Genomic DNA, 52,004 nt, shown 5'->3' on the forward strand with positions numbered 1-52,004 from the left:
ACATATACTCATGTTACTACCTGTTTATCCATCACAGTATATATTAATGCATTACAGTATATATACAGTATTACTATGCATACCTGTCTACACCCTGCTCTCATTTTGCAGGCATTTACTACGTTTTTGCACAACCTGTGTACATTTTACTATCACTCAACTGGCTACCATAATTGTCACTACAACTGTATTAGATTATATTTTAAATTACAATAAAGACAAATAAATTACAAAAAAAGGACTTGAACATAGAAGTAGCTGCAGTAGTAGAATACTAGCATGTAGTAGCAGGACTGTAGTATTAGTACAGCAGGAGTATGGACCACAGTGATTGATTGATTGATTCCTTTATTTCGAACATGTAAAAAAAACAAAGAAAGACAGAGCAAACAGACAAAAGTGATAATAATAAAGAAGAAAAGAAAAGACATTAATTAATTAATTAATTAATTAATTTTAAAAAATCACCTTCTTCAGTGCATGCTGATCTCAGATTACATGAGCGACTTATTGAACTTATTAAACCCTACCCCTAAAGTACTATTACAGTTTTATCGAGAAAAAAATAATAAAACAACAACAACAAAAAGCAAAAACTCATGACTGAAACATTATGATTCATCTTCAACTTGTACATGATCCGTACAGTTGTCTTTAACACTGCTTCCAGTTTTCAGTTGAGCTTTTTCTTTGTCACTCTCTGCCTCTCACAGGTCGACTCCCTCCGCTGACATTTCGTGACACTCGTCGATGAACGACCTGAAAATGTGTTCGTGTGATTTCATGCTGATTATCAAGTCAGAAGCTTTGAAGCTCCGCATGCTCACCCACAGCGAACGAGCCCAGAGCTGCATCACGTTCATGCAGAAGAAAGCCTGAAAATACTGAGAGCAGGAAGAGCTCAAATCTGTCGTCTGTGCTGAAATCTGTGCTCAGTGTTCTGCAAACTGTAGTTTTAATGTGCTACAAGACAGAGGAAAACTGTAATATAACTTCTGTTTGAAAGAAAGTGCATTCACTCACTGTACTTTTTACTCCACCACATCTATTTGACTGATTTTACTAACCAGCTCCTCTCATGATTCATATTATTAAAGCAAAATGTAATCTAATATGTTTAAAAAATGAGAAATCCTGCTGTTGTGAAATGGGCCATTCAGTGTGAGTTTACTTTTGGTACTGGAACAATATTCTGATGCAGTAGTTTTGTGTTTTATTTCTACACTGTGGTATTTATAATTAGTGCTTTTACTTGAAGCGTAGGTACTTTCTCCACCACTAGAGGTCTAAACATGTCAGATTTTATCCATTTTTAGTTTAATCCAGCAGTCTGTTTAGCCTGACTGGAAGGGTCACGTGATATATATTCTGGTTATGTTATACAGATATTATTTTAACGACAGAAATACTTGGTTGACGTGGTTTTGTGAAAGTGCAGCTGATTCCTCGTCCTGTTGTGTCTGTTCACAGCGAAGCGCAGCGCCTCACTAAGCAGATTTGTGCGGATGGATTTAAAACTGTCGCCTTCTGATTCGTCAAGTCTGCGAACTTATTCCTCCAGAAACAGGATGAGAAGTCGGCGGGGAAACTGCTCCACACAGTGCTGCGAGAGTTAGGCAGAAAAGAAAAGCGAGGCGACGGCAGGGCGCGGATCTGGTGACTGTGCGCTGCGGAGCTTTGCGTTTGGAGAGCGGAGCGCACGGAGCTCAGTGCGGATACTGATGCGCGTCATCACGGGAAAACTCGCAGAGACTTTACCTGCAACGCTCCTCCTCATCCAGGGGCTGCTGGACACGGCTCATAGATGAAAACTTCCCCGGAGAGAGTCGTTCTCCGTCGGACAAGGAGCCCGTCAGTCCGCGGCGCGCGGCCGAACACCGGCGACCATGTCGGACATCTCCACTGACTTCGACAACGACACGCTGCCGGCGGCTGCGGTCGCAGACTACAACTTCCCGGCGCTGATATTCGGGATTTTGCTGATTGTGATCATCACAGGTGGAAACGTGCTCGTGTGCCTCAGCGTGTATTTGGAGAAAGCTTTAAAAACGACAACTAACTACTTCATAGTCAGTTTGGCGTTTGCAGATTTGCTGCTGGCGGTGCTGGTTCTGCCGCTCTTCGTTTACGCAGAGGTAAGATACAGTAGCAGAGATTAATTACTGAACGGGCAAAGGCAGGGGCCCAAGGCTCAGGGGCCCCCAGGGGTCATATCTTATGGTGTGCTGTAGTGTTTAATATCTGCTGTGGCAGGAAGCTTTGGACAGCTTCTCTTTGCTTCCTGTCTGAACTACAGATTTTAGTTTTTCAACCAACAGCAGTTACATTCTGCAGGTGAGGCAGAGTGTGCCTGCAACAGACACATAACGACCACAGAAATATGTAAAACAGCCACTGAAAGACGTAAACTGACCACAAATACTCACAACATGACTACAAGGACACTCGAAATGACTTTAAGGAGACATAAATGTACTACAAAGACTCGCAAAACCACTAAAAAGACAAGCAGAATGACCACAAAGAGACATAAACGACTACAAAGAGACGTAAAATGACCACAAAAGTTTGCAAAATCACTACAAAGACATGTAAAACCACTAAAAAGACGAGCAGAATGACCATAAGACTCACAAATCACTGCACAGACACTCAAAATGACTACAAAGAGACACAAAACGACTACAAAGAGACAGAAAACCACTACAAATGACTATGAAGCATCAACTGCAGGCTTTTTTGGTCTCTTCCAGTCTGGGTGTTTTACTCCTATGCGGGGGGCTTTTTACATGTCTGCATCCAGGGTCCCATTGTCTCATAATCCATCCATGACAATAATATGTATGTGACACTGCACAGAGAGGTGTTTGTTGGGGGGGTAAAGAGCACATGTTTACATGGAAAGGCTTCTGATAATTCTCACAACTCTCCTGTAAAAGCAAGTATTTTCGACATCCTGTTTAAAGTATAAAGAGGACCAACGCTTGCAATAATCTGATGAGGGGAGTTTACCCACCAGAGCCAAAGGAAAGACCACTGAGCCGTGCTCTGTCTCACTTCTTTAATCAGGATTAATTCATGATGGGGGAGTCACTGGAGGTTCATACCGGTTAGGAGAGGTATGATCCACGAATCAAAATATTTCCAGGCAATAGAAAGGTTTAAACAGTGTCATCCAGCCTTATTAAAGAATTAAAAGCCACCTGCCTGCTCGGCCGTCTGTCTGAATATCTCTGCGGCTCAGAGATGCCCTGCTGAGACTTCTCCTTAAGTCCTCTGTAATTAGCCTCATCTGTGATCTCGTTACCTGTGCCAAGGGTTGCAGCCAGTTAACCAGCTGAGTGTCACACTGGTGGTTTGTCTGCATGCGTTTACTGGATTAGAAAAGTCAGTCTGAAAGCTAAAACCTTTCTGTGTTCACTGTAAGAGAGGTCAGAAGAGGAGAAAGTGGACAGACAGAGTTGTGTTTCACTGGAGGAATGTTGGTCTCAACGCCGAGCCGAGCCGTGAAAACACAAGAGGATTAGACGTATTTACACTCAGATTTGGGGCAGCTAATGAGTTGCTGTGTGTTTCTTTCTGTGTGTGGGTGTAGTTTCAGGGTGGAGTTTGGTCCCTGAATATGCTGATGTGCGACGGCCTGATGACCATGGATGTGATGCTGTGCACTGCATCCATATTCAACCTCTGTGCCATCAGCGTGGACAGGTATGTGTGCGCTGGTCCGGTCCAGGTTCACATGAAGATTTAAATCCCTCTGTGGGGGAAGGAAACGAGAAAACAGGAAGGGAAGGAGGAAGATTCATATTTATCTCAGAGTTTAAGGACAGCATTTATCCGTAAATGACTCAGACAGCAGATACTAACCACAGTTTAAGGTCCCGTGCAGTGAATTCACGTCAACACAAAAGAACGGCGACGTGGAGCCTTCATTAGAGCTTCCAGAGCAGTCATGAACCCAGGAGATGAAATAAAAAAACACCAGCTGATCACAAACTGTTGTCTGCTTCAGTCAGAGTCAAACATGGCTGTGCAACATGGCCATAATAATGAATATTCATTACATGTCTGACAACAGATCCCCCAAAACCTTTGAAGTAAACTCAACATCTATTTCTTAATCATTTCTTACAAAGTTCTACTGTGTCTAATGTTTAAACTAAATGTTGGGCATCGTTTGGACTCTTTGATGTTGGTGACAGCCACACAAACCTAAACGTACCAAACTTTGATAAACGCTTCTACAAAAGCCTTTTATTTCATTCAACAAAGTCCCCGAATGTTAAAGCTGCACTAATCAATATTTTTATATTAACGATAGAAAAAATGAGTGTGTGTGACAGCGGCAGCTGGTTTCATGAAAAAAGCTCTGATAAACCCACCGTGCACTACCTGCCCAGCAACTAACCCAAACCCCCCAAACCAGACTCACAAACAGCGACCAGTGAACATCGTGGAACATTTAGCAGTTAAGAAGCAACACATTTCCTTCAGCTAACGTCGCTCTGTCATTTATGTGGACGCAGCGACACTTTTGCCAGATTAAGGTGATAATATATCAATGTTCCCAATGTTTGCAGTTTGTTATGTTGCCCCCAAGTGGCCAAAAAATCAGTCAATGTAAGTTTAAATGTTGTTTAAATTGTTTAAACAAAATACAGTAAAACCTGGCAGAATTGATCTTAAATTTGGAAATGATCAAGACTACAAATCTGAGCAGACATCAGTAAAATCTGATGCTAAAGGAAGAATCAGACTCAGTGTCAGTGGAAAACAAAGCAGATGGCAGCTGCAGATCATCTCTGCACAACAACAGACAACTGCTCACTACTTGTTTTACAACAGGTTGGTGTTTTGGACATGTTCTCTGAAGTTAACTCTTCCTCTCTTGTTTTGCAGGTTCATCGCAGTGTCCATTCCCCTAAATTACAACCGTAAACACGTGGACCATCGTCAGCTCGTCCTGCTGTCGGCCACCTGGCTGCTGGCCCTGGCCGTGGCCTCGCCCGTCATCTTTGGCATCAACAACGTGCCAAACCGCGACCCCAGCGAGTGCAAACTGGAGGACAACAACTATGTGGTTTATTCCTCCGTCTGCTCCTTTTTCATCCCCTGTCCCATCATGGTCCTGCTCTACTTCGGAGTTTTCCGCGGGCTGCAGCGCTGGGAGGAGGCTCGTAAGGTCAAACTGCGCAGCAGCATCGAGGCCTGCAGGAAGCTGCAGCACGCGGCCGTCGCCACCGCCCTCCCCCCGCTGACGGGCACCATCCCCGGGCCTCTGCCCATGCCTCTGCCCAGGATCATCGAGAGGGACTTGGCCCAGTCTCGGCTGGACGACACCGACGACTACATGCAGCAGGAGATTCCTTATCCCCGGCAGTACAGAGAGAACTCGGTGCCCACAGTGACGTTCAGCCAGCAGCTGCACAGGAAGAAGAGAGCCAAGATCAACAACAGGGAGAGGAAAGCTATGAAGGTGCTACCTGTCGTAGTAGGTGAGTGTGCATGTGCTCCCTCTCCTCCAATCAGAAGCTCACAGGACAGCTATGGCAACTCAACTACAAACCACTACTGTACAGCACAGTCACACACTTTCCAGACAAGCTGCTTTCACTGAACGGCAGCGACCCCGGAGGTGACGGCTTTGATATGGCGATGCTGATGACATCACCATGATGTCATCAGGGTTATCAGACTTAAAGCTCCTCCTAATATGAAAAAAATTAAAGCGTATGCATCTATGTTCTATGCATCGCTGGTGCAGCTGCACACCTTTTATTCACGCTTGCATGGTTGTTTTCATTTCTTTCCACTTTTCTTTCTTCACGTTTCTTCTCAGCGGTTTCGTTTCTGCAACTCCCTGCTTGATCGCCATGACGGCAGATTGATGCACCCTGTGATTGGTCGACTGTGTGTTCGTTAGTTGATATCTGAGGACTTTAGATATTAATGAAACTTCATGGAGGTTGCGTGCAGTTGTTCTTCAATCTTTAACTAGATGCAAATGATCAAAGCAGTTTCTATTGTGAAAGCAGACGTGCATTTGTGAGTATTTGAAGTATGGAAAGCTATCGCGATGTCATGTCACCGCAAGAGATAAAATAACTGGTGACCCATACATGACAGAGGCTTTCACAGCAGATGAAGGAACGTAATGCACTTGTTTATTTGCATTGAATGATCAAGCGGCCGTTGAGATGAGAGGGTGGATACGCGACCTAAGACCGACAGTCAGGCTGGTTCTGACAAAGACTTAGAAATGATGTTCAGGTCGGGTTTGGTCATGTCGAGCCTACCTAAACATGATGCTTTTAAGTTTTTCTGGTGAAAATATTGGCAGGGAAAGACGATACGACAATGCAAAAGGTGTGGGGCTCTGCTGAAGACTGGGACTGAAGATGCAGGCTGAACAATGCGTGACACAGTAACACAAACTCAGCTTCAGTTTACATGAAGTGCGTCGTGTTCGGATATAAAAACAGAGAGTGGTTCTCTGTAATGTGTTTGCATGGTTGCCATTCAGGCTAAAACCACCAGATTTAAGGATTCTTCTGTGTTTGTTCTCTCGTAGATGATGACTTTCCACTTACGAAAGTTTTTCAAGTGAAAGGTATCCGTTTATTCACTGAAGCAGGAAACTGCAGCTGACAGTGAGAAGTTTTAGTGTTGAACAGTTCAATAATATAATTTCAACCCTGTTTAAAATCAGCAAAATCTGCTGCCTGAAGTTTCTCTCACGTGCTGAAGGAGTCTAAGTGTTTACCTGTTGCTCATGGATGTTAATTTGTGTTTACAGTGAAACGAGTGTTTGTGTCGCAGCTCAGGTAGGCGTGAGGCCGCGCACGGTCACGCAGGTCACTCTGAGTGCCGGGATAAAAGCGTCACCTCTGACTGGCCGTCTCTCAACGAGCGGCGCCATTATAGCTTAAAGCCCTCAATCCAATTATCATGCAACGCACGTTCTTACAGTCACCCCATCTCTCCTGAACACAGACTGAAGCGAGCTGTTCTGGTCACCTTACTGTACATTTACTGCTGACACGTCTGTGTGTAAAACTGGTTAAAGACTGTAAAACCATCCACACTAATTTATAGCAACAGTTAAGACTTCAAACCTCGACACACACATAGATCCGAACCCGTCATCAACAAGAAAAGCACTGATGTCACTTTGCTTTAACAACTTAATTTGGTGATAACAGATCTTGTAAATTTGGTAACTGGGCAGAACAACTTGTTAATGTTCTCTGATGGACAAACTGTAATATAACTACATAAACTGTTCTGCACAGTGTATACTGTATCTGTGGTGAGACATAGGCCAGCTCATCAGCAGCCAACAGTAGGGAGTAGCACACTGAAAACTGTCTTAGGTATAAATCAAATGCACTGTTAATTTGTCTTGTCGCAGAGCTTCTGTCATGTTTTTGTGCCTGAAATAGTGGGACAGAACTACATATACAGAACACGCCGCTGACACAGATTCCTACATGTAACAGAGCACCAGAGCTGTCCTGAATGCTGCTAATGAATAGGAAGTGTGCACTGACAATAGAGCTGTAGCATTTTATGCAAAATCCTCCATTCTCCTGCAAAGAAAGATATAAATCCCATCCATCAACCTCTCAACACAAAGCTCATAAATCACTCGGATCTGTTTCATCACCAACACGAGACGACACCTGAGACAAATGGCCTCCGTTTGATTCAGTGACACACTTATTCATAGTCCTTGCTGATCAAGGAAACTAAGCTTATTAAGGTGAGTTACAGGGAAGGACCTCACGTTTAGTTTCAGTGGGGCCTGTAAATCACGTCTCCACACTCAAGTCTCAACATCGACCAACAAAAGCAAAAGAACCTTCCAGTCTGTCCCTGAGTGGTCACTTAATGTATAAGAGTTTACAGTTTATAGTCATCGTCTGCTTCTTTATCTTCATCCTTCCTGTGAACTCTGGCACTGAAACGCACAAGTTTCTCGTGAGGGAGCTGAGAAAAGAAGTCACAAAATCCAAAAATGTATTGAACACCCCCGAGCTGTAATGTCTTGAGTTAGAATTATGAGACAGCGGGGTCGTACATCTCCTCTTTGTCTCTAATGAACGCAGAGCGGCCGTGAATCATTTAGATTCACGCTGTCTTCATCTGACGCGCTTCCTGTTGAAGCTGATCTTCAGGCGGGACGAAACACTGGACAGTAGAAATTGATGGGAGATCAGTTTGGAGTTTTTATTTTCTGCAGTTACAGCACGAAGCTGTCCTTTAACTGGTCCTTTATCGACTACAGAACGTGGCCCAGTGAGATCTGCTTAAAACACGACCTTAAAAACCCGTCACTGCAGTGAGTGATGGTGTTAACAGCCTTACCCCAGAACAACCTCTTTACAGTGGCTTGTTCCGACCACAAACATAAATATATTTTGTTGGCATTTTATGTGAAAGACCAACACAAAGCGGCGCACGACTGTGAAGTGGAAGGAAAATTCTACATGATTTTCAAATGTTTTCACAAATAAAAAACTGAAAAGTATTCAGCCCCATTTTCCAGAGTGCAACCAGTTGCCTTAAACCCCACTTTCAAACATGGTGGTGGCAGCATCATGTTGTGGGGGTGCTTTTCTTCAGGAGGGACAGGGAAGATGGTCAGAGTTGATTGGAAGCCAAATACAGGGCAATCTTGGAAGAAAACCTGTTGGAATCTGCAAAAGACTTGAGAATGGGGCGGAGGTTCACCTTCCAGCAGGACAACGACCCTGAACATGAAGCCAGAGCTACAATGGGACGGTTTAAAACAAAACATATTCATGTGTTAGAATGGCCCAGTCAAAGTCCAGACCAGAATCCAATCGAGAATCTGTGGCAAGATCTGAAAACTGCTGTTCACAAACACTCTTCATCCAATCTGACTGAGCTTGAGCTGTTTTGCAAAGAAAAATGGGCAAAATATTCGGTCTCTAGATGTGCAAAGCTGGTAGAGACGTACCCCAAAAGACTTGCAGCTGTGATTGCAGCGAGAGGCGGTTCCACCAAGTATTGACACAGGGGGGCTGAATACTTTTGCACGGCACACTTTTCAGTTTTTTATTTGTGAAAAAATTAGAAAATCATGTAGGATTTTCCTTCTACTTCACAGCTGTGTGTCGCTTTGTGTTGGTCTTTCACATAAAATGCCAATAAAATATATTTATGATTGTGGTCGGAACGTGACAAAATGTGGAGTATGAATACTTTTTCAAGCCACTGTATGTGGTGAATAACAGAAAGACACAATGTCCCTCCTTGATCATATTCCCATCAGCATCACAGGAAATATTAGTTCTAGCCTTTCCATCTAAACAAGCCTCCTGCTTCGCCAGGAGGATCTGAGTCTTCATCACGGCCCTTTCATACCGAACAGAAACTCCTCTGTGGGGTTCAGGGGGGGAGGATGTGCAGGTAGAAAGACGTCGCTGAATCTTGGGTTGTTCGTGAACCAGTCACGAACTCGAGTGTTCCACATGACAACGCTGCATGGCGACCAACCACAAAAGATTAAATCCTGTTTCATCAACAGAGATGAGTCATGTGGAGATCTCTGGCATCAATATCAAAGATTCTCTACAGGAGAGATGAAAACACAGCTCAGTGAGAGTGGGCCATCATATAGCCTGTACGACAGTATGCTGCTGTCAGACATAACTGGACTCAAGGACTCGCTACAGTATGAGAAAATACACTTGCTCATATTCACAGTTTCAAAAGGAACTGTTTCGTTCTCAGTCTGTTCTGTTGAGGAACCACATGGATGCTTTGAAATATTCCCTGATCCTCAAGAAGTCTCCTTTGTATCTCGAACGAGCGAATGTCGGCTGTGACCATGTCGATGATCTCCGTCTCTTGGTCTTCTGAGAATGAGCCGCCTCCTGCCTCCGTTATGTGGTCCATTTTATAAAGTAACTCCAAGCTAACGTAATAACACTGTCTGCTTCAGGCAGTACGACAGAGCAGACTGCACGTTCCTCTCTGAAGGTCTGGATTAACGAGGCTGCTGGGACGCGGCTCAGACTCGGCTCTACTCTTTGTCCAGTTTCCTTCATTGACGTCTCTTGGACGAGGACGTTGTAGGAATCTCATACGAATTATTCTACTTCGTCTTCTTCAGGTCTCTGTGGATCCACTATTCCAAAACAAGTGACTTGACCAATGGCCCTTTCAGCCATCAATCCTGATACTCTGATCGATGTGGGAATAATTTTCATCCTCAGCGTTTCCACCTGGGAAATTGTGCGTTAATCAGGTTCCAGCTGCGATGGCTTGAGTTAATGATATTGAACGCTGGTGCTTTCTAAATGAGCCCAGCCAGCGATTCATGACCGGAGCTGTGTGGTGCTCAACAAACTGAATCCAGTGTGAAGACGGGGGACTGGTGTTTACAGTGTTGGGAAACGTGTCTGTCTTTTGGTAGATGGTGTCACGGTTTGGGATGTTTAGTTAATTAACTCAGTTTTGGTTGTGCAAGTCATCAAAAAAAAGTGTAAATCAATCAAAAAGATGTTGTTTAATATTCTTTTAGGAAACTTGAGTTATGAGTTATATCAGCTTGAATATTTAAGTCTGTGCTTGCAGGCTGGATTTTTTTTAGTGTAAACATTAAAGTTTCTGCCCCCAAAGTTTCGCAAGCTTCACCTGTAACATCACCTGAGCTCGAGTTCAGACTGCCTGTCAACTACACATTGAGCTCTTTTACCTGAATCTCCTGCTAACAGCTGGCTAACTGTCTCCCTGCAGCAGCTCTAAAGTCTCATCAGATGTTAAATGTCCCTTTTGAATCCTGTTTTCTTTACACAGTTCTGTGTTCAAAACCTCTTCGTGTAATAAACCTGTAAAAAGTCTGAAACCATGTTGAAGGTTTTTTGTCTCATGACTTGAAAAACTAAACTGTCAGGCCTGAAACTGAAAGCACAAACGTATCAGATTACACTGTACAACAGATACTGTGCTGTCTGATCTGGGCATTAGACAGCAGCACATCTGTCGACAGCTGCTGATGAAGGCAGAGCCGAAGCATCAGGACGTCGGTAATGTCGGAGAAAAGCCTTTAGATGAATATTTATTTCCAGCTACGAGAAAACACACGTTTTTACACTTTGATCATCACGTTCATAAAAAAATAAAGGTGACTTTTGTAGTTATTCACCTCGGGGTATAATGATACAGTAGACTGTGGTGGAAAGTAAGTGAGTATTTACTCAAGTACTGCACTTAGGTACAGTTTTGAGGTATCTGTAGTTCACGAGTATTTAAATTTTCTGCAACTTCATACTTCGACTCTCTGCTACACGTCAGAGGAGATTATCGCAGTTTTTGCTGCACTACATTCATCTGATAACTTCAGTTACGTTACAGATTCAGTAATAAATAAATTATGATGTAACATTATCAGTTAAGATAAAGCTTTATTAATCCCAAAGGGGGGACGTCACCAGCTACCCAGCGGTATATAACATAATCGACGTGAGCTCCACCTTTACCAGCTGCAAAGAGATTAATGCATCAATAATTATAATCCAGCAATATAATATATGTATTGTTCTGAAATGGGTCATCCTGCATAAAAAGTGCCTTTATTTTTCATACTGAAGTACATTTTGATGCCACTACTTCTTTTACTTACAGAACATTTTAATTGCAGGACCTTAACTTGTAACTGAGTATTTCTACATTGGTTTTATTACTTTTACTGCAGTATAAGGCAAAAGATGATTCTTTATTCTACTAACCTTTAATATAAACACTTTTGAATTGTTTTTCTTATAGATTTTGGTTCAAAATGGACATAATCAATGAAATAAATGGAAGAACTGTTCCTTATCTACATGCAAGTAAGATGAAAAATAAATCCTTACAATGTCTGAATTCAGCCACAGTGACATGAACCAAGAACCAAGAGGCTCCATGCAGAATCTGTCACTCTGAGTTAGGAACCAGGTCTGGGTCTAAAGTTCTGGCTTACAGACTTACTGACTGACTCTTAATCTCTCTGTCTTTTTTCATGCAGGTTGCTTCCTGTTCTGCTGGACTCCGTTCTTCGTGGTCCACACGACGCGAGCCGTGTGCTTCACGTGCGACATCCCTCCCGGTCTGATGAGCACCGTCACCTGGCTGGGCTACGTCAACAGCGCCCTCAACCCCATCATCTACACCATCTTCAACACAGAGTTCAAGAAATTCTTCAAGAAATGTTTCCGCAGCTGCTGCTGACCCCAGATTTCCCTCCGCAGACACTAAAGGACGGAGCTCAGCCCCAGAAGTTACTGTACTGTCCATCAGCCTCGGCTGAAGTTACGGTCTGCAGGTTGCAGTGAATGATGTGGGATTTGTGCAGCGTCTGCTTTGCCTGAAAGGATAAACTCAGGGCAAAAATGCCCCCAGGATGACCTGAACCATCAGACCAGAACGTCAAAGAGCTGAAAAGCAGCTTCATGGCTAAAATAAAAATCCTCTAGATCAGACATTGATCCTTACTTTCTTGTACAAGCTGAAAGGAACAGTTTGACATTTTGGGAAATACACTTATTTAGCTTAGCTTAGCACAAAGACTGGGAACAGGGGGGGAAGCTAGCCTGGTTCTGTCTAAAAATAGCATGTTTTGTTTTTCAATTTGTACAAAAACCAACCAAAAAAAGTCTTTATGCTAAGCTAAGCTAAGGCTCCTGGTTGTATGCGAGCGATATTAAATCCTTTCATGTAAATCTCAGCACGAAGCGAATAAGCGCATCTCCTTAAATGTTGAGCTCTTCCTTTAATGCAAAACATGAACATTCACATCAGTCCTCATGATGCCGTCTCTGCTGAAATCTCCAACTGATCAATCAGAACGCTTCATTAAAAAAACTCGCTGCAAGAATCTGAAGGAATTTGTCGGGTGGATTCATCCGGCTGGAGGATTTGCTGCCAAAGCAACCTGAGGAGCAGAACACGGAAGATCATCCAGACACTGGCCTATCACGGATCACTGACTTCCTCTTTGAAACCAGCTTCCCACAGCTGTTCAATGGATTTTAGCATGTGTTCAGATAAAAAACATGCATACAACACTGAGGAGCAATCTGCCTTAAATTCAAAGGAGGTACTCTGACACTGAGTTACAGCAGCACTGACTGATGAGCATTCATCAACACCCTTCAACTACTGCACAAGGCTGAGGAGTTTGCAGATGATTCTGTTTTTATTCACGTTTCACACAGCGTCCAGACTCATGATCTCATTTCCTTCTAAAACTACTATTTATGCTACTTGAAACACTCGACATGATACCTGCTTGTACTGATCAGTGCTGTTAGAGTCGTCTTATTTTTAACTGAGTAACATTTTCTTTAAAAAACGTACTGTATGTATGATGTTGAATAATAGGAAACTCAGCTTAAGTGATGCATTTCCAGCGTGTGTCTTGAGAACGCTGCATTAGTTTTTACCTTCATGTCAAGTTTTGTGAAAAAGTTGTTCTATGATGTGAAACTGAAAGTACTCTGGACTGCAGGACGGCTTACTGCCATCACTGCCCGTCACCACAGTTTGTGTGTGTGTGTGTGTGTGTGTGTGTGGTTACTGCCTGTGCCTACTGTTTGCCATATCCACGTTTTATGTGGAAACCTTTCTAATAAAGTGTGTCATCAATCTAAATGTTCCGGTGGCCTTGAGCTGAAACCGAACGAGCTCAGTTTGAGGTCGGTGTGGTCGGACGCCTCGTGCTGAGCCGACAGACTGAATACCAGATGTGATCGGAGATACCTTTCATTGAAAAAACAACACAGAGCCACAGTTTGATGCTTTTTAAATTCTGTTTATGCATGAAGGGTTTATGAGACAATGCTCACAATGGTACCCTTACATTTAACTCCAATGTGAACCCATCCACCTGTAGACGGCCAGAGCAAGGTGACGTAGTGCAAAGAGCAAAAAAGTCTGCATAAAGAGGAGGTCTGAGTGGATGGATGGGCAAAACACAGGACCTTCACCCAGGAGACAGGGACCCAGCGGACCGGGTTTCAGGTCCCGTTTGACACAAAAGTCAACACTGACATATTTATCTTACGTACATAAATGAACTTCACATACGTAAAATTACGTACATGACGCACTTAACTTACGTCAAGCATGTAAACGTACTTGTGTGTCTAATCCTAACCGAACTGCGATATTAACCACATTAACAACAAAATGAGATCAATGAAGATAGGAAACACATCGCCAAGTGAGAAAAATACATCCTGAATAGACTCCCAAATGATGTGCAAATTGGACATTATGGTCTCCGCAGTCTACCCGACATGTGATGACTTTACGTTAAAAACAGGCTTTTTCCATCCACCCTCTGCATGTCTGCTACCACCAGCTAATAACCAGCCGCTCGCAGTCAGCTGTGGGTCTTTGTCGCGATGCCAAAAACTGAATTTATAACATGACCGAACAATTTCAAAAGGTCAAAACAACAAAGCTGGCTTGTTCAGCAGTATCAGTTCTTTCTGCTGCGCCGCAGCTGTGTTTAAGGTTTGGTTAGATCTACGTTACTGCAACTGCAGGGATACGTTGACCAAACAGCCTCACTACCGCGTCCATTTAATAGCTGTTCTGGAGCTTTTGAGCACTCGATGTTCCTCAGCAGCTGGATTGTGCGAGGCTGTCACAGAATCGTAGATGTTCAAACTTAAAACCACTCGTACGCCATGATGATGGCGCCTGATGAAAAGTTACAGGATCATCAAAGTTACTACAATTCACCTTGAGGGGAACGTCTGAACTAAAGCTCAGGCCAATCCAAATAACATTCGTCGAGATATTTCACTACCAATCAACCTCATGGTGGCGCTAGAGGAAAAGTCAGGGGATGACTGACATTTGGATTCATCCAATGGGGATCTTCGATGTCACAAAACTTCACGACAATCCATCCAATAGCAGTTGAGATCTTTCAGGCCGTCCTGAAACAGTAGGAGCAATAAATGACAGTAAAGCAGTGGGGGGACTTTCTTTAAGCACTCAGGTCCCTTTAAGAAGCAGAAGGAAAACGGTTCCCTTGCAGCAGATGATATCATGCAGCATGTGACAGAACTATTTCTTGTCACCGAGACGTCAGCAGCGCCCTAAAAACACCTTTTTCTCCAGGACCGAGAGGAAGCAGAGGTGAAAATTGGTTTGAGGTGTGAGAAAAAAAGTGAAGCAGGTGTTGAATTTGATCAAAACTGTAATGAGCTTCAAATCTACAAACAACACAGGGCTCATCGAGCTCGCGGCAAAGACTGACTCACGTTTTCTCACCTGGAAAAACTACATGAATTCAGCTCACACTCATTCGCTTGGTGTAAGAAAAAGACATCTCAGGAAAGGTGGACTTCATCCGACGACGTTTATGATCATATGTTTTTGTCTTACTGACAAACTGCAACATAACTGGTGTTGAGGAAGCACCTGTGGGCGTGTCAGAGTCACAGGTGATCAGACACCTGCATGAGGTGTTCACATGCCGCCGCAAAGTCCCTCTGAAATTCTTAGTAATTCAAATTGACATTAGTTTCAGACATAAGTTTACTTGGACTTTTTTTCTTTTCATGGCTCTCTCTACTTCTGTTCCACTTGTACTCCATTACATTTATCTGACCGCTTCAGTTACTTTACAAATTAAGATTTTTGGGCACAAAACATAAGACGAGCTTCTAAAATATGATGATTTGTTATAAATTAAACAACCAAACAGTTTATACAAACACAGCTCAAACAATTAGTTGATTAATAAATTGGTCAGTTGACAGAAAATTAATTGTCAAATACTTTGATGATCATTTAAGGCATTTTACATGTAAAAACATTTGATGGTTTCAGCTTCTCATGTTTGATTTGCTGTTTAAAAACAATATCATAACAATGAATGCTTTATACATGCAGATATGATTTGTTTTATCAAGATAGATAGATAGATAGATAGATCAGTCTCTGAGTTTGTAGTATTACTGTAGTTTAATGTGAAAGTGAAATATCTGATTAGTCATTTAGTTTTAATGAGACATTATAAAACATATCAGAGATGAACACTGATCTGTGCAGCTTTGCTTCTCTACAACATCCTTCACTCTGTTTTAGCTTGAAGTAACAACCAGTCGAACAGTAATCTCTGTCTCACTGCAGGTTGTCCTCTGGCTCCCTCTGCTGGTTAAAAAATGCATTCACTTTTGATGTGACGGTTCCACTTGGTGAGTCTGGTCTTATTGGCACCAAATACCATGAAAAGACCATACTGAATGTATTCTCTCAGTTAGTGGTATTAACTACTACTAAGTATTCTTCCTCTGTGCAACAGAACTCGAAAAACTACAAAAACTATATAAAACACATCAGTGAGTCACACTGTTGCTCTGGCTGACATGTTCCTTCGTCACCATGAACACACACTGTAGTTTATTCTGACTCACACATACACACACACCGTCCTGCTGCCACAAACACTCACTGCAGCACCAAATGTGGATTAATGATGAAAACAGATAAAATGAATAGATGAAAACAGTCCCCAACAGGAGATTTATTTACTCCTTGTTTGATAAAATAACTACAGTGAGCAGCTGTTTTAGGAAGTTACTTTTTGTTTAAATATAAATATATATTTGTTTGTACAATGTTTCCCAACAGTTTTGATGCAGCATCGCTGACATTCAGTATGAAACTGGACTTGTTTTACAAATAAAGCTGGAAGTGATGAAAACAGGATGACAGGAGAGTCTGTTCTGAAAAGCTAAAAAAGACAAAATCTCATTCTTAATTTCATATATATAGTGATATATATGTGTGTGTGTGTGTGTGTAAAATTATACCTTAAATGTTTCTTTTTTTAACACTTTTAATTCATTTTCATACAATCAAAGCCCATCTTTAAGGTTGTTGTTGAGGTTAATAATCTAATCTAATCTAATTAGGTCAAAATGGTCCATCAGCTGTACGGGTAATTTCTTGTACATATCACTAAACACACAGAAAATTCTGCAACCTGTTTGGATTTTTTCATCACTTTATCACTGTGTCACTTACCTGCATTTTAGTGATATTTGAGAACATTTCAGTTATATGGCATTTCCAGTGTAGCAGTTCCTTATTTGCCAGTCTGTGAGCTTCCATTGATAAAACCAACAATCCCAGCATTAGCTCATGAACCTCAGCAAAACTGAGTGCAGAAGTCAGCTGGATTTATTCTTGCGGTGTTTTCATTACTAAGTGCAGTGAAAAGGTCAAACCTCCAGCTCGATGTAGTGAAATGGTCACTCTTCTGTCTTTGTTGCAGCCTGCAGATAAAAGTAAGCACAATAACATAAGTGAACTTATCTCCTGCTCCTGTCTGCTGAACTAACTTTGCAAGAAATCACTGATATATTACTGCACTTGTCAAGAATTTATCCCCAAAACCCCTCTGTGCTTTGCATTTAGTCACACTTTCAGTTTTTACTCGCTGCAGTCATGACACAACACTTTGGTGCAAGGACAAAATCATCAAATGTTGATTAAAGGAGGCTCTGCACACTTAATTCCACGACAGTATTTCATTAAAAGTCAAATATTTTGTTGTCAAACCTGCACTAATTGCTACTTCTATTACTTCTTCTTCCAACAGCACACAAAGTTGGCAACTAGCAGGTGAAGAAAGTGGACCATCTAGCAGCTACAGAGCCATGTATTTTAGGGGTTTAAGACAATCATCAGTTAAAAAAAAAAAAAAAAAAAAAGGTTAACTACCCAAAAGGCTCATGGGAACTCTGATGTAGAAAAGTTAGAAAGTACACGTGAGGTTGTAACCAAAAAAACAAGACACACACTCACTTTCTCAGCACCGGCCGCCATCAGAGTGTCCAGCTCCTGAGTCCAGCCGAGGGCATCCACCAGGGCTTGCACGCCGCTGACCACGTCACCCAGCTGCACGACGTCCTGAGGCCGGCGCCGCCAGGCGAACGGCCCCACCAGGTCCCTGTTGATGAGCAGACGGGGCACAGAGCTGCGCACCGCTCCTGCCAGACTGGCGAAGGGCTCCACCTGCAGGGCAAACAGCCAACAACATCAGGTTTCCAAAGCATGTTGAAGTTCCTTGTCGTTGTAAGGTGCGATACACGTAAGCTTCCCTCTTTATAAGATTTTCCTTCTGGTACTTTGCTATTATAAGAGAGTTTACAGGGGAGAAGCAGAAAGGAAACGGACAAGAAAGAGGAGATGAGACGTGCAACATGGTGAAGGTCTTATTCCATGTGTCGTTGCCCCCAACAACAGCTATTTAAATCAGTGGTGTAGTTTTACACAACAACTTCAGTGATTTTAGGTACGACTATTTTATGACCGATTCTCATTCAGCTGCTTGAAACATTAACACTGCAGCTACAGATTCACATCATCAAGTACATCATGTTGTTTCAGCTGGAGAAAACATCCGAGACATGATGTTGTCTCACCTCCAGCGAGGTGCCCATGACGATCAGGAGGTCTGCCAGCGGGAAGTCTGTCAGGTACTTCAGGAAGTGACGGGGAAGCTCCTCCCCAAAAAACACGATGTCAGGCTTGACCACACCCTTACAGGTGGGACACTTCGGGACCGTCCCTCTCATCACATCTGGCTGATGACACATGGAAACAGAATGTAGATTTACTATCTACTGAATATTTTTAAGATTATTCTTAAAATATAAAAATAAATTGCCAATTGAAATTACCAGAGGGAAAAGTGTTGGCTGCTGTACTCAGTGGTACAGCGAGTCAGATATCTCAGTCATGAGAATGGGACAGATGGACAACCAGAAAACATAACAACAATAACTGCAATATAAATGCATGTAACTATTTTTCAAAATTCAGTCAGAACTGTGTGTGGAGGTGTCATCAAAAACGTCTTAAAATGACCAGAACCAGCTGCTCCCATGAAGATTCAGTGGAGGGGTTTCAGTGCAGTCGAACACAACAACAGTAGCTAGCTTATCTGATGTGAGACCTGTTTCAGAAAGTACAAATATTTCTAAAAAGACATTAATGTTAAGTATTACAGTAAAGTTCTTGATGCCATAAAAAAATCTTGACTAATGGGGCTGTGAAGAAACCAATAAGTGTGCAGGTTATTTCTTGACAGAAAGATCTATAAAACTTCTCTCAATAAACGTAAATGGTTGAAATCAACATGATGAACCATGTTTGAGATATTGTGTTAAATCTGGGGGTTGCAGTTTGTGTTCACTCACTCGTAGCTCCCCTCCCTCATATTTCCTCAGGCACACAGTGCAGGTGGCGGTGGCAAATGTCCCGTGGGCTTCCACCAACATCTCAGGAGGAATCCCTGCCACTTAATACGCACACACACACACGTAAACAAGTATGATGATGATGTAGTACTTATCATATCAAACACGATGCAAAGAGACGCAAAGATATGAATCCATACATCTCTCCAGCCCGTCGATGTTCTGCGTGTACATCCGGAGAAGCTGACCCTTCTTATGAAGCAGCCGGACAAAATAATGGGTCAGATTTGGCTGATAGTTTCCTGGATACAGCTCCTTGGCCAGAGCAAAGAAGGGATCAGGGTTTTGATGGAAAAAGCCGATCTCGAATATGGCCTCGGCATAAGGCAAGTCATACTGCTGCAGGTTGTCATAGAGACCGCTGCCTGGAGACCTGTGAGGGAACATTGTGCTGAGAGACCCCCAGAACCCACCTGATATTTACACGTTTTTAGAAATTCTAGAGACCACATGTAACCTTTTTACCTGAAATCTGGGATGCCACTAGGCGTGCTGATCCCAGCTCCGGCCATCACCACCACCCTCTTGTACTGCTGCTCTTTGATGTTCTTGGCGATGTCCTGCAGGGTGTGCTGCTCCTCGCCGGCACCGCCACCACGGGAGAAAAACCCTCGAGCCCACCCGGGAGCGTTTGTTTGTCTGTGGAGAAGCAAAGTAAGGATGAAGGAGTTTGTGATGTTTGTCTGCACAGAGATGCACATAAATATGAGCACAGGTTATCACGGTTGGGTAGTTTTCAGCAACTCTGGACCACACAGGTTCCCATGAAACTACTGCATTGCTTGTTATTGGTGGTCATCACATTAGAAAAACAGTGAGAAGACAAACAGAAAGATATTCTTAGCTGATATCAGCTTCATTCTGAGAGACTCAGACTCGATAATTACTTCTAAGTATTAATTTAGAAAGCAAAATTGCCTATTATCGCTCAGAATATTAAATAGGTCCCCAGTGTCATTACAATAATGCATGATAAATATGAATACATTGCCCAGCACGGCCTGAGGACACAGCATCTCGCTGTGATGTGCTATGTAAATAACAATAAATATCAGAAAGTAGGTGACAATGAAAATACAGTGCTGCTTGCACACAGCTGTATAAACTACAGCTTTTTAAACTCATTTCATATATATCCCTTTTTGTAGACTGTCTCTGATGTGTGTGGTGTAATCTTCATATTAATGCCAAACATGGAGAGGACTGGTAACATGTCAGGATCTTGCGGTCTGGTTAGGAAGTGTCATCCTGATGATGAAGGACTGTACCTGCACAGAGCTGCTGAACCCGGAGCTGGACACAAACTGTTTTGGCCCAAGCCTACAAAAACACAAGGCATGAGTCACAACTAGCACTTTTTAAATACCTCTTCTACTTCTGCTGTCTACTGACCGTTTGCAAAGAGTGTCCTGCTTGTTCTCCAGCACAGACTGCGATACAAACAGCAAAGTCTGACAGGTGACATTAATGAGGAGCTCACTGGAGGAGCCATAGCACAGCAGTAACTGCAAACCCAACTACACACAGAGTTTTAGTGCATGACTCCAACTGACTGCAGGTTCCTAAACCAGGACAAGAGCTCTTAACATATTTTCTCCACCTGAAATCAGATAAAATAGGTAACTAATGACTGTCTGCCTGCTGAAATGTGCTGTTGTCGTCCTTTGACCTCCTTCTGACGCGAATCCTAGTACCGTAATGTATGATATAGCTAGCCTAATTTTTGCTAGCTATACAAAGCAGCCCGATTTTAAGCAACCAAGCGTGGGTCGCTAATTTTTTTAGTTGTCCGTCATTTATTACTAACAAAACATGGGGCAATAAACTAAAAGCGTATAACAGTCAACCAGTCAATACTGAAAAAGAAAACCTTGGCTAACGATAACTAGCTAGGTTTAGAAACGCCTCCTTTATTTCCCATCATTCTTTGCGTCCAGCAGCAGGGTAGACTCACAACACAGTAGGCTACTTGACGTTAGCTGAGGATTCACATACAGTTTTCGGTACCGAATAAAATTTAAAGTCAGGTTTTCGCTACGATGAAAGATGTTACTGGGTACCTCAAACAACAGCAGAGCAACAGCTCCACGCCGGAGATGGCGGCAGAGTGGCACACGTTGGAGGAGTTTTACAACAAAAGGTAAAAAGCAGTACATGTCAGCTAGCTAGTGTTCTAAAGCTTTGCTAACGCTAAGCTAGCTAACGTTAGCTAGCTCATTCATTGGAAATGCACGCTGAGTCATGCACGGAGCTAGCGTTAGCTGAGGTTTGGCTAATGTTAGCCGCAAGTTTCTTCAGAAAGTTCAGAGCGGAAAGTTGGTTTCAGTTATTATTTTTGAACATATGAATTATCGACGCCAGGAAAATATAATTTAATGGGTTGAAGCTTTGAGTCAAGCACCAGAAATGTAAGTGTGGAAGGCAAAGTTTAACTGTCTGCTACAAGTTTACGTAGCTGTTTGCTCTCCTGATTGCTATGGATGAGACTATGCATCATAAAAATAGTACCATTACTTTAATTAAGTGCTGATTTATAAGTACATATCATTATGAAAGTTAAACCGGTAATATTGACTCTGAAAAGAGTTGCGTGTGAAAGTTTGCTCAGTAAAATTCAAATGTCCATCATTGGTTAGCTGTGGTTAATGTAGAAAAAAAGAACATGCTTCAATGGCTTGACAAACAGCCTTGAGACCCAGAGTAGTCAATATACATAGGTTAGACACATCAACATAAATGCCCATTAGAATAAACAGTTCCAATAAAAAGATTTGTACCCCTTAAGACCGCCCATGTTTTGTTTTTAGAACACTGGGACACAGAAGGTGTCATTTAGGCTTAGTTATCTGTTTACATACACCTAAATCCTAATCGGTGACTTGCCAAGCACTACTGTCAGTCAATGCCACTCACCGGTTGTTTTTATATGTTTAAGTTGAATAGAGATGTGTGTATCAAGCTATGAGAAGTCAGTTTCACCTGCATCTGAGAGCTCCATGTACTTGTTGTTGATCTCCTGGCCCAAACTACAATTATCTTCATGATGTAGTGTTTGGTAGACAGTTGTAGTGATGTGGTGTAACTCCAATGAGCTGGCGACTATAACAGGCACTTTGTTTTTTATTGACAGATTGTGGCACCAGTTGACTCTGAAGCTGACAGACTTTGTTAAAGATCCTTGCTTCAAAACAGGAGATGGCCTCATACAGGTAACTGCATGACAGACACACATCGTATACTTGTGCTACAATGGATGAGAGAGGATGAAGTACTCACAACCAGTTTTAATGAGTATGCACATATTTGTATGTGTGTTTTGTAGCATGTTGCGACTTGTCCGTAACGAACTTTTGCAACTTTTGAAGGGGAATTTAGTTGTTGCATCTAAATTTCTCTGAGGACCAAACCACTCTTCTTAAACAGTCATATCAGAAATTGGCCACACCATTCATACTACAGAAGCATTGAGCTTACCATCATAAATACTTAAAGTTTGAGATGCTTTGAAATGCACCAAGACACCATTGTTGCCATTAAATCTATTTTTGACCATGTGTGTTGGTAACAGACATACCTCTGTAGGTAAGTAAGTAAAGATGATTTAGATATTTTCTGATGTTGATATTTATCATGACGGGCAGATGTATTCAGAATTACACATTAAATAATCAAAATTCAAAGCAAAGAACTGTGTTCCAGTGCTTTACATTACATAAGACCAAATAATTTTTGCAATGACAGCTTCCTCAGAATCATTAATTTGAACAACAGAAATTTGGAGAATGCTAATGTAAAATCATCACTATAGAAGTTTGTTGACACTCATAAACAACAGTATTGAATTATTACCAAGCTCATGATGATGTGATTGACAATTTAAGTTTGTCATTTTGAGTGAATATTTGTATAAAGTTCCTTGTTGTAATGCTTCACTGAATTTATTTTTTCATCTTAAGACAAAAACAGAAACACAGCATTTAATGCCATTTTTAGAAACATAAATGCTTAACAGAAAAAAAAATCACATCAATCAAATGTCAGAATTTAAATACTGTTAGTTGCCACAAAAGGGTGTTTGTTTTCAATGAGATCGAAACTTTTTGATGTTTTCTGTGATCTAACCTTCTTTGTTTTTTTTTTCCTTTTCTTAAAGCTCTATGACAATTTCCTCAGTGACTTCGAACACAGGTGAGATAAGAGTCAACCCATGTTATACCTGCCAGTTCAGTATTTTCTGCTTATTTGCCTGTTTTGATGCTAATTTATTATTTTTGCTCCTATATCAGAATCAACCCATTGTCCCTCATGGAGATTATCCTGTATGTTGCTAGACAGATGCAAGGTAAGAACAACATGATGCAGCAGGGAGTTTTTCTTCGCAGAAAACTGTTCTTATATTTTATGATATGGTATGTTTTTATTTGTAGATCCGAAAGATGCCATCACTTTTCTCGAGAAGACCAAGGAAAAGGTACATTGATTTATACCAACATCACAGACTTTGAAATATACACTCAGTTGCTAGTGTATTATGTACACTGAACCAAAGCTAATGCAGTCTGAAGCAACTGTCCTGCAATTTTACCTTCTGCAAGATTGTAATGTTCAGTTAAACTGTTTAAAAGTGGTATTGATTCAATTTTATGGTCATTTTTAAGGCTGCAGGCTGGTTCTGTTAAATTCTGTTTATACAGAGAGGTGTCTTCAATGCTTTCACCTCCCCATTTATGTAAATGAGATTCGGCTAAATAACAGAATCACTACACAATACAATTCAACAGCACCACAGACTACAGCCTCATAACCTCAGTAAAACAGTTTAAACACAAACCGGACATTATAACCTTCATGAAGGGAGAATAGTTTGCAGGGCTGTTGTTCTTGACTACATTAGCTTTGGGTGAGTATCAAATAAACTGGCAGCTGAGTGTAAATGATGGAATTTTTTAACGTCTATTTTTTATCAAACTTCGACATTTCTCTGATGGGTTCAGGTGAAAAGCAGCGACGAAGCCGTCATTCTCTGCAAGACATCTATCGGCAGTCTTAAACTGGAGATCAATGATCTTCCTGCCACAAAGGTAAAAGCTCCTAAACTATCCTCAAACACCAACAGCTCTAGTCCACTCCATCTCACACAAGAGTGTAATTCCTTAGCAGCCAGATGAGAAAACAAAACCTGCAAAAACCAACATAATGTACCCGGCAGGGTGATTTCCACAGTTTTCCCCCAAATTTGCAGTATTTCTCCATAACTTTAATCTCTCCTGCATTGACTTGAGGTAAACATGCAGACCGAGGCAAATAAAGGCCCCGGTCACTATTTGAGAAAATTCGGTAACCACTCATTGCCTCTTTGTACTCTTCCAGAAACTCATTGAAGAGGTTGAGGAAATGCTGAATAACTTGCCTGGGGTGACGTCAGTCCATGGCCGGTTTTATGACCTCTCTAGCAAATATTATCGCATCATTGGGAACCACGCCTCCTACTACAAGGACGCTCTGCGCTACCTTGGGTGTGTGGACATTAAAGACCTTCCAGGTGAGTAAAGGCATGATGGGAAACATTAGGGCTTGATTTCAGGCAGGTGGAACACAGAACGTCATTGATATTAATGTCTGAATGATTAAATGCGTTTTACTCCAGAGACAGAGAAGCAGGAGAGGGCATTCACACTGGGACTGGCTGGACTCTTAGGAGAAGGAGTTTACAACTTTGGCGAGCTGGTAGGGTTTTTCATTGAACTCTGTGTTGTTTACCATTGCCAGCCTCTCAGCTGAAGCATGTTGACATTGACCACATCTGCTGTATCTTTTCAGCTGATGCATCCTGTGCTGGAGTCCCTGAGGAACACAGACAAACAGTGGCTCATTGACACACTATACGCCTTCAATGGAGGCAATGTGGAGAAATTCCAGAGCTTCAAGTCTGCCTGGGGCCAACAGGTGATGAAATCAGCCTGCTTTAGCTCTGTCAATAGATATGTTTGTGTAACTCAGATCAAAGGAATAACATTTTAACCTCTTCAACAGTGGATTAAACCAACCACAGATATGATCAATTTAGAAATAAGAAATTAAAAATCCTTACATCCTCAAAACAGTTAAATAAAGAGATTGATTATGATTTTGTGTTAAAAAAAACATTTGTAGCATCTCTACTCACGAACGTAGCTGGGTTAGTGAGTACAGAGTTTAAACCTCAGTACTGGAGAGGGTGTATTGCCTTTGAGTAGAGCTGCTAATTGACATTTCTTAATTGATCATGTAAACAACAGTTTTACACACTCATGAATTAAACTTAAGCTTTAAGATCTGAATATCTGGAACCTCCTCAGAGGATCATCACTTGTACGTGATCACTGTTGTTTGGCAGCCGTCTGATTTATTTTTCTCTCTTGGTTGTAGCCTGATCTCGCAACACATGAAGCTAAACTGATGCAGAAGATCCAGCTGCTCTGTGTGATGGAGGTGAGTTTTAAATGACAGTAAGGCTAAGACTAAAAGGCCCAGTCACGCCAGCGTAAAGTAAAAGTAAAATCAATTCACTGTAATGGGGGTGAAGTAAATCCATGCAGAGTTTTTGTGTAGAATTCATCTTTTGTTTAATTTTCAAACCTGGAAGTCCAAAAATTGAGGAAGCCATAATATGAGTATGTTCACATGATCTAGTTTTATTTAACACCCCTCTGCCCGACTGCTCCACATTAGAGATGCAGCACAGATCGCTATTGTCTGTGAGAGGGCAATCAATAGAAATACGTGTCTTAAATTAACTGTGTTTACTTATTGACTGGTTAGCGACCAAGCTAACTAGCCCCACACATAGTTTCAATATCACCAAGAATTCAGCAGGTTTTTTATAAGTAGTCTTAAACAAATCTTGCAGAGCCTGACCGGCCTATAACCTCACAGATAATCCACACCAACAAACCAAATCTGTCTGACCATGACAATTGTCTGACACTTCACATGTGATGAGGATGTCACTGTGAAGGTTAAAAAAAATAAGAATATTAAATCACTTCAAATGTCTCCTTTCCTTCCAGATGACTTTTACTCGTCCTGCAAACCACAGACAGCTAACCTTCACTGAGATCGCTCAGAGTGCCAAAATCCCTGTTAATGAGGTCAGTTGGATGACAAGTGTGTGTAATCAAACCATTGCTAAATGTCAATAAATCCTTGACCGTGATTAGCATGATCGACTTTGATTGCTAGAGAGTTTAACTTGCTGTTTTAATGCCTGTACTGAGCAGATCTTCAACCAGTTTTTGCGTTTTTTTCGGCAAATTGCTTCAAGTTTAGTCAGTATGAAAATGAACTGACGGTAGTAGTATCTGATGCTCTGTATGTTTGTCTCCTGCAGGTGGAGCTTTTGGTGATGAAGGCTCTGTCTGTGGGCCTGATCAAAGGTAACATAGATGAGGTGGACCAGAAGGTGCAGATGACCTGGGTGCAGCCCAGGGTGCTGGACCTGCAGCAGGTGAGTCCTCATTTTGTTCTATATATATTGCATCAAAAGAGATTATATTTGCTCTGGAACAGATTTCTGTTTGCATTTTGTTGTCCATGTCAACGTGAATCATGCTGAAAACAAATATATTCAAATTCTCTAAATTTCTGCTGGATATTTTGTCACTGCTGGAAGTAACTGGTTAAATGTAGTTGATGTGACATCATGTCCTGATATTTCTATTAGCTACAATAGAGCCTGATCAAAGCTAGAGCTGCCATTTCAAGTGAAAGTTACATCACCAGCAGTTTGGACCTGCTGACTTTGCGCTCACCTGTTGTTCATGGTCTCAGATCAAAGGTATGAAGGAGCGTTTGGACTTCTGGTGTGGTGACGTTAAGAACATGGCCATGCTGGTGGAGCAGCAGGCCCACGACATCCTCACCTGAACCAGCCCCCCCTTCAGTCCACAGAGGAAAACCTCACTTCTTCATCATTTCTGTTTTGTATTGTTTTTCTTTCTTCTGTTACCGTCACTGTTTATTACCAACCTGTAAATTACACTGTGGAGTTTTACAAATGAACACCTGGTTGTGACATTATTATCCTCAACATATGGGCAGAAAATATCGTCTAAAACACAAATAAAAACTACCAGAAAAAACAGTCCCAGTTATTATTTGTGTGCAAGTCTTCTGTGTTTTATTTCTTTTAAGTGTATCTTGATTAAAGTCTGTTCAGATTTAGGTTGCAAATTAAGAGTTCTTATATTTTAATTCCTTAGCTTAATGTTTTTCTTCAGGGGAAATCAGCAGCGACTAAGTGCTGCAGTGATCTTTAAATCTAAAAGGGTTTTTTGTTTTATAAAGTTTAGCATTAGTTTCAGTTCATCCAAATCAGAAAACATTTTTAAACAAATAAACTTCTTCGCATCCTAAGTAGCATCAGGATGGTATTGATTACATACCAGTATACCACATGTTGTGAGATCTGTTTCTGCCAGAGCTGGAATGTAATTAAGTACATTTACTTAAGTGCTGTGTGCAAGTACAGCTTCGAGGTACTTGAGCTTCTTTACCTTAGTGAGTCTTTTCTGCTATGTTGTACTGTCACTCTACTACATTTCAGAGAGATATGTTGTACTTTTGTTCTGTCACTGCATTACTCACAATGATCAAAGGGGATACTTTTCTGAATTGAGTACTTCTAATAGTTTACAGCTAGTTTTCCTGACTATACTTGGAAGTAATACTCATGTCACGGCCTGTAGTGGATTTTTTTTTTTTTTTTTTAGTATCTGTAAAGGATCTGATACTTCCTCCTTCCTCCATCAGGTAAAAAGAAGTTAAATGGACTTTTTTCATCACACAGCAGCTGGAAACTTTGGCAATGACAAGACTAAAGTCAAGGTAACTGTACAATGTTAGGAACGTTAGCTGCTAAATGTAGCCACCACAAACATTTAGCTACACTGAATGCTAGGATGATGAAACGGCTAACTAACGGCTCCGTGAGGCGCAGCGCCGCTCTGGTGATGTGTAGCAGGTACACGTTTACTACGTTCATCTTAGTTTAGCATGTTAGCATGCTAACCCTCGCTAACCTGCATTACTACAAACTAAACCAAAGCACTGACTAGATTCAAACTCAAGTACATTATGACATTAGCTATTACCCATTGTATTACATATTGTTTCAGCTTATGCAGCTTAGTGATTTCAATTATATTTACTTTAACACCTCATTATGTTGTAGCGTATGATGCTAGCAAACAGTTACTTATTTGTGGCTCCTTAGCTGCTAAAGGCTCTACTACGTTCACCTGCTAGCTAGCTATTAGCTTTGTCTACTTGTCTAGTCGTACTTGTTCTTCCACTTTTAATACTTTGATACTTGACTTTTAATAATTTTCTTCTTAATCATATAAATTTGAGGTATTTGATGAGTTGCCAATTGAATATTTGGCATTATGGTATTAATTGAAAACATATTTAGTTTGTTACGGATTTGTTGACTGATGTAAGCACAATTTCGACAGCATCATAAAACATATGAAAATTATATTAAGCTGCTTTTTTGTGACCCTTTTCGTCATTGTTTTATAAAATACAAAAAGATGAAATGATTAGTAGATCAGTCGATCGCTTCTCAGATGTGAGGATTTACTGCTTGTCTTTTTTTATAATCATTTATTTTTAATATTTTTTAAAAGTTTTGACTGGTTAGACAACATGTGTCACCTAGGCTTGTAATATTTGTGATGGCATTTCTCATTATTTTCAGAATATTTAACAGATATGTACTCTTCTTCCACCGCTGCTGTAAATGACAGCACAAATCTTATTTAAGGTCTCAGCCGAGGTGTAATCCAGCACTGAGTGTGTGTGTGTGTGTGTGTGTGTGTGTGTGTTTTGTGTATTTATGCTTGTCTGCATGTTGCTTTGCGGTCCTTTAAGTTGTCTTCATTTTGTTTCTTCAAATAATAGAAAAGCCAGTGAGCAGGGACAAAGATCGTGACGAATGCTGTGCAGACAGCGGCTCATTAATCTGTTCCACAGCCTTCACTGTTAACACACTCACTTTCACTTCGAGGTGCAAGTGATGATCTCCTGCCTACTGACACGGCTGTGGAACAAATACTCTCTTGTACTTAAAGTGGTGGTTCGGGTTTTTTGAAGTGGTATGAGGTACTTTTCCATGTATTACCTACAGTAGATGGCAGTCAGCACGCGTGCAGTTTGGAGAAGCTGGTGTAGGAAGCTGTGGATGGGGGTAGTAGCAACGAGTCTTTTAGCCACCTAAAATAATCAATATCAGTTTAAATTGCTATATTTAGAATTATTTCTCGGCTTGATCTTGCCTTAGGGCAGCCCTCTCTGACAGGAAACTAAGGTTATATCCATCTGTGCTCTCTTCAAAGCCACCATACTCCTTCAACAAAAACAATAATTTCCCCTTGCAGACGTAAACCAACCAATGTTGCCAGTCGGTTAGTTTGTTGGTGTTATTGTGTGACTTTGGTGTTTTAAAGGCTTACTTTGGATTCACAGAATGCCTTCAGTTTCCAGTCGGAAAGGGATGTGTTATATATATTATAGTAACCAGCATGCCCGCATGGCAAGTGCAGCAGGCAACAGTTCTGTGTGTTTTATGAGCAGATTCCAACAGAAGAATCTCACATTGTTGTGCAAGTTGACAAAACAGCAAATTTGAATTTGAAATGACACGTTGAGTTGAATCTTCTCACCACTTTTGGGAAATATCTGTTAGTGAATGCTGATCAGATGAAATCATTAACAAAAGGTACCACCACACATTAACAGCTGCTGAGTTCCTCCACCCAAGTCCAATTCAACATTTCCTTTGTTTTTTTAACGAGTAGACTTTTACTCGACTACATTGTAGATATGCAGTATTTGCAGCTCACTTAGAAAAACAGACGACATGAACAAGTTCATTTTACTCTGAGTTGAACTTTGAGCTCTTTCTTGTGTAGTGTGAATTTAGCTCCACGCTATGGATTAGTACCTCATGCAACCCCAATTCAAAAAAACGTAACTATCCATTTAAGTACGAGTAGTAATACCAAGGTGTAGAAATACTGTGTTACAAGTTAAAGTCATGCATTCAGATTTTTTGTAAGGGTATAAAGTATTGGCATCAAATTCTACTTAAAGTACCAAAAGCAACAGTGTTAATTTTGCAGCTTTCTAATATATAACAGTTATAAGTCATAATACAATAATTTACATTTCAGAGTAATGCTGTATATTGGATTATAATCATTGATGCATAGATGTGTTCATCTCTTTTATGGTGAAGCTGGTAAAGTTGGAGCTAATTTCAATTTTATGTACTTTATCTGGTGGGCAGTTTGTCAATATCCCCCCTTGGATCAATAAAGTTGTATCTTCATCTATAATAACATCTCATAATTCATTTAATGATTACATTTTGTATGATTAATCTTAATCTAAATTCAGCAAATAAATGCAGTGGAGTGAAAAGTGCAATATTTGCCTTTGATTTATAGCAGAGTAGAAGTATAAAGTAAAGTACAAATACCTACCTAATAGTACTTATGTAAGTGCAGCACTTGAGACATTTGATGATTGTAAAGGTTTGAATCACGTGTTAAAAAGTCTCTGCAGAATGCTCAAGAAGAACCTGTAGAGGTTGTTTATCATTTAAAATTAAGTGGTGCTTTCACTGCATCTGCTGGTAGGTCAAACATCTTCTGAATTTAGGATCAACTTATTTGTCAGAAAGAGGAAAATAAGCTTCAGAAGCTGCCCAGTTTTATAATTGAGCAAAACAAATGAGGAGTGTAACAACAGGCAGAATATATAATGTATAATCTATGTAGTGTGAATGCAGGTTCGACAGTAAGGTTAAACTTTATTGTCATTATTCATTATGTATTTGTAGCCTCTTCCACGCTATACACACAGACAATAAACATATAGTAAAATATTTCGTATATAAATTAGAATAAAACAATAAAATAAGCAATAAAATAGAACAACACATGTAAAAGCGGCACTAAAGGAAGAAATAAAATTTTAAAAATGTATTTACAAGGATGTGCAGTTACATATATACATGTATAGATGCATATATATATATACACACACACAGTATATACGTTCACATATATACAGAAAAAATAGGTGCAATGTCAGTATAATATGAAAGTTAAACTGCACAAAACTTTAGTAGTGGGAATGAGAGTAGTGCAAAGGTAATGGTGTAGTAAGAACACCAACATCAGTCCAGCAGACTGAGAGGAAGCAGAAAAGTACATTTATTTCTGCAGAAAGGAGAGAAACAACCATCATCAGACAATAATGAAGATATTCGGTATGAAGAGTTGAACCATGGCTGCTTGTGTCTGCTCTTTAGCATGTTTTTATCACACCAGTGAGCTGAGGAGCCTTGAAGAGATATTTTTCTGCCTCGTTGAAAGTCTTTTCTTACATGAAGTAGTGTGCAGACTCCATGTTTGTTCTCATTGTTGATCGATACAAAAGAACTTAACGCAGGGCGGCTCTGGGTTTTGTGGATATTTGATGTGCTTCAATGAACACTTTGGTCATGTTCAACCCAAAGAAACAGCGGTGCATTGAATACGCAGTTGTTACCACTGTGCTTTCATAGAAATGAATGAGCGCGGTCCTGAAACCAGATGCTGTGCTGGGCTCTCCTCATCACCTGTCAGCCTGCGCTCAGGTGTGAGACAGCACCTAACCATTGTGTTCATCATCGGTTAGTCTGTCGGTTACTTTTACACGTAATCGATTAATTCTGTCATCCATAAAAACAAATCCTCAACTTTGGGAAGTGAATGTCAGCGAATATTTAGAAACTTTACTTCTAAAATACTTTATACAATTAATTGATCATAAAAATGTATTATTGATTAATGTTTTTTAGGTGTACTCTGTTTATGTTTACATGTTTTTTTGTTCTTTTGTAGCTGTTTTTGTTTTTGTTTTCTTCAATGATCGTCACAGTCCAACCTTCAGGTGAACGTCATTTGAACAAATCAATAAATTTATAGATCAGATTAAATAGAAGAGATGTGGCAGTACATCAAAAATGTTTATAAACAAAAAAAAATAGAATATTAATAAAAATGATACATAATAAATTAATAAAATATCTACATTATGTAAATACATACATCACACAAACATAAAATATATTGAAATTAAGAAACAATGTTTTTAAACATAACTTAATCTGTCAGAAAATTAATAAACAAAATAGAGAAAGAAAAGTTTAATGAATTAAAATTAATAAACAATCTGAAAAAACAAATCTATTAGAAATTAAATAATTCAAAATAAAGTAATAAAATAATTTTACATTTTATTTTGATTTTTTTTATTGTTTTAAAGATAGAAAGTCAAACCCTGTCACAGACAAGGAAAAATAATTGATAATAAAATACATTAATAATAAAATAAAAACAATGTAGAAATCGTAGATAAAATAATTGATAGAAATCTATATCTATCTAAAGATATTTATTAATTGTTAAACGTTTCTCAAAGTCAATATAATGTCACACCTTTTCTTATTAATCTGATCTATGAATTCTGCTTCTATGACAGGGCTTCATTCTAGTTATGTTCACCTGCCTCCTCTCACCTGCGATGGACAGGTGTGTCACTGATAAAGTTCAGCTATTACACAGTTTATAAATGCTCTCATCAGGTCACTGCGAGTCTTTCTATGACACGTTTTCTGGTCACCATATGAACCAGCAGATGGTGTTCAATGATGGAACGATTATCAATATCATCATGCTCCAGTTATTGATGAGAAAAATATTTACCATCTGAAAATAACGGCGATGGTTGGGTTTCAGATGGTGATGAAGCTCCTACAGTTCGGTGCCACAACGGCAGACAGACAGAGATTCATTTGTGGGTTTGGGACCATTTAAAAAAAGGTCAGTCTGGGTCTCAGTAAAGCTTTTCCAAGTGACAGCTGCAGTCCATCGGTTCGCCTGTGAGACAACAGTGAAAAAGACTGACGACAATTAGCTTGGGAGAAAGTGGACCGGGATCAATGAGCTCACAAACGTCCAGTTATCAGGAAAACAGATTGCTGACTGACCAGATGCCAGCGTGAGAGGAGAGACTGAAACGAGGCTGGATAATTAGGAAAAGCAGGCTGAATCCCCAAAGGGAACGAGCAGCGAGCTCCATGCATGCAGCTATTTGTACCATCCCTCCGTCTCTATCTCTTTAAGAGCCGAGAGAAGGAGTGTGTGTGTGTGTGTGTGTGTGTGAGTGTGTGTGGGGGAGGGGTATTGGCTGGGGTGGAACAGTCCTGTAATGAGCAGATTTTAGAGAGAGAGAGAGATAGAAAGAGAAAGAGCGAGGCCGAAAAACAAGAGAGGACAGATGACTTGGTGGAATTGGGATACAACAACAATCCAGGTTTAGGCGAGCGCTGAGAGGACAAAGGGAAGAGGAGAGGAATAATTTATTTTTCTTCTTCTGCTTTTTCTCTTCATCTTCAGGAGAGGAGGGAGCCTCATCTTTAGACCACAGCAGAGCAGAGAGGAGAAAGAGGGAAGAAATAAGAGGAGATATTCACTCCGATATGTCTGCCGAGGTGTGTGCGCGAGGCTGAGGCTGTGTGTTTATGGATGTGTGTTTCTGAGCGTTAGCCGGGATTGCTCGTTTCCAGGCCATGCTATAGAGAAATACCTCCAACTTCTCAGATTTTTTTTTAAATGGCGTACGGGTGCAGCAGCATCCCTGTCCTGTGTGGCTCTCTGAGTGCCGGTGCGACAGGGATGTGGGGATGCTGTAATGTCTGATTGAGCTGAGCTCGGTCGCCGCTTTCCGCCGCTCTGTGGGCCTCTGGGACTGCTGGAAAAGCCTAGGCCTCGCTTGTCTGGAGCGCCCCGCTGCACGGCTGAGGCGACAGGCCGGCGAGCTCCACGGCCGCGAGGCTGCGTGGAGCAGGAAGGTGGAGGAGGAAGTGGAGGAGGATGAGAAGCACTCTGAGCCTGCATGCCCATGGGAAGCAGCATGCACAGCAGCTGCGTTCGTCACTCCAGACCCGTCGCTGAGGCTTAGACTGCTTCTCCATCGTAAGGTGATGCTCTTCGGGCCGCGTCTCGTTGATTTTAAAATGAGGAGCTGGTGTTTTACATCCTGAACTAACAGGAGAACAGGCGTCGAGGCCCTGCACCTCCATGCTACCAGATTCAAACGAGGCCTCCTCCCTCTTTGCTCCTTCTGAGTGAACCAGGCCCTTGTTTTTTCTTTTTCTTGACGTTCTAAGGATTTGCCTAAACCTGTTTCATGCATGTCCACTGGAGGCAGGTTTGACTTTGATGACGGGGGGTCGTACTGCGGGGGGTGGGAGCAGGGTAAAGCCCATGGCCGAGGGGTCTGCACGGGGCCCCAGGGTCAGGGCGAGTATGCGGGTGCCTGGAGCCACGGCTTCGAGGTCCTGGGCGTGTACACGTGGCCCAGCGGGAACAGCTACCAGGGTACCTGGGCGCAGGGCAAGCGGCACGGCATCGGAGTGGAGAGCAAGGGCCGTTGGGAGTACAGAGGGGAGTGGACGCAGGGGTTCAAAGGTCGCTATGGGCAATTGGAGAGCACGGCCAGCGGGGCCCGGTACGAGGGGACGTGGAGCAACGGGCTGCAGGATGGATACGGCACTGAAACCTACTCTGATGGAGGTAAGGCTTCAGTTCCACCTTGGCCCCCCTGTGTCCTCCCACAGACACCAGTTTACAGATCAGATTTTGTCCAGTTTGACTTCTCTGAATAAAACATTTAAGCTCCTGTTCTGCAAACTGATTTTCAGGCTGCAAGTGGAACGACTTGCTTACTTCGTCTGCTGCTAAAATCCACTGTAACACATCTCTAATGTAGGCTACATAAATAACATGTAGGTCACATCCACACGCATTGATGGATTACTGAGCAGGCCTTCCAGGCACAGGCCCGGACACCCGGTGGTTCAGGGGGCCCCTCGGGGCCAATATTTGTATGGTGTTCTGTAGTATTTAGTATAATATTTATTGAGAGGATCTGCTGTGGCAGGAAGCTTTAAACATGAGTCAGACAGCTTCTCTTCATCCCTAGTTTTTAACCAACAGCAGCACCTGAGAGTTCTGCTTCACCTGCAGAACAAAACTGAAAGAGACACAAAGTGACTACAAAGAGACGCAAATTGACCAGACAGAGACAACACTGACCACAAAGGGACACAAAACAAGCAGAAAGAGATCCAGAACAACCACAGAGAGACCCAAGATGGCTACAAAGAGCTGCTGAATGACTACAAAGACACACAGAACGACTACAAAGAGACACAAAGTGACTACAAGGACGTCGGCCATGTCTCTTTCTGTCTGGGGGTCTTGCTCTGCTGTAGGAGGGATGGGGGCCTTTATTTGTCTGCGCCTGGGGGCTCTTTGTCACGTAATCCGTCCGTGTCCACATGCATACATGAGGACGTCTGTGGGGTGTACATCACCTTGACGGGGGCCGGCTGACCAGCCTTTATTATTAGACGATCAGAGAACGAGACAGAAGCGGGCCGTGGACGTTAAAGAGGACGTGTGTCTAATATTAGAAATTAAATCATGTTGAATCTCATCATTTGTGTTTAGAGACACACAGATTTATAAAAACACACCTTCACCCCTCTCCCCTCTGCATCACACCCTCTGTCGCCATGGTAACGTGGAGACAGCAGGTCAGCGTCTCACCAGAGACCAGCTCGAGGCTCTTCTGCTCCCTGATTGGCTCTCAGCTTCTGTCAGTCTCGTTTTTTTTATGACTTCGGGGGTTTGTAATCTAGGCCGTTTGATAACCGATGCTGCCCGGCCGTCACCGCCTCCCTCCAGCACCGCGCAGGACCCGGATGATGGAAGCGAGGTCAATAAGTGATGCAGGTGGAATGCAAACACGGCGCGTGTCGGTGCTGGTGACGGTGGAGGCTGTTCATCGAGAGGCGCGAGCAGTGGGGCTGCACGAGGCCTCATACCTGCTGTTTGAGCACGCGACTGTCCAGTACAAAACAAAGATGGTGAGGGGAAGAAAACATAAAAAAAGACTGCGTCACGCGACAGCTCTGCTCCTCTCTTCCGCTCACGTGGAAGACCGCCGACAGATGAATATAGCACGCACGAGCTGACACATTTTCCACAACCCAGTAAATGTGCAGGACACACACACACACACAGAGAGAGAGACGGGAACACACTCATACCTGTCAACAGAACAAGTGCTTATTAGAAATACTCACATTAAACCGCATCACCTGTAGTCCACATGCGGCCTCGGGTCTGTGCGCGCCTCAGTCCGGTTCTGGTTTCAGCACCGCGGACAGCTCCTGGTCGATGGAGAGAGAATCTTGGTTTTAGTTTGAGAAGATTTTAAAAGCTTCAGGAAGGTAATTACAAGTACATTTTATAAAAATACAAGAGGACAAAATACTTATTTGGCGAGAATACAGAGAATTACTGGAAAAATAAAATCAATCATTTTGTGGCTTGAGTTTGGTTCGTCTGTAGGACTGAAGGCTGCACACTAATTGTACAGAGTTTATATTCTTTTACTGTTTTTACAGTTAGTGAACAAGGAAAACAATAAACTTTAACCCTTTGGTCCGAACAGGATGTGGTGTATTAGGTTACAGTACTGGAATGTAACTAAGTACAAATACTGTAGCCTGTTTAAATACATTTTTGAGCTGTGTGTTTTAGCGTTTAATTTAATGTTGGTTCACTCTCTCTGCTCTCATCAAACCACTGTAATCTACCAGTGGTGGAAAGTAACTAAATACATTTACTCAAGTACTGTACTCAAGTAAAATTCAGAGGAACTTGTACCTGTACTTGAACATGTCAATTTTCTGCTACTTGATGCTTCCACTCCACTACAATTTAAAAGAAAATCATGTACTTTTACTCCACTACACTTAGTTGATAACTTTAGTTCCTAGTTACTTTACAGGTTCAGATAAACAATACAAACCGTAGTATAGATTATAATAAGGTAATTAAGTTAAGACTTGATTGATGGTGGGATAAATTTCACAACTCAGTAGTAAATAAAATGATTAAAACGAGCTCCATCAGCTGCAACATTAAGCTGATTTTCACACATAAATGCATCAATAATAATAATAATAATAATAATAATAATAATAATAAAGGTGAAAGTCTCTTTTCAGAGTCGGTGTTTGGTTTGTCCTTCCTGGGCTTCTGTAGAAACATGGTGGTGCAACATGGCGGACTCTGAGGAAGAGGATCCGCTCCGTCTGTAGATATTAAGAGCTCATTGGAAGAAAACACGATGATCTTATTTTGAGGTGATTATAAACAAATGAAAACATAACTATGACATAACTATGACACAGAGAATAGCCTGGAAAAACTTAAACCTTCGAGTCCTCAGTGCACTCTTTGGGGTTTTGTTTCAGCACCACGGTCAGCTCCAGTTCCACATACATACGAACTCAACACACTAGCTGCTATTAATAGTGCTCTGTTTTTGGAGGACAGAAATCCGTCCACTTCACTACTCTGAAGGAACAGGAAATGATGCAAGACATGTGCTGACTGAGGTCAACCAAAAGGCTCATTTAGAAAGCTTCAGCCACTTAAACTTAACAAACAAACTTTCTTTCACTTGTTTCTCCAAAGTTTTAACACTTTTTCTTCATCTAAAGCTGCTCCACTCCGAGTTGTAAGTTGCTCGTCTGCAAACAAACAATGCATCGATGACTCTGCAGCGTCGGTCATTTAGCAGCATGATGGAGGAAACTCCCAAAGTTCTGCCATTTCCTACAAACTAATCACCACATTCATTAAAAAGCTGTCAGCTGCCGACCGTCCGACAGAGCAGAGAAACTGGAAACGTCAGTAATGACACATGCGTGGTATCATTGTACATGAGTGTGAAATGGCTCAAACGGTGACCTCAGGCTGAGGCAAGGAAGATGATGCAAATCAGTTACACAGCAGCAGTCGTGCTGTGTCACAGAAGCGCCAGCAAGAAGCTGAAGGAGGCTCCTGTCAAACAGCTACATATTACTTTATACACTTTATAATAAGAAACACATATTCACCGTTAACTAGCTGCTCATTAGCATGCATTAGTAGCATTTTGGCTCTTTATTAGTCATTATAAAGAAGTTATTAATGACTCATTCTGGGGGGTTGCGTTATGAAGGGTTAAAGTTTGGTCATTACAATCATAATATCATGTACAACAACGTCCTCACTTACTGTCCCTGCTAACGAGTAATTAAGACGTTATTGAGGGAAAACGTTTAGTTAATGGCCTAGTAGTTGTAGAAAATGGTTATGCAGAATAAAGCTTTAATAAGTGCTTTATAATGACTAATAAAGAGCCAGTATGCTACTAATATGATGCAAATAAGCAGCTAATTGTCGGTGAATAGTGGACCTCAGTATTAACTGTTAACCTTTGCTTGTTAAATGAACTAATAGCTGGAATATTCTGTTGGCCGGGCTGCAGCAGACAGATGTCAAGCTAATTTTTACACGATGAAATAATGATGCCCATGATGAGAATCTCACAGAGAATCATCACCTGACGGAGGAGTCAGCCTCCTTTAGCAGCAAACAGCAGACAGACGCGGGTGGAAACGAGCTGCTGAACTCAGTGGAGCATTCAGTAGCTAAGAGCCAGATATTTCCCCTCATGAGTCGGTAGGGACCAAAAACAGAGCAAAAAAAAGAGCGAATACTGGACTCAGATTTATCAGTCGGCCACAAACACGACTCCAAATGAACGCTGATGTTGCTCCGTCACTGCTGGATGTGAAAATATATAACTGTTAACTGACACGTTCACCATAAAAGATAATTACATGTAAATGTTATGCAAAATTCTGCTGATCTACAGTAAATTACAATATACTGTATACATGACTAGATACTACTTTGGCTTTTAATATTAACAGTATTGTTTAATTTCATGTTCCGTTAAATATTGTACAGAGATTATTAATATAAGTGAACAAATTGTTGATATTTTCTCATCATCTTTGGCTTTTTTTTTTTTTACATCAAACCTGTTTCATAGGAAAAAGAAAAAATATAAAGCCAGACGCATGTAGGATGTTCAACGTATGACAATTTGTTCATTTGGGCTGGAAACAGACGAAGACATGAAAACAAAAAATCAATTTGTTTCGGGGAAATTCATCATTGATCGTTCAGATTGGATCCGATGTTAATTGCAACTGAGAAACACAGAAAACTGCCACAGTCAGCGGATCCACACAAAAGGTGATTTTTACCTTTGATGGAAACATTTTCACCAAATCTAAACATGCAGACGTCCAAATACTGATCAGCAGCTGAATTTCCTGTTCATTTCACCTTTTCAAACTTTATGACATTTGTAATTTCAGTTTGTGCTCAAACAATTAGTCAATTACTTAATAAGTTGATCTGAAAAAAAAAATGTATCTCCGTCTTCTCCACTGAGAGAAGAGCTTCTGTCTGTCATCGTGGGGTGAACGTCTTTGGGTTTTGAACAGTGAGTCAGACTCCAGTTGAGGTGTAGACGGCTGTTAAAATGCCTTCATGACGTGAAGCTCTGCAGCTCCGTCAGCAGGAACGGTGCAGCTCCTGTAAATGAAACTGACGAGCTGTGAGCTGAGCAGGAGGCTGTCGAGTTTCCTGCCCGGAAATATGAGACTCTCTTCACCTCTTGTTCGGACCACCTCTGGGATGTGAGCAGAGGGTGGAGGGGGTGAGACGCTGACCTCCCCCTGCAGCGGATCGCCTTTGTTTCGCGGTCTCTCCATGGCGCTCCAGGCTCTGCTCCTCCCTCCTGGAGGTCTGGGTGTCGGCTGACATTTATGTCTTTGTTGGTAGACGGGGGAGAGGACGTGACATGTGGGAACCTCTGTGGTCTAAACCGGGCTGATGGAGTTCAATGTAAAAGAAAAGTTTTATTTCTGTTTAAGAGGTTTTGGTGAAAATTCACATTTTAGAGAAACTTTTCTTCTGTTTTAAAAATACTTAAACTGTTGAACTGTTGGCTCACAGTTCAGGACACCCAGAGGTGGAATGTAACATTAGAAAGTACATTTACTCACTCCTGTACTTCAGAACAAATCTGAGGTACTTGTACTTTGAGTTGTTTCTTTTCATGGCACTTTATAGACATGAGAAATATTGTACTTTTTACTCCATTACATTCATCTGACAGTTTTACTTACTTTACAAATAAATATTTATGAATACAAAACATATGAAGGATTTATGAAATATGATGTTTTCTTATAAATGAAACTACCAGACAGTTTATACAAGTACAGCTGAGACAACCAGTCAATTGATGGAAAATTAACTACAAAATTAACAAGTACTCTGATAATCATTCATCATAAAAGTATTTCATGGTTCCAGGTTTTCAAATATGAGGATTTGCTGCTTTTCCTTTTGATTATTTGAATGTATTTGTAATAATGTGGAGCTTTGGACTAAACAAACACTGTGAAGGCGTCACTTTGGCCTCATCGTCACCACATTTCTCACTATTCTCACAATGTTTCCAAACCAAACAATCGATCGATTCATGGAGGAAATAATCAGCAGATCCAGAATGAAAAGAATCCATAGAGTCAAATGAAGCTCAACCAGCTCCAACAGTAAAATCCTGCTTTGACATGAACGACTGAGTCACAATAATCTGATGAGATCAGATAGACTTGTAACAGAGTAGTGGAGATTACAGTGCAGTATTAGTACTTTTACTTCAGTAAAGGATCTGAATACTCCCTCCATCACTGGACAGACAGTCATCGTCTCTTTCTGTACTGTGCTGGTTTATCTTCTGTCCTCTGTCTAATCTGCCAAACCTCAAACAGCTCAGGTGTGCAGACGTCAGGTGAGGGCTACGTAGGTCTGGATAAATACTAGCACTAAGACAGTTTTTAGAAGGTACATATGTATGATGAAGAAATGCAGAATATTTGTTATTCTGGGTTTATTTCAAATGTTTCTTTGATTTATTATCACATCTTAAATGTTGTGCCATTACTCTGCCTCAGTCTGGCTCTGAAGGAATTCATTCCTGCACCTTTTACAGAAGCATGATAGATGCATGTGGTCTATACATGAACCTCACACTGCAGAACAGCTGGTGAATATTCACCTGTATCACTTTTGTCAGTCCACATCAGCAGACGCTGTTGGCTCTTTTTAGCAGTGCTAGCTGCATGCTAGCTGCATGCTATCTGGGGAAGGTAGTGTTTGGTTCAGACTGAAGCATCTCAACAACTATCAATCCCCAGAGGATGAATCCTGCTTTTCCTGTGGATGGATAGCCATGTCATGTAGAAAGTTTACTGTGTTCACCATCTTAGTTTAGTGTGTTTACATGATAGCATTTTGTAATTAGCACTAAACACAGCTGAGGCTGATGGGGACATCATTAGTTTTGCTGGTGTTTAGTCAGAAACAAAAGTATTGGACAAATTAAGATTTAGACCTGATGATGGCGCGACATGAAAAGTTAACATTCAACAAAGTTATTGCTGTTCATCCTCTGGACACCATGAATATCTGTACGTTTCAGGACCATCTATCCAATGGTTGTTGAGATATTTCATGCAGCTCTCGTGGATAAAAAGAGGAAAAGATTCCCGTCCTGACTCTCACCGTGTCCCTGTTTGTCTCTCAGGAACCTACCAGGGCCAGTGGCTCGGCGGGATGCGTCATGGCTATGGCGTGCGGCAGAGTGTACCGTACGGCATGGCGGCCGTCATCCTCTTCCCTCTGCGAACATCCATAAACTCCCTCCGCTCCGAGCACAGCCACGGCCCTCCGGCTGTGCTGGAGGACGGCACCGCCAACACGCCCACGGACGGGGTGGTGGCCGGGCTGGCCGGGAGCCCTGTGGGACGAGGCGGGTTCGCGCTGACGGCTCCAAGTGAAGCCGAACGCCAGAGGAAGAGGAAAGGTCGCTTCCGCCAGTCCATCCTGAGCGGCCTGAAGCTGCGGCGCTCCGAGTCCAAAAGCTCCCTGGCCAGTCAGCTCAGCAAGCAGAGCTCCTTCTGCAGCGAGGCCGGCATGAGCACCGTCAGCTCTGCTGCATCTGACATCCACTCCAACGCCAGCGAGAGTGAACAGGGCGCTCCCGTAGACGCCACTGTCACAGAAATGTACGCTGGCGAGTGGCGGAGCGACCAGAGGGCCGGCTGGGGCGTGAGCCGGCGCTCGGACGGCCTGCATTACGAAGGTGAATGGGCAGGGAACAAGAGGCACGGATACGGATGCACCACCTTCCCTGACGGCACCAAGGAGGAAGGAAAGTACAAGCAGAACGTGTTGGTGAGCGGCAAACGCAAGAACCTGATCCCGCTGAGGGCCAGTAAAATCCGAGAGAAGGTGGACCGGGCTGTCGAAGCTGCCGAGAAGGCCGCAGACATCGCCAAGCAGAAGGCGGAGATCGCCATGTCAAGGTCAGACAAACGTGTAGGGGATGGACTCCTGGTATGGAATCATTTTGGTACCAAAATTCATTAGAAGTCAGTAAAATCTCAACATACATCACTAAAGAAGTCAATAATCAATCTCTGAGAATATCAGATAATTAAATACAAAGACATGTGTTTGGTTTAGGGTTTGGCCTCTCTGTTAAACGTCTTTACGTCGACGTCAGAAAAACCAGAAGCAAACTAAATCAGTCGAATAACTCCTGGATATTACTGCTCACAGAACATCTAAGCTTCAATAAGCCAAATATATTTCCTGGGTGTGATTTTTTTAGAAGTAAAGCAGAGAACAGATTTGGCTTGAATCTTCGTATTGATTCTGGATCTCCATAGATCCAGAATCAATAATGACTTTTATAGCTCGAGCGCGTTTGACTGCAGTGTTTCTACCTGTCCTGCTCAGGATGAGCCACGCTCGTGGGAAGGCGGAGGCAGCTGAAGGAGTGGCGCAGAAGGCCACGGAGGAGTGTCGACTGGCCCGGATCGCTGCCAAAGAGCTCTCTCCCTCCTTTCACATCTATGGGAACGGTGAGTAGACACCATGCACAGAAGTGTGTCCAGTTTCAACTCCAGTCAGTTTCAAACAGAGATGATTTACTGCTGGCTTTTACGTGTGATATGATATAAAAATACATTTAGAAAAATTGATTGATTGATTATTTTATTTCCTCTTTTGCTCAGTTTAAGCTTTTTAAGGAGCAGCAATAATGGTAAATTGTTTTATTGCCAAATTTGTCCACTTTTTGTGGCTTTATTTCCCCCCAGAGACCTGGGCTGTAGTCGTGACTGAATAAAAAAGGAAGCAAATTATGGAAATTACTCAATTTCACTCATTGTCTTCATTTAAAGTCTACTTAGAAACATGTCCAAGTACCTGGGCTGTAAAATATTTAACAGAAAATATATCAACTATGTGGATTTAAATCAAGCTCAGTGTTTACATTCACACTACAGACGATTAGTCTTCAAACCAAATGTGTTCTCTTCCACGATCCTCTCTGAGCCAGCAGTGATTGTCAGCACAAGATCCAGTTTGAATGCAGCTTTTCTCGCTTTTTGTTAGCCTGCATGCTAATAACACACTGACACACACACACACACACACACACACACTGTAGGACTGATGGGTTCGCTGTGGATCGGTGCCAGATCTCTTCATTGGTGCTGTTCACCAACTGTTTTCATAGGGCTTGAATGTCAGAGGCCCAAGCACCAGGACGCCAAGGACAAAGACCATGAGGTGATCTCCACGGGAACAGACAGTCCGGAGCTGTGCACTCCGGACACCACGCCACCTGTAATAACACCTGATCTCAGCCCCGTGCTGAGCGTGCCCACCTCGCCCCCCCACAGTCCGCCCAAGCACGCCCATCGTCCCAGAAATGCTTGCTTCATGCGCCAGAGCGCCGTGGACGATCAGGGGGGGGCCGAGATCCAGGTGCTGGTGGAGGGGCGGGGGATGGATCTGCCGAGGGGAGGGGCTAACAATTGGACCGATGACATGTATCCGGACAGAGGAGGCAGCAGCCGTTCCACCACGCCGTCCCTTCTGGAGGAGCAAGAGGGCCAAATTAACGGCCACGAGCAAGCCCCTTTGTCCAACCACAAACCGCGGGAGAAATCCTTGTCCAATCACAAGTCCCGGGAGCACGCTTCCTCCTACAGAGCATGGGAGCACTCCTTGTCCAACCAAAAGTCCTCCAAGCATGCCTCTTCCAATCACAAGTCAAGGGAGTACTCGTCCTCCAATCACAAAACATGGGATCATTCTTCCACCAATCACAAGGCCTGCGAGCATGCCTCTTCCAACTACAAGCCGCAGGTGCACATTTTATCCAATCACAAGGCCTTGGAACATAACATGTCCAATCACAAGACTTCTGAGCATGCTTCTTCCAATCACAAGTCCCAAGATTATATCTCCTCTAATCACAATGCAAAGGACCACGTCTCTTCTAGTTACAACCCTCGAGAGCATGTCTACTCCAACCACCATCCAAAGCAGCACAACCCCTCCAACCACAAGCTTAACGAGCATGCTGTAATCGACCAAAGGCTAGACGGCCTCACCGGGGGCTGGACTGCTGAGAGCGCCCTCAGGTGGAGCCCCGCCCACTCGCGCGTCACAGAGCAGGACGAGGAGCGGATGAATGACTATACGGTTGACATGAGGCTTCAGTGTCCGGACTCGCAGACGTCTCGGGGGCTGGGCCAGGAGTCCCCGGCCCCCAAAAACAACAGGCTGCGATCTCGAGGCCTTCGGCCGGTCAGAGAGGGATCCATGGACTCTGTACAGATGCTGGACAACCTGAATGTGGGGGCAGAGCTGGAGGAGTGGCCGCTGCACAGGGACCTCACCCTCTCCCCACCCCTAAAGTCTCAGCCCATCACTCTGGAGCAGGAAGGAGAGCATCTCACCCTCAAATCAAACTCAGTGAGTCGTTACAGTCGCAGTGTGTTTGAGAGATCCTGTCTGTCTGTCTGTCTGTCTGTCTGTCTGTCTGTCTGCCTGTCTGCCTGCCTGTCTGTCTGTCTGTCTGTCTGTCTGTCTGCCTGTCTGCCTGCCTGCCTGTCTGTCTGTCTGTCTGTCTGTCTGTCTGAATCATCAAGGAATAACTTGACATTTTTGGAAAAACGTTTATTTTTATGTAAGAGTTGCACACTTCCAGTTTGTGTGCAGATTAAACAGGTGAGATACAACATGTCAGTGAACAGTTTCCCCCTGCCTCCACTCTTTATGCTAAGCTAAGCTAATCGTGTGATGTACAGACATGAGACCAGTGTCAATGTTCTCATGCAACTTTTGGCAAGAAAGTACATATTTCCAAATATTTCTAAGATAATTACATTATAGCACACTAAGAAAAGTGAGCTAAGCGAGAGTTGATATTAATACTTCCACGCAAATCAAGATACCCTCGTCATTAACGTTACATCCATCAAACTAAAGGACATGTAGTCAGTGTGGCTTTAAAATTCATTCATTCCTTCTGGCTGTTTTGGAAACAGACTTTGTAGAATAATGCCCATTAAAACGGTGTATGTAGAGCACACGAGCAGCTTGAGTTCATGTCCTTGTCAGAAAAGACCGACATGATCACCAAACGAATCAACCAATAATTGATCATTGATGGAAAGAGTTGACATGTAGACATACGAGAAAAAAGAAAAAAAATTATACATTTTCCCTTAAAACATCTGAATGACCCCTTCATAATAATATATGTGACTGGATTATGATTAATGATACATGAATGTGTTTATTTCACCGCTGGTGGAGCTCATTCTGATTACTTTCTATACTGCTGGGTAGCTTGTAAAGTACCCCTCATAGATCAATAACCTATAAGAACAAACCAGAGTTTATTTGTTGAACCAGTGAGTGTTCAACAAGCAGGAAATTCAGGTAAAAGGAAACAATAATTGAACAGTTTGAATAAACTGTGACGCCACGTTTTGTTCAAAAGTCCAACCGCGACAGGTTTTTAATTCATCACAGTTTTAATTCTTGACTATAGCTGGCTTGTTCTCCATAGCAACAGCAGCTAAGGCTCGTGGGTACTGGGATGGGAAAAATCCTCCTACAGCCTAAAATTATGTTTCAGTGAGGAAAAATCAGAAAACTACGACCTTTACTGAAGTAAAAACAGAAATACCACAGTTTAGAAATACAAGTAAAAGTCCTGCATTCAAGATTTTACCACAGTAAAAGTACAAAAGCGTAATGATAACAGCAAAATGTTCTTAAAGCATTAAAGTAAAAGTATGGACAGTGAGTTATGCTGCCATTTATATCATATTATTACTGATGCTGTAACACAAAAGCAGGAGGTGGAGCACAGTTTATCATATCATCGTCATATTTCAGAAATTCATCACATGTTTTATTTGTAAAGTCTTCATCTGTAACTTCACTCCTGCTGTGAAAGAATATAGTACAAGTATTAAGTAGCATAAAATTGAAACACTCAAAGTACCTCAAAATTGTACTTAATGTACAGTAGTTGAGTACATTTACTCAGAAACTCCCATCAATCACAAGTTCGTTGTTTGCATTAGATGAGAATATTATTGTTGTTATGGAGCGATCAATACTAAGAAAACACTTTTGAACTGCGTTTTGTTCTGTATCATCAGTCTTTGGCTCAGTTGAGTGTGGCTGCATGTGTGTCTGTCTCCACGGACGGACGATGATGACCTGGACTAACTGCTTCTTCTTCTTCTCTCCTCTCTTGTCTTTTAGGGCTCCAGCTCTATTCTGGTGGTTATGGTCATTTTACTCAATATTGGAGTAGCCATTCTTTTCATTCACTTCTTTATTTAAGCTTATACAGGTATGATCTACTAAGACTTATTGGTAACTACGGTATATTATATTATTACTTCCTGAGACGGACATTCTGCCTATTCGACTGGAGCCCGCAGCCCGAGTGACGGACACAGCAGAGCCTTTCTATTGTTGCTACTGGTCTTTTCACCTCTGTTGAAGCCCATTCGAGTTTCTACAAAAGCACCGTTCCTTTTCAAATGCTTACTTTGAGCTTGCAACCATAGAAAAGAAAGTAAGAAAGTAAAGAGTGCAGCTTTAAACTAGCGTGGTGTATCGGGACACACGTGCATGGGTGTCCGTCAGCTACTGTTAAATGGACTGGAGATGGCACAGGCAGTTTTGCCCATTTTTCCATCACTCTAGACGAGAATATAGCGACCCTTGTTTCCTGGTTATCATGAGAAACATGCTAACCAAGAGCACGGTGCACGCAGTCCATCCCGATCCCTGCAGACAATAACCCCTTTTGCCTTTTAACCCTCTCCCCTCTTGGCCCCATCCACCCGTCTCTAACTCCTATTCGCACTATGCGCTACATACAGAACTATGCTGCAAGAGTAGATCCATTTTAAAGGGCTCCGTCATTATTCTTTTCTTTTTTCCACTACGAACTACACGAACGCACACAACCATTGCATGAGGCTGTGTGGGGTTTTAAAAGTGCATTTTCTATCCCTTTAACATCACTGTTTCTGTCCTCATTTGTACGCACTCCGTCCTGGTTGTCACTTGCTGTCGCTGCGCCTGTTGGCAGAGATTTGGAAATCAGCGCCGCGTCACTCCTCGTCCAAATCGAATCGCAGAATCTGAGCGAGCCAGATTCACGTTTGATCAAATGTCAGCGACCGACACTCTCCAAGACCCCTGAGTCTAAACCTCGAGGAACTTTCTCAATTTATTGTTAAGCGAACGCACACAAACACACACATTCACATGCAAACCCCCCCCCACACACACATACTACACGTTAACCGCTGACATACTGAGGAGGATTCAGCCTTGCCCCTTTGTACAGCCTTGAGACTGTTATGTTATAACCACTAATTCTACTATATATGTCTATGTGTCATTATTATTCAAGTTTGTTACTTTTTGCAGTTTGCAAGACAGAGAGAATGCTGAGTGCCTCGTATTTATTCATTTATCGTCTCTAATTTATTTAAACCCCCGACCCCTAGATGAAACACCCCATGTGGGCAGGCTAAGAGGAGAAGAATAACCTTCAACATTAAGAAAGGTGACCCTCCACCCCTCCACCAGCCCCTTCACCCACCCCACAAACCTCCCTTTCACCCCCAAATGGCATGCACTGTTTTGTCTCTCTCTCCCAGTCCCCCTTTTGGACCAGTCAAAAAGGGAAAAATGGGGTTTCTACGGTGTCATTTCCAGACACTTTTTGGGCCGGATGAGATTTTTTTCAGCATGTTTGTTCAGCCTGCTCAATCTGGTGTCAGTTTGTGAGTTTCTCCCTCTCGTCTCTTTTATCCAGCAACACAAGGCTACGTGAGACATGGAGAGCAGTGTAAAATAAACGCTAGCTTTTAACTCTCAGTGGATACCGAAATGTCCTTGAGTCTGAGTTTATGAATGATATAAAAAGAAACTCTCTGCTACTGTCTGTTTTATACTTCGCACCCAGTGGCATCATCATGTTGTGACATCATTGCATGCCCGAGCATGCTCTTTCTTACTCTTTGGTTTATGAGGTTGTTTCGAAGTTAATGTGGAGAAAATAATGAGATGTTTGAAATTAATGAGTTTCGTGTGGTTATTACTGCTGTCTCGCCTATTCAATCGAATGATGCATTTTTCATAAAGGTGGTGAAGAACAAGTCGATGAGCAGGTTTCTCCCTTCATGTTGCAGAAAATGTACGACATCACAATATGGATCATTATCATGAAATATGATTACATACATTGAGAAGATTTTATGCACATGGCTCAGCCAGCAAACAAACCTTTCTGAAGTCAATGTGCAGAATTTTCCAGGGATGAACATAATGGTTATTCTAGGCTACTGCAGGTGATGTTACTCCTGTTATAAGACCAACAAATATCTCAACTTTAAAAAGACTGAAGGGAGAAAAAGAGTCTCAGTGATGAGCAGTATCATCACAGTGGGGAGGTTGCTAAATGTTGATGCTAAAGGAATAGTTAAACATTTTGGGAAATGCACCGAATTCAGCTTCTTGGCTTCTGTCTGGACAGAGCCAGGCTAGCCATTTCCCCTGTTCCCATTCTTTATGCTAAGCTAAGATAACTGTCTATCGGTGGTAGCCTTAATATTCAACAGACGGGAGAGTGGTATCAATCGTCTCAGTCAAAATATTTAACAAACAGCTTGTATACTGAAACACTTATTGTTTCTGTTTTGACTGAAAGTCAATGGCAGAAAAGACAAACCTGTCATTCTTAAATGAAGTTAATCTGAAGTGTTTCTGTTTCTCCCGAACTTTAATTTCAGCAATATGTAAATATTGGGTAAGTATAATTAAAGGTCCCATATTGCAGAAGGGACATTTCCAGATCTTTTTTGATTAAAGCAGGTCAAGAAGATTTATAACCACTGTGGAAAAAAACACACGGACCATTTTCAGAAACTGTGAACTGTGAGCCTTTAAACGAGCCGGCTAAAAGGCAGAATTACTTCACTTTTTTATATGCAGTGTAAGATATGAAATCATGACACACAGGGACGTTGTACTGTTGAAACAAGAAAGAAACAAACCGTTGACCTATTTCAGAATTAGATTTTTTCATTCTAATTAATTAGTGATGCATTCATGTGTTCATCACTAATGTTGCAGTTGGTGAAAGTGGAGTTCATTTTAATAACTTTATATCCTGCTGGGTGTCTTAATCCATAATAATCCATCATCATTTATTTGTTGATTAATATTTTGAATTAATAATATTAATCCACAAAGTAACTAAAGGTGTTAAAATTGTAGTGTACTCAGTTGCATTTAAATAGACTAAGAATACCAAAACATGAAAAATAGCCCCAGACACAATACATAAAGGCATGTCCACACACTTTTGGCCATCAGGTGTCATTTCAGCAAAACGAAGAAAAACATAAAGGGTGTACAAATACTAGAAAGACTTTCACTTCACTGTGTGTGCGGCAGCATCGTGGAGTTGAAATGGGCTGTTTCACATGTAGCTTTTAAGACCAATCAGCTAACGGACACATGATGGTCAGCTTTAAAACACTAAAATTTATTATTACCTTTATTTATTATTATTGAGGCAATGATGTCCAGCAACAGTTTAAATGACTTAAAAGATACAAAATATTGAAAGATACAAAAGAAAAGAAAGTAATTACAATGTATGTATGTGAATACAAATACAACCAATTAAAACAGATAAAATACAAGCTGATTGGATAAGATAAAACAGACTTTATTAATCCCCAGCCGGGGAAATTTGGGTATTACTGCAGCAGGGGTTAAAACTATACAACCAAAAATACTATGGAATTTCATAGATTTTACACAAATTGCACAATGGTGGATAAGGTGATTACAACATTTATGATATTGCACAGTATATATATATATATATGTCACAGTAGAATACCAGTATGTACTGATAGAGTACTAAATGAGAGTGAATAAAGAAAGTAATTATTGCAAGGTAATTTGTGTTTGAAATCATATATAGTCTGGATATGGAAACCAGTGCTACATTAAGCTACACTGGAGTTGAATAATCTGACAGTTGATGGAATGAAGGACCAGCGGTAGCGTTCCTTCTTACACACTGGATGCAATAATCTGTTACTAAAGGAGCTGCTAAGGGCCCCCACTGTGTCATGCAGGGAGTGGGAGGGGTTGTCAATGATGGATGTCAGCTTTGCTAACATCCTCCTCTCACCTACATCCTCAGTGGTGTCCAGAGTGCAGTCCAGGACAGAGCCAGCTCTCCTGACCAGTTTATTAAATCTGTTTCTGTCCCTCTCAGAGCTTCCACAGCCCCAGCAGACCACTGCGGAAAGACTGCAGATGCAACCAAAAGTTTTCAGTAATGTCCTACATGCACCAAAGGACCTCAGTCTTCTCAGCAGATGGAGACGACTTTGGCCCTTCCTGTACAGGGTGTCAGTGTTTGTGGACCAGTCCAGTTTATTGTTTAGGTGGACACTCAGGTATTTGTACTCCTCCAAGATCTCAATGTCTAAACCCTGGATGCAGACCGGTGTACTCTGTGATGCTTTCCTGCAGAAGTCTATCACCATCTCTTTGGTCTTGCTGGCGTTGATGTGCAGGTGGTTTATTCCACACCAGTCAACAAAGTTAGTGGCGACTTCCTTGTTTGTGATCATGGATTCAAATTCACTGACAGGTACAAAGTAGTATTTTTTAGGATTCTCTGTAAAGAGTTCCAAGTAATCAGTTCAGTTCAGTTCAGTACAAACTGGAGGAATAAACTTGCGGTTTATCAGCCAGTTCAGGTGTCTCTTATGGGATTTTATGTGTGTTTGACTAGATTAATTCTAAATGTATATAATTAAGTATAAATATACCAAATATATTTGAAATACTACATTACAAGTAAAAGTCCTGCTTTTAAGTATGATTAGGTAAATGTACTTACAGTATGAAAAGTAAAAATACCCATTAAATAGATCTGGTATATTAGTTTCAGTTTTATTAGTCACTTATAGGTTAATGCGGTCAGTGACAAGTGTGTGACGGGAAAAGCAGGTAAGAGCACAATAAAAGCACCAGTCATACCCAGAAAATTACTACAAATGAATTGAGTACAATTTAGAGTATTTATACTTCACATACATTGCAGAGGGAAATATTGTACTTTTTACTTCATTACATTTACGTGACAGCTACAGATACTATTTACTCTCAGATCAATATTTTATATGTTTAA

The 52,004-nt window shown here is 41.7% G+C and overlaps 4 protein-coding genes across 5 annotated transcripts; 3 read left to right on the top strand and 1 right to left on the bottom strand.

Annotated features, from left to right (window-relative positions):
- The first annotated feature begins 1,886 nt into the window (after positions 1–1,886).
- drd4b (dopamine receptor D4b) lies at positions 1,887–12,240 on the top strand. Its single transcript, XM_041941140.1, has 4 exons — positions 1,887–2,135; positions 3,596–3,708; positions 4,900–5,495; positions 12,038–12,240. Exons 1-4 carry the CDS (start codon positions 1,887–1,889, stop codon positions 12,238–12,240), a joined length of 1,161 nt encoding a protein of 386 aa, XP_041797074.1.
- Positions 12,241–16,568: 4,328 nt separating this feature from the next.
- Positions 16,569–20,955, bottom strand: sirt3 (sirtuin 3). The gene is made up of 8 exons (XM_041947531.1): positions 20,691–20,955; positions 20,567–20,618; positions 19,764–19,937; positions 19,439–19,671; positions 19,239–19,339; positions 18,462–18,623; positions 17,842–18,051; positions 16,569–17,309 (listed from the first exon to the last, which is right to left on the bottom strand). The coding sequence occupies exons 1-8, from the start codon at positions 20,788–20,790 to the stop codon at positions 17,286–17,288; spliced, it is 1,056 nt and encodes a 351-aa protein (XP_041803465.1). The 5' UTR covers positions 20,791–20,955; the 3' UTR covers positions 16,569–17,285.
- Positions 20,956–21,237: 282 nt separating this feature from the next.
- On the top strand, positions 21,238–27,418 carry psmd13 (proteasome 26S subunit, non-ATPase 13). Its single transcript, XM_041947404.1, has 13 exons — positions 21,238–21,438; positions 22,429–22,507; positions 23,452–23,486; positions 23,585–23,640; positions 23,726–23,769; positions 24,293–24,379; positions 24,669–24,840; positions 24,946–25,025; positions 25,119–25,244; positions 25,707–25,769; positions 26,348–26,428; positions 26,668–26,784; positions 27,108–27,418. The coding sequence occupies exons 1-13, from the start codon at positions 21,338–21,340 to the stop codon at positions 27,201–27,203; spliced, it is 1,137 nt and encodes a 378-aa protein (XP_041803338.1). The 5' UTR covers positions 21,238–21,337; the 3' UTR covers positions 27,204–27,418.
- Positions 27,419–34,581: 7,163 nt separating this feature from the next.
- On the top strand, positions 34,582–47,104 carry jph3a (junctophilin 3a). Of its 2 annotated transcripts, XM_041938887.1 has the most exons (6): positions 34,585–34,966; positions 41,967–42,747; positions 43,184–43,308; positions 43,968–44,428; positions 44,828–45,214; positions 47,024–47,104. In XM_041938887.1, the coding sequence occupies exons 1-6, from the start codon at positions 34,585–34,587 to the stop codon at positions 47,102–47,104; spliced, it is 2,217 nt and encodes a 738-aa protein (XP_041794821.1). The 2 variants fall into 2 exon arrangements, with proteins under 2 accessions (XP_041794830.1, XP_041794821.1); XM_041938896.1 differs by having other exon boundaries at positions 34,582–34,966; positions 43,968–45,214.
- Positions 47,105–52,004: the final 4,900 nt, after the last annotated feature.

The sequence above is a fragment of the Chelmon rostratus genome, chromosome 1 (assembly GCF_017976325.1).
Source record: "Chelmon rostratus isolate fCheRos1 chromosome 1, fCheRos1.pri, whole genome shotgun sequence".
Classification (NCBI taxonomy): Eukaryota; Metazoa; Chordata; class Actinopteri; order Chaetodontiformes; family Chaetodontidae; genus Chelmon; species Chelmon rostratus.

Excerpts from the sequence above, each read along its gene's own strand:
- psmd13 (XM_041947404.1), top strand. The coding sequence starts at position 21,338 with ATGAAAGATGTTACTGGGTACCTCAAACAACAGCAGAGCAACAGCTCC. Across the intron at positions 24,841-24,945 it reads GGACATTAAAGACCTTCCAG|AGACAGAGAAGCAGGAGAGG; the intron begins GTGAGTAAAGGC and ends GTTTTACTCCAG. Across the intron at positions 25,770-26,347 it reads AGCTGCTCTGTGTGATGGAG|ATGACTTTTACTCGTCCTGC; the intron begins GTGAGTTTTAAA and ends CTTTCCTTCCAG.
- drd4b (XM_041941140.1), top strand. The coding sequence starts at position 1,887 with ATGTCGGACATCTCCACTGACTTCGACAACGACACGCTGCCGGCGGCT. Across the intron at positions 2,136-3,595 it reads CGCTCTTCGTTTACGCAGAG|TTTCAGGGTGGAGTTTGGTC; the intron begins GTAAGATACAGT and ends GTGTGGGTGTAG. Across the intron at positions 3,709-4,899 it reads TGTGCCATCAGCGTGGACAG|GTTCATCGCAGTGTCCATTC; the intron begins GTATGTGTGCGC and ends CTTGTTTTGCAG.
- jph3a (XM_041938896.1), top strand. The coding sequence starts at position 34,585 with ATGTCCACTGGAGGCAGGTTTGACTTTGATGACGGGGGGTCGTACTGC. Across the intron at positions 34,967-41,966 it reads TGAAACCTACTCTGATGGAG|GAACCTACCAGGGCCAGTGG; the intron begins GTAAGGCTTCAG and ends TTTGTCTCTCAG. Across the intron at positions 43,309-43,967 it reads CTTTCACATCTATGGGAACG|GGCTTGAATGTCAGAGGCCC; the intron begins GTGAGTAGACAC and ends CTGTTTTCATAG.
- sirt3 (XM_041947531.1), bottom strand. The coding sequence starts at position 20,790 with ATGGCTCCTCCAGTGAGCTCCTCATTAATGTCACCTGTCAGACTTTGC. Across the intron at positions 19,340-19,438 it reads CATCGACGGGCTGGAGAGAT|TGGCAGGGATTCCTCCTGAG; the intron begins GTATGGATTCAT and ends GTGCGTATTAAG. Across the intron at positions 18,624-19,238 it reads ATGAGGGAGGGGAGCTACGA|CCAGATGTGATGAGAGGGAC; the intron begins GTGAGTGAACAC and ends ATGTGTCATCAG.